The sequence below is a fragment of the Phragmites australis genome, chromosome 2, assembly GCF_958298935.1.
Source record: "Phragmites australis chromosome 2, lpPhrAust1.1, whole genome shotgun sequence".
Taxonomy (NCBI): domain Eukaryota; kingdom Viridiplantae; phylum Streptophyta; class Magnoliopsida; order Poales; family Poaceae; genus Phragmites; species Phragmites australis.
Window position 1 is genome coordinate 29,594,460 of NC_084922.1, and position 71,725 is coordinate 29,666,184.

Consider the following 71,725-nt stretch of genomic DNA (forward strand, 5'->3'; position numbering starts at 1 on the left):
TTGTCTTTTTGTTTCTCATTGTAAAAGTAATTGTTTGAGTTGAAATTTTTTGGAGAGATATATTTGCAATTGTTTGAGTTGAAATTTGGAAGGGCGAAATCTTTATTTTTTTTTTATTTTTATCATTATTTTAAAGGACGACGGTAGTCTAAATATGCAATATTTTGAAACGATATGTATTTAATTTCCTGAACATCTGGGCCAAGAGCAGGAGCAGCGGGCTTGGTCCAGCTTCAGCTTGGGCTTGATGCTTGCTAGCGGACGTGGCGTAATCCCCTATTGATTAACTAAGCAGACCAGGGTCCAGCAAGAGCTCCTTTCGTGTTTTCGTCAGGGAACAGGATTGGCATATTCAGCAATCAAAGTAGTCGACACAAGCAGAAGGCGATTTGCAGGCAACTTGGAGTGATGAAGACCTGAGCGAACAAGGAAGGACAGGCATATTAAACGCATGATACCCCGATGCAGCTAGTTTTTCACGGTGAACCCTCGAGCACAGATTTTTTAGATGGAGGAAACCTTGAGACGTACCGTACATGGACGTTTACACCATAGATACGGCACCCGTGAGACTCGACAATACGCTCGCAGCCAGTATCCCAGATGCGTTGTTTGCCTGCATATGCATTGTATTTGATATAGTACTACTCTATTACTAGCTTGTGCCTGTTGTGCTGTCTTCTGGGAACAAATTAAGAGGCCACCAAAAGTAGTTGATAAAAAAGATATATAGTCTCCTTGCTAAAATCAGACATACACAACCAAACATATGTGACCCCATTTAGTGATAGCAATCCTAGCTGCTGGTTTGGACACCACGTCTGACAAACATGGGCATGGGTCTGAGTTTTTTCCCAGGGTACTACGGGTTAGATACCCATGAAATAACGGGTCGGACACATGTTTTATAATTTGTCCACAGGTACTCACGAGTATACTCCATAAACATATTGGCCCAGCCCATTGCTTTATTGAGGCTGAGGCACACGCGTAGTTCGCATACGCTCCAGATAGGTAGGCTCTGTGATCGGCTACTGCCCTTCATCCCACCCCCGGCCCACTACCGCACACATGCACTCCCCAGTCGCCACCCAGCCGTTGCCCGCACGTCCCTAGCTGACAATTGTCCAGCGGAGCGCTGACGGGATCCATCTTAATCCGACGTGCCTTCACCGCCCCGTAGATCTATGGTGAGCCTTGACCATCTTCAACTCGAGGCTAGACGGACCACAACACAGAGACACACTCTGCCGCTATCCACAGTCCACCGAGGAACGCTTCCGCCGCACGCATCTCTCTTCCTTCTAGTTTTACGGTGAGCCTATTCATTTTATGCCTGATCTACTATCTCTTATGTCTACGTGTGAAGTGGGCTGATGCATGCACTGGAGTACTGATGAAATGTTGTTGATCTGACCTTCTCTGGTATGTTTAATGTTTATGCTCAATTGAAGCTGATTGTCAAGCCGTAGCTATAAGGACCCTGGACTTAGATTTTTTTATGTCTTCTGTATCAGTCTCTAGATCAAGTAGTTAATACGCATATAATTCAACAGAATGATATCAAATACGTATTTTCAGAAAAATAATTATTTGAACAGAGCGAACGATGATCTCGTGAACTAGGATCCACGGCAGACTAGCCAGGAAGAAGATCCTAAAGCGGAACGAAGCAGCACAAAGTGGAACAACCCAATGCCATAGGAAACTCAGGTGCAGACGCGACTTTAGACTTCTTCGCTTTAACTTCATCTAGGTTGAGATTGATCTCTATCTCAACAATATGAAAACAACAAGACTTAGTATGGAAGGTATTCAACAATTCATATATTAATTCAAGATGTTGATAGATACATAAATGATAACTCAAGGACAATGTTTTACGAGTTTAATTTTAAACGTAAAGTAGTTTATGCAGGTATCCAGTTACATTATCTACTATTAACTTTGAAAATAGTGTAAACAAGGTAACAAGTTATATCTGGGATTTTTTTTATCCTAGAATGGGTTATACCTCACTCTGTTGTCCCTTACATCTAGTACCATACAGCTCCTAGCGGACTGAGCCAGCAACGTTATCACATAAATATCTAATCCATACACTCACTTATCAAAGATACACACGCCTCTGAGTATAACCAATGAGGTCATTCCTTTGCATGTCTGTTCGAATAGATTTACACTCTGCAGAGGTTATACATTGTACCCATACGATATGCTCAATCTCTAACCATTGCAAGCGAAGGAGGGAATCAAACCAAGACACTACAATCACCTTCCACTGCTAGACTATACTACGAGATATCCCAAGTGCTTCAGGTCTCGTACTGGGTGCTAGGGTACCACTAGGACCTTCGTAAAGAGACTGATTCAATAACACCCTCGCGATACACCTGACAGACACTTGGGTTCTCGTTGCTCACCCAGCCCTCCTAGTAAAAGTCCAACTTGATCAGGAGATAGAAAAGTCAAGTCCTACCCATACAGGACGCATGTTTGCACTGTGGTGGCTTAGTATGATGGCGTAATAATTCGGTACTTATATGACCGGGGCAGGCATCTTCTGTTGACAATAAATACAACAAAGGTAACTCAAACCCTCAAGAGCATCCTCTATGAGACGACTCTTATACTTACCCTTGGCAAAACAGTTTTTACCCATTTTACACACCACCCATCATATCTTGCATGACATCAAGGATTTCATAATCACCGAAGATTCATGGCATCTGAATTGAATTGATTAAACAGTTAAGTGACATCTCCAAAGAGACGTATTCCATAGCGATATCTCCAAAGAGGTGTATTCCATCCTAAGCATGCTAGATATCATGACATCATTCGACATTAATATTGATAACGACAAGTAAATCCTAGGGTGATATGTATTCTAGATAAGACATTAAGGCTTGGTAATTATTTGATAAGATTTAACTACTACAAACAGTTGAAATAGCGTAATACGTAGCATATGTGATAATAAGTCATGTTTTAAGTTGATTAATGAGATTATTGAAAACATGGGTTCAAAATGATCAAGGAGATAGGACTTACCTTACTAAAGGTCAATTCTTGATTGGTCATGTCGTTTGAGTTTCACAAGTTCTTCATCATCGGGCCTTGCCTTCAGTTCCTTTCTCGCATCCTTACTTAGATACTTGGCTCTGAGCCTACGCATATTAATGATGAAAGCGCACAACAACTAAGCAACAGAACACCAGAACAAAACAAAAGGAATAACGAAGCGAAAACGACAGGGAAACGACGAAAGCTAACCTCGCTAAAAGACGATCGACAACCCTTAGCTAACCAAAACTGACGTATGGAGCCTAGAGGGGTTATCTAGTCAAGCTAGGTCAAGTTCTTAACCTATTTTTTTTATTGACTTAAGAGAAAGCAAAACAAGTCATGATTAACTAGGTGAGCGTCTAATAGATTAACTGTGAGAAGCAACAATTAGAGTTTCTACGTGTAGGTGAGTGCACGTATGTATATGTATATGTCATGCTTATGTCTATATGCAAGTGAGCATGTATACATTTATACGTAAGTATAACTCTAGTTAGTTAAAACTATATGTGCTTAAGTGTTGTGATTAATTAATCTAACCCATGGCACTAATCCAAGGTAATCTAGTAATTATTCTTAATAACCTATAGCACTAAATGCCACTCTAGTTAAGCTATATTTTATTTCTATCATAAAATCATTTATGTAATTAATTAATTAGGTTAAACTATTCTTTAAATCTAATTATTGCTTATTAAAAGAGTAATTAATTACTAATGTTAAATTATTCTATTATATTCTAAAGACTGGTATTTATTTATCTAGCAGATACACTGGTTGACTTATTACATAAAGTATAGTAAAATTAATGTATAGCCTATAGCATGAAGTAACAATCTACTTTAAACATTTAATTAAAAGATTAATTCTTTAGTTATTCTAAAAACTATTCTTTAATTAACATAAGTATTAAACCTACACTTAAGATATGTTAAGATATGCAACTAAACTACCATTATAACCTAAACATGATTATTGAACTAGCTAAACTCAACTTTATTTAATAAAAGATGAAATCTAATTCTAGAATAAATGCTACATGTAAATACCGGATGAGAAAATAAAAAGAGCTCCAAAAGTTACAAAATTTGGCAGGGAGATAGATTATGATTTTAGAGGAATATCGACAAAAGAATCGCCAACATCGGCGTTAAAACGGAGAAGATATGGCTATCAGAAGATTTGCCAGAAAGAAAATCCTAGAAAAAGAAAAGGGGCACTATTTTGCAGACTTGGTCCACAGGACTTGTGAGCCGATGTGAGCTGTGAGGGTGGTTCATGGTGGACTGGAGCCGTGGACTGGTGTCCGCACTGTGTGGTGGACTTGGTCCGTAGCTCGGTGGACTGGAGGGAGTTCGGGTGTGCGGTCCACCATGGACCCGAGGCTAGTGGACCAAAGAGCTCATTCGATTGGCGAAGCCCGTGTGTCGGTGGCTCTAACTGGAGTGAGGCTGGATAGTGGGGCCCATGTGTAGGAGATAAGGGAGGGGGTGGCTCTGTGTGTGCAGCTCGAAGGGAGAGAGAGGAGCTGGAGAGGGGCGACCGGGAGAGGAGGAGGCCGTAGGGGCGATTGGCTAAGCTCGTCGACGACGAAAGAGAGGGGCAAAGCCGGAGGGAGGGAGCTGGGGAAGAGAGAGGATGGAAAGAGAGAGGTTAGCCATGGTGGAGTCCGATGGGCTTCTTCTTGCACATGCAAGATCAAGGGTAAGGGAGACCGGGGTGGCTGGGATGGCACTCTCCCAGCTACGCGCGTAGCAACGCGGTGCGGCGTGGCTACACGTGCTAGTGAGCGGCGGCAAGGGTCAGCGGTGCTTGGGACGACATGTGCGAGCGGCATGGTGTTGCGCGATGGCATGGAGTGGCTACACGCACACGGCGGCGGTACGCATGGTGGCATGCTCTGTGGTAGTGCGCTTGGAGGCGGCATGGCGCGCATGGCTGTGCGCGGTTGAGCAGCATCGGTGGCTTGATGCTAGGTGGAGCTTGGCCCCACAGTGTGTGCCAGTGGCATGAGCTATCGGTGCGGAGGAGGCCAGACCAATATGGAAAGAGGAGTAGAGGGAGATGGGCACAGTGCTCACCAAGGGTGGCCAATGCTCAGAACGACAAGATGGTGATGCGGGGAGAGCAGAGCGCGGCACTCTAGCGACGGTGCTAAGGAATGGCACTGAAGCATCTAGGCCCTTAATTCATATTTTGGCAAATCACCGATACCATGGGATAAATTTTGTGTGTCATTATTTAAGCAATTTACTTTCATGCAATTTACTTTATGTAATTTATCTGTCTAGAATATAGATTGTTGCATGTCACCTTAGGATTGCAAACTTTGACATAGCTCTTAGTTATTTTTCATATTGCTCTAGTGATTTTTTGTTTGTTTCCACAAGTTTCGTTGATCACATAGCAATTAATTTTAAAAACCGTCTATTCACCCCTTCTAGTCAGTATCCTAGATCTTACAAATGGTATCAGAGGCTAGAACTCTTTTTTTTTTACCGGATTTAACCATCCCGATATAGAATTATGGCTAGTGACACTAATGTTAATGTAGTGAAGCATCCGTTCTTTGAGGGGTCAAACTATGCCTATTAAAAAGCTATGAATGACTGTCTATCTCAAAGCTATAGACAATAAAATTATAAGATATAGTGGATAAGAATTACGTAATTTTTGATCCTACTAATCTTACCATTAAAGATATAAATAATGCTCTTGCAAATGCTTAAGATATAAATGTTCTTTATAGTGCTTTAGATTTTAGTGAGTTTAATAGTATTTCCGAACTTGAGGCCACTCATATGATATGGGAAAATCTCAAAGAAATTCATAAAAACATAATCATAGCCAAGGATGTAAAGCTTTTTATTTACAAAAGTAAATTTGAGAAATTTACTTATATTACCAGACGGAAGTATTAAAAAAATATTCAATCATTTAAACAACATAGCTCAATTTACTCCACTTTCGGAGATATGCAACTCTTTTATACGACCACGCAAAGTACAATTCTAAATTTGGGAAATTGAGCTTCGCATGGATGGTCCCGAAAAATGAAGAAAGAGATTGACACGATTAGCATGCTCTCTAGTCTTCTAGAACCAAATCGTATGGACACAAGTCTGCGAAGATATCCATTATAAAACCGAGGGGCCCCAGGTGTACATCAGCACATGCCATACGTGCACTCTTGAGCCACCGACAGCATTGTCGTCGTGGATACGGGCACGTCAAGTACTTCCCTTTCCAGCCATTGAAAACTCCTGTGTGGCCGTGTCAGCTTCGAAGGTGTTGCTTCTGTCCTGTTCAATTGGCTGTCCAACAACAATGATCGGATTTCTTAGGGCCCAAGCACGGAGCCACGGACATATACGGTGACATCTGTTATTAAGTAGCAAATCAACTAGAACATAAAGAATGACAATTTGGACTCAATTATTAGCATGACGTGAATACAAGCAGCAGAAAAGAATTCGTACTACCAATATAAAGAGGAACCAACAAGAATATATTTTGTTGGGGCCACAGCTGCTTCATTCTTGATTCTTCTCTTGCGCAGACCTAAAATTCGGCAGAGCTTTGCCATTCATTATAATGCAAGAGAGATCAAAACACACACAAGCCAGCCTCACCGGCTGGGACTGCGATAACTACAGGATCGTAAGAAGCACGATAACAAAGAGATAAAAGAACAACTTAGTCAACAAAAGAAAAAGAGCAACACCTCATATTTGATTCTGGTTCACAGCAAGCCTCGCCATGGCTGCCTCCTTTGCCAAATAATGAACCACCGCGGTTGGAGCGAAGTAGGCTCCTTCAAAAATTCATTTGGACGGCATAAATAGCGGCAGCAGCCAGCGCGTCCTCCTTGTCTTGATTCACAAAAATAGAGGGAGGACTGATCTGAACTGAATTTTTATTAGTAGACGAATTAATTAGCGACGTGATGGCCACAACGTGCAACTTCTCCGTTCGTACACAATCTCCCTTTACTCATTTCAAAGCTCAAAATCTAAACTACATAGAACATGTAAAATCACTATTCTGTTGTATATATACGTTTCAGGCCAACATGAGCAGAATGTTCAGAGCTTCCTCAACTTGATCTGAGCACCGTGTTGGGGGTGCAGGGTTATCACGGTGTAAGGCGCGTGGGTGTAGGACGGCGAGAGCTCAAAGGAGAAGCGCTGGAGGATGGTGCACAGCGCCATCTTTGCTTCCAGCAGCGCGAAGTTCTGGCCGATGCAGATCCTGGGACCCCCGCTGAATGGAAAGAAAGCGGCCTGATGCTTGGTCGCGTTGGAGATGCCGTCCGCGAACCTCTCCGGATTGAACTCGCTTGCGTCTTTCCCCCAGACGTTGCGATCATGGTGAATGAAGAGCATGGGCAGCAGAAGGTTCACTCCTGCAGGATAGTTGATGCCACCGAGCTCCATTTCCTTGTATGTCCTCCTGGTTATAAAAGTCACCGGTGGGTATAGCCTTAGGACCTCGTATAGAATCATGGTTACCTGAGCATACATAAAACAAGTTCAAGATTGTTGCCGCAGTTATACGACATGGAAAAACACAAGCTTTCCTATTTATTCCCTAAAAAGGTTCCGATTTAACAATGATCGGTGAGTTCTCTCCACCATGTTTCGGCAGCATATTCACAGATTCACATGGATTCAAGGTATCAATGTTAGCATATCTACGATTTAACCCCAACCATTTTAGAAGTAAAGTAAACCAGTAGTTTTCCACCAGAATCACAAGCTCAGGATTATTAGCTAGCGTCTAATTGAATGAAAATAAAGCATTTCAAAACTTATCTACTAAATCCTACTTTATTTAGTTTCCATTTAACAAAGAAATTAGATGCAACTTTTAAATTTCACGATAAAATATAACATTGATTTTGTACTTACAATCTTCAGACGGCTCAAGCTATCAAAATCTGGTCTAGCTCTTCCAAAGTGGCTCAACACTTCTTCTCTTGCCCGCTCTTGCCACTCTGGGTGCATGCTTAGCACAATGAACGTCCAAGTAAGCAGGACAGATGTTGTCTCCATACCTGCGAAGTAAAATAACTTGCATTCCTCAATCACATCTTCTGTTGCCATTCCTAGATTCGCATTCCCATTTGATTGCCTCATGTTTGACTCCAGTAATAAGCCCAGCAGATCATTGTTAGTACTTCTTTCGCCATTTTTAATAGCCTTCTCTCTTTTGCCAATTATTCCATGCAGAATTTTGCGGATCTCTCGATCAATTTCTCTCATCCTTCTGTTATTTTTGGTGGGCAAGAACCTGCATATGTTCAACAGTGTTACTACAGAACAAATTCATAATTGCTACCACAAAACTGCGGCTACGGAAAGGAGAACAATTGCATTCTCTTATGCTGATTTCTTTTATCCAGTCTTTTCTCTCCCTACAACACTTGAGCAATGAATTTTAGGAGTAGTTAAAATGTTAATAGTGCTCAAAACATTCTTGCACGGAAAAACATCATTCTGTACCTCGCCCTTTACTAGAATTGATATAAGGTTACAAAAACATGGATAGGAGTAATTACTAAAATATTCATATGTAGAAACATGTAGGCGCTTGACAAATGCTTGGACATGTGACTTCACATGTATAAAATTTCTCTCCTAATTAGAGGAAAAAGAACAAACCAATATCCTGGGATAAATATTGTTTGGACAGATTGTATAAAACGTTCAGCTAGTTCTCCTTGCAGCTGGAAAATTTTCATCCCCTCCTGATAGCTGCTACCAAACGCGGTTCTTGAGATAACATCTCCAGTAAGATTCTGGAACTCAGGCCAGACGTCTATCTCAGAAGATCCCTCAGAAAGCATCGAATTCTCCCATCTAGTAATCATTTCGACAGAACAGGTAGAAAATACTGGCAGCATCCGCTGTGAATGAAACATCATCATTAGTCTACTATGGAGCGCATTATCCAATATACGACATGCTGCAATTTGAATTGAGAAAAAGAAAGTCATCTAAAGAGAAAGCAGCAAACAAATACCTTTATCTTCTCAAGATGGAAGGCAGGATTGAGAATCCTCCTATGCTTTGCCCATTTCTCGCCTTCATGACTTACAACCCCATTGGCTAGCAACTTTCCGATACGGCTACTCTTTGGTTTACCAAAGTGGCCAAACTTGTTAGACAAAATCTCCCTCACTAATTCCGGGTCTGAAACCATCACCCTTGGCGTCGGACCAAACCAAGTGAATGACATTTTCCCTGCATTAGAGTTTAAAATTTTTAAGTAAGAAGACTAGCTGGCTGCATCCAAAGCATTTTCTTAGGAGGTGGTTGTCACAGGATATCATAATCGATAATTTTGTTACTTGCAATCAAAGCGCATGCTCTAAATGGATAGTTGGCCCTGTCAAGTGTCTAGTACACGCACACAAGTATCCCTGTATTCTTTTCAGAACATACTGCGCGCTAGTTGATATGAGGGGAAATAATTGCAGCTCCTTTTCTCAACCTGTTTAGCCATACAATCTAGCTATTTTGGGCATGGTAACAGAATCACGTGACCTAGATGATTGTTCTGCTAAGTCTGTAACCCAGGCTAATCCCCAACATTACATCACGTTCTGATTACTGAACTTCCAATCTACTCCGTAACTTATGTGTGCCCCTTTTCGGAGTTCACGACGAACATATCGTAAGGGTCGCAATAAATCATGTTGCCTCAATACCAAAGCTACCAATTTTGGCATAACAAAAACGGAGACGAAAGGAATAAACTTTGGATGGGGCAATGATTGGAGTGCATAGAAGTTACCGTATTCCTTCATGGAGTTGTGGAGCATGGGCTGCACGCGGGAGGCGATGTCGTGGCAGCCGAGCGGTAGCGGCTTCGTGCGAGCCTCCCGATTAATCCGAGCGTTTTCCCTCAGGTCGCCGGTGAAGAGGCGGTACCTGGTGCCCTTGAGGCCCTGGGCCCGCAGGGCCCGGTCCAGCCGCCGCGGCGTCCACCATGCCCATTCCAGCGTCCAGGCCGCCAGCCACAGCATCGCCGCGGCCGCCGCCGCGCCAGACAGGGCCCACGGCGAGGCCTCCCGCAGCATGAGCAGAGCTCGGGTCGCCATTGGCTTCGTGGTGCAGTGGAATAGGAACAGAAAAGCAGAGAGGGGATCAGGTGATGTACTCCGCTTAAATATAGGACGGCTGGGCCGACACGTCTGCATTTTGGCTACTTCACCTTTTGTACTTGAGTTTCCGTGGGTTTGAAAACAAAATTCATAAAGATTATTTTCTTTTTGCGAAATTCATAAATGTTACGTACTTCATAAACTTCTTCGAATTTACACATCTTTAGTCTAAAACTAAAACATGTATGTTGAAAATGACCTTTGTGTTTATTATTACTGCTATTATTATTCATAAAATAGTAGTTACAACTAGATGGTTTCGACAGGTTTTGGATTTCATTTACGGGACCAAAATCACAATTGGTGCGGTTTGGAAAAAACATCACCCCACTTTCTCAAATTTTATTCGTAAATTTTATTCTTTTAAGGTTTTGCAAGGTTAGATGTGGTGCATGTATAAAAAAAAACGGAAAATCTAATCCAATCGGCGCATGCACGCTCACGATGACGACTGATCGAGAGCTAGCAGTACTCCCTGTGGGGTGGTGGACACAACCGGTGGGTAGATCAAACTTTGTACTTAGGACGATTTTTCGGAGTAAAAAAATGGTCCCATTCAACCATTGATATGCACACAACTTGATCTTTCAAAAGATTATATTGCAACATACTCTTAATTTAAAAGTAACACCTTTTAAGTATATCTATGATACCTTGAAAAACAATGGTGAGCTCCTAACTAACGCCAACTTATCTCTGTATCTAAAAATAGTAGGTGAGGTATAGAGTATACATTAAGTTAAAATTGATGTCGGCTTCACTCACATAATTTAACTGGAGATCGAGTTCTAAGGGGACTACGTCCCTCACGTAAGCGCTCTGATTGGAGGCATAACTACCATATTGGTTATGATCTCACCCCATACAACACTATATAATTGACTAGGAGAGTTCGACTTAATCGCAGCTATTCTGCACCAAGCCATCATCAAGCTAGAGACATCTATAGGCTCATGTCTATCCTAAGGCTTTCACTGTGATGATTAGATGTTCAATCTAGAGGTTACCATTAATGAGAAAAGATTAGAACCTACACAATACAATAATACTCAAATCATATCTAGGATAAAATATAATCCTAAACTCTGTCATTATTTGAGAGAGAAAAAAGCAATGATTGATGTTGCTTATTTGGTTGAGCCAAGATAATTACAACGCCACATATTAATTGTAGCCATAGTTTGTGTAGTTGTACGACAAATAAAACTATATTTCATATCTAGTCACTACTACAAAACAGGTGAATAGTGTCGATTACAAAACCTCATTAGTGCCGGTTTTAACCTGACACCGATTATTCGACACCAATAGTTCGTGACTATCAGTGCCGGGTATGGAACCGGCACTAAAAATTACTATCAGTGTCGGTTTGTGGATCGAATCGGCACTGAGAATAGCGACTAGAGGGGGTGAATAGACGTCTCAACAAATTTCTTTCGAAATAGATAGTATTTTCCTATTTCTCACTCAACGCACCTCAAAACACTCGAGCGGAAGCAAAAGAATAAAAAAGACAAAGCAAGAAGATTAGCTTCATGGCAACATGACTCCACGGATGGAATATGAATCATATGTTCCATTCAAGACAATTCTATATGTCTTTGTGTAAAAAACTCGCAACTTTCAAATAAACTAGAGAAGATGGTTATCGGATAAGGTTATCCTTCAAGATGATAGTCTAGTGGTAAAGGGACTCAAGACCTGCTCAAATATATGAGTATGTGAGTGTTTAAGTCACTAGCATTAAGAAGAACAACTCTGCGAAGGTGAAAAACTACAGCTGAAAGAAAAGATCACCGGGCAAGGAACCTCTCCAAGTTGATGATCTAGAGGCAAGGGTACTCAAAACCCATGAGTGTACACTCGTATGTGAATTTTTATACCTCTAACAACAAAAAGAGCAACCTCCCAAGGTGCTGAAAATTCAGCTCAAAAACCAAAACAAAAATCACAAAAAAACACCAAAAATATGCAAACTTGCAAGGGAACCAATAGAGGGAAACTAGAAAGAGGTGAGCACAATAACATGAAGAAAAATAAACTTCATTGCAGCAAGGATCATCCCTATTTTAAATGGATTACAAAGATTTTTTTTTCTCACAAAACTCTCACATAATACATAGGCTACGCACTCATCTTCCTCTCTACTAAAATCCTAACACAAGGCTCTTATATGGGTGGTATAAGGGGCTCAAATGGCTGATTCAAACTCTCTCATAGCACTACCTCTCTATTTATAGGTCAAGGAAACTTAACCCCTAAGTTTACTAGCTTTTCCCCAAAATACACATCTCTTATAGTACACTCCTACCTACCATCGAGGATATTTTTGTCAATTTTCTTCTCCATTCATCAGACGGCCGCGGCGCCTTCACGACTTAGCTTCGCGATGGTGCCACGTACTACTCCAGTCCTCCTACAGTTTTGAGATCAAACCGTGAAACCGTCTACACGCTTATCAAAGCGTGACTCACCGCCTTGCTTACATCTTAAGCAAGTGCTTTGATATCGATGCGTGTACTCTGTCATACGATTCTGACCGCCGGTAAGCTTCTCCCACTCCCGATCCCTCGAGCCGCTTAGTCACTTGTACCGGCATCCCTTTCGCTTGACTTTGTCAACACGCCGTCTCCATCCGCCTTCAATACTTTACTTGAGCTCCACGTGTCCAGCTAGGATCACCCTTGACTCCGCCTAACCTCCTTAATCATCTGGCAACAAGCACTCCGCTTTGCCCCGATCATCCCACCGTCGACCGCCAAGTTACATCCATCATCTGCACACCATAAGACAAGAATATCTCCAACTCCAATTCCAATTCCAATTCCAATTAATCCATAATCAATATGCTCAAATAAAATCCAAAATTAATTCAAATCACATCAAAGCTCATGCAAAACCGAAGATCATCAAACCAAATAAATGATAATATCAATCATTCATCACAAATAAATCAAGACACATTTCAACTTGATTTCTCATTTCTTATAAAAACCAATAAACAAAAACCATAAACCATAAACCGCTTTCAGAAAAACCGCTTAAAAAAACGATAAACTTCAATCGTACCAAGTATGATGCCATCGGGGAGACCAGAGCTAGTGATCTCGATCGATGATCAGGGCAGTAGTATTACCCGCAAATACGCGGGCCACAAGTATAAAATAATTTAGCTGGTGCGAAGGAGTCACGCACTGCGTCACGGGCCGGCAGGGCCATCTGAAGGCGTGCAATAGAGTCATACTTGTCAGGTGAGGTTGAGATGAGATGACGAAAGCGCTTGCGTAAAAGCTCTTGTCCTGCCCTGCATGTATGGCTGTACACCCCTGCCTCCGTGGACACTTGATGCTTCGGTGAAGACCAAAGCAGGCTTCAAGCACGCTGCACGGTGCGTCACCGAAATGGCTCCCATCGCGAACATACTGGCACTGAAAGATGGTGATGCGTCAGGTCGCTCCTGTTATATAGAAGTGTCACTGGTCTAGTTGATCCCTTGTGTCCATTTGTTTAAGGTTCTTGTGTGGTCAGCTATGCGGCAGGCCATACCTTGCTCGTAAGGAGCTTCAATGCTTCATGGAGAAGAAACTCTAACGGCGACCGGATTGGACAAAAGCTACCGAAATGGAGTACAGGACAGACACCCACCATGTGGCGACTGCTTCCTTGTTCGTTTCGTTTCTGCGGAACCGGTTACGATTTTTTGGGAACCCAGAAGGCCAAGTCAGACCATGCAGCATTGCATGTCATGTTGATAAAAACGTACGGCCATTGTGTGATCCATACATAGATCGAAGTGTTTAGTCAGTGTTCAACTGTTCATTACTTTCATAAATTGAAATATAAATTGTCATAGAATCCTACTGATCATTTTTTTTATGCCACCAACATATACAGAGAAGTGTATCTTGGTTAACATATAGCATAACTCGGTTAGGATCCATATAGTGAAATATGTTCACTCGGGTTTAAGTTTTAGACTCGACACATGTGCTCTTATTTTTTAAGGAATAATACATATATACATGGATACATTTAATGATCAAAGTGTGTATCCGTGCTGTAAGGTTATACCTCTAATTTTGTTAAACCTATTCTAGAACGCACCCACATAAGTGTGATGTGAGTGAGTACATACATTCGACTTGTACTTTAAAAAAACATATATCAATACATATAGCATTGATATCACTAGAATCATGATGAAAATCCGTTTTATATAAAAAGGCGTACAATACATGTTGGCCCAAAACGTGATAACCCTTTTAGGTTCAGGATCTATTTAGATTATAACTATATTTTTCATGTCTAAATTTAGCCAAGTATGGCTAATAAATTTTTTATTATATATGGGACAAAGTTAGTAAAAAATTAAGTGTATGATATGTGGACTAATATGATAGTAAAGTATGACTTGTTATAGTTATAACAATCAACCAAATAGTTACTAAAAATCTATAATATAATTAAACTTAGACATGATAAAGTTAAGCTCAAATCAAACATGCCCTAGGTAATCAATTCTAGGCAGAGTGTTCATCAATCATCAATTGATCATCAACCATATTTCTTAAGCCCAAGCAACAACATTTTTTTGTTATTTATTTTCCCATGCAACATGCTCGCGTAACGCAACAATAATATGCAATGAATCAAGTTGTGCGCGCTGTATGGTCAGAGGCTGAAAACTCTTTTTCACTATATCAAAAAGCAACAACAAAATCTTATACGGCCTTACAGAGATTATTTAACAGGCATGCGTACCTGCAAACGTCATGTGACTAGTTTATTTCAGTGCCCCCTTTTATATTCACTCTAGAGAAATGAGAACAACGCATGCCCTCACATAGGAACGTCTTAATCAACGCGATTAGCCCTGTTGGCCTTTTCGGCGAACTTGTGCCACAGATGCAAACAGCGAATCTGGCTTCCACTGGTCTCTTGTGTTGTGCATCTTTTTCCACAAACCAACCGTGGCCGCCAAGGAAACATAGACAACACCTACAAATAAAAAGAAAAAGAAAAACATGTGACGCCAACGAAGCACGCCAATCACTGGCCGGCGACACATCTTAAGCTAATAAGAAGAGATATAAGTAGATACTTAATAAATAGTTTAGGATTATTATTTAGTTTATTTTTTTTAACTTAATTAGACGAGGGAGGGGCAGAACTTGCCATAGGCCAAGCCCATAGCTGTTCTATTCAAGTTTGGGTTGGATTTAAAAATAATTATCATTTATAAAGTAAAATCCAATGAAAATTTAGATCCAGATCTTAGGTTGAAGCTTAGACTGTCATGAATTTGGTCCCGCTCCTATATAAGAGTGATTTTTAATTCATTCTTTTAGTTTTAAATCAATCCAACGACCTAACCAATACAAACTTGCATGCCTCCTGATAAGCGGTTCGATGTCTATTTATACCGCTCACTTGCTAAGCTCGCAGCCCACTGCGCTGCACAGTCGCCGTTGCCGCAGCAGAACACTAATCGGGAAGGAACCCGATGGACGAGGTCGTAGAAGCAGCAGCAGTAGTTTCGCCGTCGCCGTGGAGCCTGCTCCAGGGGCTCCTTGCCCTGCTCGGCGCGTGGGTGGCCTACCGTGCCGCCGAGAGATGCTGGCTGCGGCCGCGGCGGCTCAGCCGGGCGCTCCGTCGGCAGGGGCTCGGCGGTACGGCGTACCGCTTCCCGGCGGGCGACCTCAAGGAGAACGCCCGGCTCAACGCCGAGGCTCGGTCCAGGCCCATGCCTCCGTGCCACGACGTTGTCCCCCGCGTGATGCCGCATCTCCACAACACTGTCAATGAGCACGGTACGTCGACTGTCTCAGACGATCTCCTAAAGCTCAGTAGCTTAGTATTAATAGAAAATCTTAGACTGAATTTAGTTGGATTTATCGAATTATGCTTGAATATGTTTGCTACCGACGTGAACATTGAGATTGACGTCGTTTGACAAGTGTTGTGAATTATTGGATGTTTTTGTGGACGGAAGTGCCCACGTTGGTGACAAACTTTTTTGTGGTGTTAACATGGCAAGTTTTGTCCTTCTTCCATATCCGACTTATTGCTGTCTCCAGACTTTTTAGTAAACAAGTTCAGAAATACCAGCCAACAAATTGCTGATATTCCCTCAAAATAGAGGTCTCCTATATTCAAAAGTTTAAAACTAAAATTTACAAACTTGCTTTTCTAAAATTTGCTCAAAATTATTCGCAAATTGTTCTTATTTTTTAGGAGATTTTCCCAGTTGTCACTAATGTAGATGTGTTTCGACAAAATGACATAACTCTCTTGCTGACACATAAGACCACTTGTATCAATGACAGGTGGGTCAGAATGGTAAATCTTCAAAACACATTTAAATTAGTAGCATATAAGCAATTTTATATTTTTATTCAAAATATGTAGCAGCTAAATCTAATATTGTCTTTGAATAATTCTAATTTATTCATAAACTTTATAGAACATCCAATCTAAATTGTGTTAACTTATTTCTTAAATTGCTCACGGTTCTAATCTAATTTGCTCATGATTTTTTACAAAGTTACTTACATGACTGCATTTAAAAGACAAACGAACAATGTTTCTTTTATTTTTGCAAAGGGTTGAAGTAGGTTATAAATAAGTATTGTAGGTTTAGATATAAAAAAATATAAAAATAAAATAAAATACTTATGTTCGTTTTTTTTAAAGTAGACGTACATGTCATAAGTCCAAAACATGCCCATGCAGTTTTTAAATGTGTCGAACTTTGTAAATCTTCATCGCTTTGACGATACAAACATTGAACTGCAGGCAATATTTGCATCACTTGGTTCGGCCCGATCCCCAGGGTGGTCATCGCAGAGGCAGAGTTGGTCAGAGACATCCTATCTAACAAGTTCGGTCACTTCGAGAAGTTCAAGAACAAACGTCTCGGCAAATTGCTGGCCCTTGGCCTTGCGAGCTACGACGGCGAGAAATGGGCAAAGCACCGGAGGATCCTGAACCCTGCATTCCATCTTGAAAAGCTTAAGGTGCTCACTCCTAGTTTCAAGTTATCAAATCCTGCTACCCTATAAGCAATCAGTCTCAGTTCAGTACGACTACATGCACATGTGTGCTTACTCAAGTCATTTTCAGCGCATGCTGCCGGCGTTTTCTACGTGCTGCACCGAGCTGATAGATCACTGGGAGAGTAAACTTGCTGGTTCCGATCGATCATATGAACTGGACATCTGGCCGGAGTTTCAGAACCTCACCGGAGACGTGATCTCCCGCACGGCGTTCGGCAGCAGCTTCATGGAAGGACGGAGGATCTTCCAACTCCAAGCAGAGCAAGCAGAGCGAGTTACCAAGGCCTTCCAGTATATGTACATCCCAGGATTCCTGTGAGCACCCTCCTATCTGTCACGGACATCTCCGGTTCTTTGAAGGCACGTATGCATGCGCATCGACAGCATACCATTTCTTAAGTATACCTCTTGCAGGTTCTTCCCGACACAAAACAACCGGAGGATGAACGAGATCAACCGAGAGATCGAAGGGAATCTAAGAGGCATGATCGAAAAGAGGGAGCGCGCAATCGAGAGCGGCGAATCGAGCAGCAACGACTTGCTCGGCCTGCTGCTGCAGTCGAACAGGGACAGCGGGAAAGGCGGTCTGAGGATGACCACCGAGGAAGTGATCGAGGAGTGCAAGCTCTTCTACTTCGCGGGGATGGAAACCACATCGGTGCTGCTCACGTGGACGCTCGTCGTGCTAGGCATGCACCCTGAGTGGCAGGAACGCGCGAGGGACGAAGTCCTCAGCGTGTTCGGCAGGGACAAGCCAAATTTCGACGGCCTTAGCCGACTCAAAACGGCAAGTAGTGTTTTCCACACCTCTACATATGATTCAACAGAATTTTTAAATTAGTAGAACATGTATGTTCGCCTCAAACCCTTTCCTATGTGATAACGATGCCCATGCTTCACCTTGTGATTCAGGTGACGATGATACTATACGAGGTGCTCAGGCTGTACCCGCCGGCGGTAACGCTAAACCGAAGGACGTTCAAGGAAATGCAGATCGGAGGCATCACATACCCTGCAGGGGTGATCCTTGAGCTGCCCATAATCTTGGTTCACCACAATCCTGACGTGTGGGGCAAGGACGCGCATGAGTTCAAGCCAGCGAGGTTCGCGGAGGGGATCTCAAAGGCGACGAAGGACCAACCGGCGTTCTTCCCCTTCGGTTGGGGCCCCCGGATCTGCATCGGTCAAAACTTTGCATTGCTCGAAGCCAAGATGGCGCTGAGCATGATCCTTCAACGCTTCGAGTTCCAGCTGTCGCCGTCGTACTCACATGCGCCGTACACAGTCATCACGCTGCATCCTCAGCATGGCGCGCAAATTATACTCAAGAGGCTATGATCGTCTTATGCCATTGGTCGTTGTCGAAGATGATATCGGAGTGCTGTAACTTGTACCAGTAATTGGGTGGTTTTGTGTATCTAAATTTTGCGTGGAAATAAATGGCAGGAGAAATATTATGCTTAGATAATATGCTCACGGTGAGGGATGGGGTGCCCTCGCGACTCCTGTGACCCCGCCGCCAACACCATAGGTCTCCAATTCCAACCTAAATCTACCGAAAAATCCCCTTCCCCTCCACAAATCCGCTTCGCCCAAAGTCAGTCTTCTCATTTTCCCACACACACAACCGGAGACAGCTTCTTTGCCGAGTGCCTCGGGCACTCGGCAAAGGACGATATACACTCGGCAAAGGCTTTGCCGAGTGCTACACTCGGCAAAGGGCGCTCGGTAAACAGTTTGTCGGCAAAGACCTCTTTGCCGAGTGCACTTTATCGGGCACTCGGCAAAGGCTTTGCCGAGTGCTAATCTGACACTCGGCAAAAGTCTCCGCTTTGCCGAGCGCCAGTGAATCAAACACTCGGCAAAGGTGGCGCTGTGCCGAGTGCCACCTTTGCCGAGTGAATATCATTTTTCCATTCATTTTTTTTCATTATTCGAATGACTAGCAGTTATAATTCGAATTATCCAAAAAAATTCAATTAATTGAAATAAATTAAAGAAATATAGAAAAAGTCCGAGAAATGTGCCACATTGGAACATGGAGTACCAGGTATTGTATGAGGACTGCAGAAAAAGTTTGGAGGTCAAAAGTGAAAAAAAATAGGGTTTGCCGAGTGTCAAAAAATGACACTCGGGAAAGGAGCCTCTTTGCCGAGTGCCAGATGTTTGCCGAGTTCTTTCTCTCTGGCACTCGGCAAATAGCATCTACGAACTTGAAGCACCAGGTATTGTATGAGGACTGCAGAAAAAGTTTGACCACCAGGTATTGTATGAGGACTGCAGAAAAAGTTTGGAGGTCAAAAGTGAAAAAAAAATAGGGTTTGCCGAGTGTCAAAAAATGACACTCGGGAAAGGAGCCTCTTTGCCGAGTGCCAGATGTTTGCCGAGTTCTTTCTCTCTGGCACTCGGCAAATAGCCTCTTTGCCGAGTGCCAGATGTTTGCCGAGTTCTTTCTCTATGGCACTCGGCAAATAGCCTCTTTGCCGAGTGCCCGATAAAAAGCACGCGGCAAAGTCTGGAACACTCGGCAAAGAAGCCGTCTCCGGTAGTGACAAATCCTCCCCTCCACTGCAGTTTCGAGCCTGGCGGCGGGGGTCTCAACCGGAGTGCGGCCAGAAATTCACGGCCACCGCAAGCTCCAGATGTTCTCAAGGCTGTGCTACTTCGTCAACAGGCTCATGAGCAAGTATGTGCAGGAATCTCTCTCCCTACCTTTGAATCTAGTTGCACTCGACCATAGGATGGGACGCGTGGGTCAGATAGAGGTATTGCACAGTTATGCAATGGAAATGGAGGCAATACGCCTCTCTCGGCTCGCCCGCCGCGTTGTCAGCCGCAACAGACCACTAGGCTCGAGAGGAGCAGGGCACAGAGCTCATAGGTGTCCAAACAGTAGAAATCTTCTTCACCACCACTCCTCTCCACTCCACCTCCGCCTCAACACAAACCCCAGCAACAAAACAAGCTCTCATATTTACAAGCTCTCCAATCAAATCCTCACCCAAAGCCAAAGTCTCCCGCATCCCCCACACAAGTGATGGAAGCCTTCCCCGGAGACTCAACTACAAGGCCTCTCCAAGACTACATGGTGGTTTTTGCAACTGGTGACTTTGCTAGGAAGAGAGACTACATGCTGAGCCATGCAACCGTCTGCTGCACACTGAGCCACAATAGCTCCTTGACTCCTCTCACAGAGGAGTTTGGGGTGCATGTGGGGGACTGTTAGATCGTCAAGCACCATCTGGAGGATTTCTTCGTCATCTTCCACAACTTGAGCCATCGCCTGCCTTACGGGGGCAGGGATATCCGGTTCCAAGAATGGACTGAGCAAAGGTACGCGAAGGCTGTGCATTTTGACTTTCATGTATGCCTGTGCATTGAGGGCTTGCCAATCCACGCCTGGAGTGAGGAAGTGGCAACACATGTCATTGGTAGAAGTTTTGCCATTCAAATTGTGGAGGAGCACACCAAGAGGAGGGAGCGTACCCGCACCTACGACTTGTGGGCATGGTGCAACAACCCAAGTGTGACTCCAAAGATCATACGGCTCTCCATTGCAGATGAAGACGCTAAGTTTCCACCTACACAAATCCCTCTTCCTCAGGTGGCGATACACCATGAAAAACCCACAAGCTTAAAGAATGGATATGTATACAAGCTGTTCATCCATTTGCACGTCATTCAGGACCTCACTTCCCTCACCGACGACCCCGACAATGGCAGCCCCATTTGGTGCTGGGAGCGCATCCTGGACTGGCGCTATGGGGAGCTTGACGGCGGGGTCGAGACTGACCATGCACTGGTGGCATGCAACTATAGGCCGAAGAACGCAGGTGAATGTGATAGGGACAATGAAGATGGTGGGCATAGGTGCCACCAGAGCAGATCGCTCTGGTCCTAGCTCACATGCTTGTGCTGTGACACCAGAGAGCTCATTGATGGGGGCCATGGTGAGCGTGATAGGAGTGACACCAGACAATATGGTCGTTGTTCCCACTATGATAGTCCTTCACCGGCGAGAAGCCCCAGGATTAGGTGCACCATGGATCTAGCAATTTCTCAGGCACATCATGCTCTGATGAGCTCATGCCGGGTGCGTTTAGAGCTCACACAGGGTGTGTTTCGCCTCTCCGATGGCTGTGGTGTGCCAACCCAATAGAAGCAAGAAGAATGAGCCCTGTCGAGAGGGCAACATGAAGATGCTCCAGGACAGTAGTGCTAACATCCAATTCAAAGAACAACAGTGCTTCCAGAAAGGAAGTGATCGTGGTCGCGAGCACTCGCCAAGAAGGGAGTATGGAGAGGGATCCTCCAGGGATGATGGGAAGCGTCGGGCCATCCTTGACGCCTCCCTCAGCTTGGCGGTGCGTCACACTCAGGACTGCTCCTTTGAGAGGTTGGCACACCATCCTTTTCACCCTTTGCGAGGGACAGCTGGCTAGGAGGGCAGTACCCCCCGAATGAGCACAAGACGACCATGTTTGCTAAGTAGGGCACCTCAAAGGATGCTATGATGGAGGTGGGCAGCTAGAACATACCGCTCTCTACTCCGACACCTAGTGCACCAGAACGAGAGCATGACCTCCACCTATTGCATAAGACCACTTTGCAGCTAAGGTCTGACAATCCTATGTGTATGGAGGCAGCCTTAGGTGCAGTGGTGCACCGCAATGTTGCCCCAGATGTAGTGGATGATTGGGTTGCTCCCCTAGCAGCCACTGCCCCAGCTGAGCAGCTTAACACGTAGGGTGCTGCCAGTGCACTAGTGCAGGGAGGGTCCCTACCCTAAGCGACGAGGAGCTGGCCCCTGCGCATCACCTGGTCTAGAACAATGCTACATCAAGACCTATGATGCTCCCCTATCGGAGACTATGATAAAAGCTTTTGAAGAGCTGACCAGGGCAACCTACCATGGCAAACCACCAGCTAGCATCACCCTGGAGGAAGAGCGCTTCCAGCCTTGAAAGTGATAGTAGCATGATGTCCAAGAAATGAGGAAGCATCGCACTGTGATGTTTGAAAAGTGGCCCATGCTATGTTGTTTCTTAAGTTTGTAGTGTCGCCCTGGGAGGCCTAGTATCTCTTAGGGTTGCTTTTGTTTCTATTTTTGGTGCGTGAAATGGTGCCATGGTGGCAAAATTTCACTTGTCTATGCTATTCTGGTCATGAGAGTCCTTGTAGCAAAAATCTTATATGGGTGTTGGGTTCGGCTGATGGTTAATATGGTATAGCAGGGTTCTGGTTTGGCATACCACTAGGGTACCAATGCCTTTTGTCGATGGTCACTTATTATTTGATGGCACAAAGAAACATGATAATCCTAAATTAGAATGTTAGGGGACTAAATGGCCAGGTGAGAAGAGATGCAGTCAGAGAAATGGTGCAATCAACACAGGCTACAATAATATGTCTGCAGGAAACAAATGCAGTTTATAGATGATGAGATTGTGGCACAAACCTTGGGGATTCAGTTCACCAGAAACTACTCCTACCTGTAAGCTTCGAGAACCAGAGGGGGTATTCCCATTGCCTACTCAGATAATTTCTACGATCTGATCGCTTCGTCCAAATCGGCCAATACACTTTCAGTCACCATACAAATGAAAAGCGACGGAATGGGATGGGTCCTTACCGGAGTATGTGGGCCACAGGGAGACCAACAGAAGCTGCTCTTCATCGACGAGATCAAGTCAATCAAACCTCCTAACAGCATAGAGTGGCTACTAATTAGAGATTTTAACCTTATATATAAGGTGGCCAATAAAAACAACTCGAGGCTCAACAGAAGGCTAATGGGTAGGTTTAAGGCGCCAATTGATGACCTGCAGATCAAAGAACTGTCACTCATAGGGAGGAAATTCACTTGGACAAATGAGCATAATACATTGACCCTAACAAGAATCGATAGAGCTTTCAGCTGCACTGAATGGGAAGATCTTTATTGGTATGTTCCATACCAATAATCAGTATAGACCTCAGTCTCAAGCCCCTATTCAGCGCTCTAACTATCAGACACCTCGTTCAACTCCACCATCTACTCCTCAAGTCAAGAACAGCCTCGCTACTCCCGCCTCAGGCAAAGAATGTTTTCACTGTGGAGAGCTAGGATACTATGTGAACCGATGCCCTAAGAAGAATCTAAATCAGTCCAACACCAACATCTCAAAGTCCACTCAATTTCAATCCTAGGCGTGTAATGGAAATCAGACCCATGTTCAAAACAACCATGGATAGTAGAATTTCGTTCAAGGGAAGGTCAATCATGTCACCATAGAAGAAGCTCAAGATGTTCATAATGTGGTGTACGGTATGTTCCTCGTCAACTCTCAGCTTACATCAGTTTTGTTTGATTCTAGAGCTTCGCATAACTACCCATATGTTGCCAAGCATGATTAACCTATGGTTATGATGAAACAACCTATGCTTATTAGCTCTCCTGGAGTAGAATTGAAAACACAATATATGTGTCATAGGATAAAACTTAAAATAAGGGGGTAGACTTTCCAGCAAATCTTGTAGTCATAGAATCTAAGGTCATAGATGTTATCCTCGGAATGGATTGGTTATCCAAATTTGATAGAGTAATTGAGTGTGCCAGAAGAGCAGTCCACCTGACCAATGGAAATGGAACCAAAGTTGAGCTCGTAGCTACTACCCCAACAACAGATGATTGTTCTCTCAATTTACTTGAAGAAAACCCCATTGATCAAATCAGAGTGGTTCATGAATTTCCCGATATTTTCCTCGATGAATTGCTAGGTATACCACCAGATCAAGATATTGAGTTTGTCATTGAATTGGTATCCGGTACGACCTCTATAGCTAAAAGGCCATATAGAATATCTGCTAATGACCTAGCTGAGTTGAAGAGTAAATCCAAGAACAATTAGGTAAAGATTTTATTATACCAAGTGTGTCACCTTAGGAAGCCCTAGTTCTTTTCGTGGATAAGAAGGATGATACTCGAAGAATGCGTGTAGACTACAGAACACTCAATGATGTGACTATTAAGAACAAGTACCTGTTACCCCGAATTGAGGATTTGTTCGATCATGTGAGAGGCGCCCGAGTGTTCTCCAAGATTGATCTAAAGTCTAGATATTATCAGTTGAAGATTCGATCGTCGTATGTACCCAAGACCTCCTTCAGTACTCGACATGGACTACATGAGTATACTGTTATGTCTTTTGGATTGACCAATGAGCCAGCTTATTTCATGAATCTCATGAATCAGGTATTTATGGATTATCTGGACAAGTTTGTAGTGGTGTTCATTGATGATATTCTAATTTTCTCTAGGAGTGAAGAAGAACACGAAGAACATTTGAGAATTATGCTACAGACACTCAGAGAGCATCAGCTGTATGCCAAGCTTAGCAAGTGTGATTTTTAGTTAGATCAAGTCGCTTCTCTTGGTCATATCATAACAGCTGGAGGTGTAGCAGTAGATCCAAGCAAAGTGAAGGATGTATTGAATTGGTTACCGCCTACCAATGTGTCAGAGATCTGAAGTTTTCTTGGTTTAGTAGGATATTATCACCGCTTCATAGAAGGATTCTCTAAGATAGCTCAACCTCTTACCTCTTTGCTACAGAAAAATGTGATTTTTAAGTGGAGCGCAGCTTGTCAAGCAAGTTTTGAAGAATTGAAGAGGAGATTGACTGCAGCCCTAGTGCTAGTTCTACCAGACATCAGCAAGAACTTTGATATCTACTGTGATGCTTCGCGATAAGGACTTTGATGTGCTCTTATACAAGAAGGTTAAGCCGTAGCTTATGCGTCAAGGCAGTTAAAGAAGCATGAGGAGCATTACCCTACACATGATATGGAATTAGCAGCAGTGGTTCATGCACTGAAAATTTGGAGACATTATCTTATTGGAAAACGATGTGAGATATACACGGATCACAACAGTTTGAAATATATATTCACCAAACCGGATTTAAACCTTCGTCGGCACCGATGGCTAGAGTTAATCAAGGACTATGATGTGGGAGTCCATTATCACCTAAAAAAGGTTAATGTGGTAGCTGATGCTTTGAGTTAAAAGAGTTATTGTAACTCGATGATGGTTCAAGATAGTTAACCCGAGTTATGGAAAGAGTTTGAGAAGCTTAACATTGATTTTGTGGTAGATGTAGAAGCAACTACCATGGTAGTTGATTGCACATTAGAGCAAGATATTCGTATAGGTCAACTTGAAGATGAAAAGCTCAATGAAATAAGGCAACTTATTAAGGATGATAAAGCACCAGTCTTTACAGAAGACAATCAAGGTATCATGTGGTTCAGAAAGAGATTCTGTGTGCCTAATCAGAAGGCCATTAAAGAGTTATTTTTAAGGGAAGCCCATGATTCAGCATATTCCATTCACCTCGGAAGCACGAAGATGTATCAAGATCTCAAGGATCATTATTGGTGGTATAGAATGAAAAGAGATGTTGCAGAATACGTAGCCTTGTGTGATACTTGTCATAAGGTCAAAGTAGAACATCAGAGACCAGCAGGATTGCTACAGCCCTTGAAGGTACCTGAGTGGAAAGGGAAAGAAATCGGTATGGATTTAATTGTTGGATTACCCCGTACACAAGGAGGATATGATTCTATATGAGTTATAGTTAATCGTTTGACTAAATCTCTCATTTTATCCAGGTTAAGACTACATATAGTGGAGCAGATTAGCAGAGATGTATATGTCAAGAATAGTGTGTTTGCACGGAGTATCGAAGAAGATTATTTCGGATAGAGGAACTCAGTTTACTTCCAAGTTTTGGCAGAAGCTACAAGAGTTTATAGACACGAAGCTGAATTTCAGTTCTGCCTACCATCCTCAAACAGATGGTCAGACTAAGAGAGTAAATCGGATACTTGAGGACATGTTGAGAGCTTGTGCTCTGAAGTATGGTAAAAGTTGGGATAAAAGTCTACCATATGCAGAATTCTCGTACAACAATAGTTATCATTCAAGTCTCTAAATGTCTCCATTTGAAGCCATGTATGGAAGAAAATGTAGAACACCGCTGTTCTGGATTGAGACTAGAGAAAGTCAAGTTTTTGGGCCAATAGTTCTACGAGATGCAGAAAAGCAAGTTCATATAATTCGAGAGAATCTAAGGATTGCACAATCGAGTCAGAAAAGTTATGCTGATAACAGACATAGAGAATTGATTTTTGAAATTGGAGATTTCGTCTATCTCAAGGTTTCTCTCATAAGAGGTCTTCGTAGATTTAAGGTCAAAGGGAAATTATCACTAAGATTCATTAGACCTTTCAAGATACTGGATAAAAGAGGAGACGTAGCTTATTAGTTGAAGTTACCGCCTCAGCTGGTAGATATGAATGATGTCTTTCATATGTCTTAGTTGAAGAAGTGTCTTCGAGTGCCCGAAGAACTGTTGCCAATGAAAAACTTGGATGTTTGAGAAGATCTCTCATATACAGATTATCCAGTGAAGATCATTGAAAAGATCAGAAAGGGTTACCAGAACTGAAGTGATACCAATGTGCAAAGTGCAGTGGAGTCACCACTCAGAAGATGAAGCAACATGGGAAAGAGAAGAAGATCTGAAGTCAGAGTTTCCTCATCTTTTCTCCTATCCGTCCAAATCTCGATGGCAAGATTCATTCCAAGGGGGTAGGTTTGTACACCTTAATTTTTAAATGTGCAAGTTTCTAAAATTGGCTAGATTTTAATTTGAGTTTGAATTAAATAGCCTAGGTTTAAAATCTAATTTATAAAATTAAATTCCAAATGAACATAGGCTATATTTGATTTATATGCATTCATGTTGAGTATAGGCATGTAGGGTTTATTTGGCTTTGTTTGAGTTGATTTTTCTTTGAATTCGAATTTTAAATGAATTTAGAAAGGAATGAAATAGAAAAAGAATAAAACTCTTCTTGGGCCACTTCCTCTCCCTTTCGGCCCGCCGAGCCCTGCTCTCTCCCGTTCTCAGCCTGCTTTCCGCGCCCGGCCCGGCTCACCTCTATGCTAGCCCACGTATAGCCGTTGTCGCCTCCCTCTCCAGAGACATCGCATGCCCAACCGGCCTTTTCCTAAGCCGCTGACATGTGGGTCCCACTCGTCAGAACCCTCTCCTACCTCTAGTCAGATTCTGACGCCTTCACGAGACCACCGCCGCAATGAATCCATGCCTAATCCGAACCGAGGATCATCTAGAAGCTTGCTCAATTGAATCCCTGTGATCCCCTTTATCTCTTGCCGCTTTATCCCCAAGAGAATCATGTTTAAATGAAGCGTTCTACTCAGGTATGTGCCTGCCGCCGCCAGCTAAGTCCGATTCAATCTCCGCTGCCGCCAGGTAGTCCTAGCCCTCCCTGACTCATTTCGGTCGCGAATAACCTTTACCCTAACTTAATTTCAATCTATGCTTTGTGCTTTCCATGGTGGTGGTGTATGAAGGAAGCAAAGAGAAGGATCAAAAGGACCACTTTAGGAGTGCACTTATTTGAATGTGTAGTTGAAGTTAGATTTGCTTTTTCCTATGGATGTTTGTTTCATAAAACCTATGGATGTTCTTTATCGACCTTCCATGTATGCATTAACCAATATGTACTTCTGAATATTTGCTTTCAGTATTGTTTGATTAAAGAAATGGTTAATTTGGAGTTTGGGCATAAGCAACATGTGACTTGCTTGAAGCATTGTATGATATGTGATGAGAATATTCAGTGTACAGTAATGTTGGAAGCTGAATGTATGGATATTACAAATATTAGTACTATTTTCTTTGTGACAAAAGGCTATCACCATGAAAATTCAGTTGTTGCATTAAACTATTACAACAAGAATAAATTGTTCTCATAAGCTACTACCACAAAGGAAATATTGTTGCAACATGATATTACAACATTCAAAGTCTTGTTGGGAAAGGTTGTTGCCATGCATTATTTTTATTGCGATAGCATATTATAGCATATTACAACAAAATTGTTATTGCCAAGATAATTTCACCATCGCAATAGTGTGTTACCACAAAACAGGAGCTATTGCAATGTAATATTACCGTGAAAAATGATAGTTGCATTAGGCTATTGCAACAAATTATTGCTTGTTGCAACTAGATGTTCCCACAAGAAAAATGCCGTTGCAATATGCTTTTTCAACGGAAAACTCTTGTTGGAAATAATATATTGCCATGAAAAATAACATTGCTATAAGAACTTTGTGCAACATTGATAGCCATGGCATTAATAGCCTAAAATTGTTGTAGTATGCCTATTTAAGACAACAATCTAAAAAATGTTGCAACATGGTATTACCACCCAGTTTATTGCAACAGCTCACAACGAAGTTCACTTCATTACAATAGGTACCTATTGCAACAATATTGAACCTATTGCCATGAAAAATTTTGTTGCAAAAAGTAGGTTCCCTTGTAGTGGGAATTTGTCCCTCCTATATAACGGGAGAAATATCTCTACTCCCTCAATGTGGTTGGATTAAAAAGTACAATGTCCATGTCAATGTGATTAAAGAGTTAATCATGAGTTGAGTAATCCACTACAAGATTGAGTAAATAGTTAAGCTATCACAAGGATGGCGCGTGTCTCGCATTGAGCTTGTCTGGTATTGTGAGGTAAAGAGATTGGTGCATGTGTATATCAAGATTCAGTTGATATGATCTTTATGTATATTCAGGAGTCAATAAGCCTTGCTAGGGATCAATTTTGATATCGGTTTGGAAATAAATTTTCGAGTCACAGCTGTTTGTACATAAACCTAACAGGTCACATACTTAATAGGTTAGAATAGGACACATAGATTGGATCCATAAGAGGGTTTGATCGGATTGTGATTGTCGGTGACACAGGAACCAAGGGTCCCTGAGTCCCAAGGCCAGATCAGCAGTTTGCCACGTGGCGCCCTCCCGCGGGAATCATCTCCGCAAGGTACGAGAAGACTAAGTGCTAGGAAGAGGGTGCTCGGGGCCATGAATAGTGGTCCCCGAGTACCCGAGTTCCCCGATAACCCGAGAAGACTAAGTACCGGGAAGAGGGTGCTCGGGGCCATGAACAGTGGTCCCCGAGTACCCGAGTTCCCCGATGACCCGAGAAGACCAAGTGCCGGGAAGAGAGTGCTCGGGGCCGTGAACAGTGGCCCCCGAGCACTCAAGTCCCCCGACGACCAGGAAAGCCGAGTACCAGGGAGAGTGTGCTCGGGGCTGCGAACAGTGTCCTCCGAGCACCCGAGTACCCCAAGGACCCAAGGAAGTTAGTTCCGAGAGAGAGTGCTCGGGGCCGTGAACAGTGGCCCCCAAGCACTAGGTTCCCCGAGGACCTGAACAGCCAATTCCGGGAGAGAGTGCTCGGGGCCGTGAACAGTGGCCCCCGAGCACTTGGTTCCCCGAGGACCAAGAAAGGGCATATCCGGGAGAGAGTGCTCTGGGCTGTGAACAGCGACCCCCGAGCACTCGGTTCCCCGATGGCCTAAGAAGTCCTTCGCCGGTGGCCCCCACAGAAATCCAGCGGTGAGGTGTTAACAAGTGAAAGGTCCGATGCCGCATTTCAGAGGGCACGTGGCCTGTCACTACCAACTGCTCCTGCCACGCTCGGTGTCGGTCCCTGCCACGGCCTGGCAGGGAGGTGTGGGGATATTTAATGCACGGGTCATATCCCGCGTCATCCGGCGCGCCTCGGGATAACATCGCAAAGCCCAAGGCACCCCGCCTGCCGCCCTGCTGTGTCAGGTGTACAAGACCAAGCGGGCACGCCGGGCCGTTCAGTGGCTACCCGGTGGGCCCTCTCCGCAGCACCCGTTGCAGAACGACATCATGACGAACAGACCGGACGGGGCGCGTTTTTAACCCTCCCCGTCACTTCGCGCAGCAGCCCTTGATGGTTGCTTTCCATTTATAGCGCCTTGGAACTCGTGCCCTCCCTTTCTGGGCACGCCACCGCCGACGAGTATTTAAGGCAGGGCGGGCTCCTGGAGAAGGGGGATTTTCGGAGACCAGGAGGAAGCCGAGGAAGAAGACAGAGGTCCAGTACAAGCACATAAGCTGAGATCACTGAAGAACAAGGAGCCTGAAGCTCTAGGCTAGGCAAATATTCTTGTAACCAGCAACATCTCTGAGAGACATTCTCAGAGCATTTATAGCATACACACAGGAGTAGAGTATTACGCTCAGTGCGGTCCGAACCTGTCTAAAAAACCTCCGGAGCATTTACTGCATTCTGCATTCGATCCTTCCATCCCACTTGCCATCGCATTTACGCCTATTTATTTCACCCGCAAAACAGATTCAGAATCATCCCCCCGGCCGAATCTCAAAGGGGGTCCCTCCGGATCCCTGCTTGAGGAGTTCATCCTCCGACAGTGATCCGTGAGAGACTAAAGTTCTAATGGGATTCTAACGTAGGAGTCTATAGTAGGATCTATATAAGGCAAGGATTGCAGAGGGGCACGTACGGTTGAGCCACTTTAAAACCCTAGCCGCGCCCTATCCACCCAACCTCTCGAAACCCTAAGTCGTACGTTCAGTGCTAGCACATTGGTGTTCGACGTGCCACCCCAGTATGTGTGCATATCTAGAGACGTTGCAGCTATTGCGACGCTGATCGGCTCGACGGCAAGAATGTGAAACTACCGTTGATTTGACTCATGTTGGATTCTTGGCTGGAGATGAGAACACTCCTGATTAGGTAGTCGGAACGCTCCCGACAAAGAAGTTGAACTCGGAAGTTGATCCTGACAAGGAAATCGATCGTCTACGACAACCCTGTTGAGTTTGACTTCTTCTTTCACATCGGCGCACAAGAAGTTGGACTGATCTATTCCAATTCTTCTTTTGTTGCACTACGGGTCAACTGGTAACGATCAATGATCTCCTACTCATATGTTTTTCTGATTGAACACGATAGAAAATTTTATTTTACGTTATTATAGCTTACCTGTTCTCTAACATTTTTCTTGTGAAATCGCCTAAGTATAAAAGAGTTAATTAGCTGAAGATTCCGCAATGCCAGCCGAAGATACCCGGGTGATCTTTTTTGGCTAACATCATGTCGGTGACTGACATATATATGCATGTGCAATGCAGCTGGTCAGTCACCAATTCACGACTGCCTTGTAACCTTCAAGATGTGATGAGCTCGTTTTATGGAGAAAAAGCACATGTCTCTTTTTCCCAGAGTTCTCATCGGTCATTCATTTTTTGCCAAAAAAAAAAAAATCTTAGATCAATGCGAACGCATATTTGTACTCGGTATTTTTTTTCTAAGAGAAAAGAACGTGAGAACAACATTACGAAGAGATGCATACCGCGTTCATCTGCATACCTAACTCTCTCTGATCACGCCCCAAGCCATAGAAACCAATCGAACGTATGTTTCTCGTGCACAGTCTGCTTACTTTCTTGCGCCACGCGGGCTCAATGGGCTCTGGATTTTCGATTTCGAATATTATACTCTTCTCCGGCAGCTGCCGATTGTTGAGCTGGCTTCCTTCTTTATCCCCCCGAAGCTGCACTTTCCTCTCGAATCTTTTTTCCTAGTACATATGTGAAGATCTCAGCGTGTTACGGAGTCATCCATGCATGCATGAAAAAGTGGGTACGTGTGGACACGCATCCGAAGAAGATCAAAAATATGATCACAAGAACCAATTGGTGGTTGCGCATGGCGTTTTTGGGTCCTTCTGAGTCGTGATCCTCGTAGTAAGAAAGGTAGGTCGAGGCATGGACATGCTCGATTTGACGTCGCGTGCATGGCTTAAGAAAATGATGGATTGATGATGCAGACCTGCTGCTACTCCCACCTGCGTTATCTGCTACTCACCCTTTTCTGATTCCGACGGCCATGCATGCAAGCAGATCAACGCCGTGAGCGGAGGGGACGGCCGGCCTATCGAGGGATCATATGCTCGCTCGCTGGATGCTCGGGCTGGCGTCTGGCTGGTGTCCCCTGGAAGGGACTGGCCGGCACATCAAGGAATACGGCTACAAAAGGGAAACAGGCAACAACAGCTCGGGATCGAACAGAACCGGCCTTCTTCTTCCCCATCCCCTTCTGCTAATATGTATCTCCTACTTCTAAACATCTTCTTCTTCCTCTAAACCCCCTCTAGCTCCTATTACCCAGCAAGGCATCAACTACGATGGCTACATGTTGCTGCGCAGGCTCAGTGTATCAGACAGGCCCGTCAGGTGCACGAAGCAGCACCGAGTCCCTGCGGTGGCATTTCCCTATCGCTGATCACACGGACAACTTCTTCCGCGGCATGACGGATGTGATGATCCCGTTGTTCCTGAAGACGGCGCACCTCAAGGGCGAGATCCAGCTACTGATCGCCAGCTACAAGCCGTGGGAAGAGTCCATCTTCATGGCGCAGTCACAGCCACAGTCCGGGCTCTTCATGGGCGTCAACAAGGGCCACGTCGTCACCAAGCGCGAAGCTGAGACGGGAGCTGGCGAGTGTGCACCCTCTCGGGGCGCGCGCGCTCATGGACTAGGCACACGTGAGCCGCGACGAGGCTGGCAAGTTGCTACGGGGCATGGTGAAGTTGGTCGAGGCCGAGCGCCCTGTCGTCGTGCCGGAGGTGCTCGTGTGCGCACTCTTCAACATCGTCACGCAGATCACCCTGAACAAGCGGGTGTTCGATGTGCAGGGGGACGAGTCCAACAGCTACAAGGACATGATCGTGTCGCTGCTGCCGGGCGCGGGCTGTTCAACATCAGCGACATCGTGACGGCGCTGGCGCGTCTAGACTTGCAGGGCGCACAGGCGAAGCTGCGGCGGATCCACCACCAGTTCGATGGCCTCATCACCAAGCTTCTGGCGGAGCACGCGGCCACGGTCGAGGACAGCGCGCGAGGACCACCATTACTTCGTCGACAAGCTCCACGCTAGCATGGACACCGGCGCCGACGACAAGAGCAGCGAGACCATCGCCAAGGTCAACATCAAGGGCCTCATCTTCGACATGTTCATGGCGGGCACGGACACGCTGTTCGGCCGCCGTGCTCTCCTCCACGCCAGTCACACCGCCTCCGGACACAGTCTTCGCTACTGGGCTGGCGTCGGCGTCTGCAGGCTGGCGTTTTCCCCTCCTCCCCTGGACGGGACTGGCCGGTCCATCAAGGAATACGGCTACAAAAGGGAAACAGGCAGCAACCGCTCGGGATGGAACAAAACCGGCATTCTTCTTCCCCATTCCCTTCTGCTACCGTGTAGCTCCTACCTCTAGACGTCTTCTTCTCCTCTAGACCCTCTCTAGCTCCTATTACCCAGCAAGGTCTGTGACACCCGTTCGTTCGTCAGGCAAACAGCCCACGTACTTCCTTGCGCCTTTTTTCTATAGCTATTTCTGATTGATTTGGCTGGCAGACTTTCTTTGCAACGTATTCCATACGAGGATTTAAAGTCCTAATTTTAGTTGGTTACCCCATATTTCAACTCAAATACAAATTCTTTTAAATTAAATCTATATCGTTATAATTAGGTCCACGACAATCAATGACATAGATCCTTTTCTTTTACCTTAGATTAAGGTGGTAATTTCAAAGTCTTGAGAACGAATGTGGAAGCTCCTTTTAACACTCAAATATTAAGATAATAGATAGATGATTGTGAAATTATTTACTTCCTCCGGGTTTGTGATTGATCCTTGGAGCGAGTGACCTTGCAGCTCATGCTGCCGGCGTTTTCTGCGTGCTGCGAAGAGCTTGTCAGCAGATGGACGCAGTGCCTTGATTCTGAAGGTTCGTGCGAGCTGGATCATGGATGTCTGGCCGGAGTTCCAGGCCCTCACCGGAGATATCATTTCCCTCACCTTGAAGGAAGAAGGATCTTCCAGCTGCAGGCCGAGCAAGCCGAGCGCTTCATAGGCACCATTCAGAAGATTGTTATTTATTCCAGGTTACAACTTACAAGTGAGTTACTCACTTACTCTATGGTTCCTTCCTCATACTCTGCTGCAGCTGCACAAATTCTGTTCTTTTTAGTGTATTCTTTCTGTAGTCATCTATTATGCAAAGTTCGAGATGTTGTTGTGCTTCCTGGCAATAGACACGCAACACATCACACTCACACAGGTATTGTACTTTGCTTCGCTTCCTGCCGGTTCTTCCGATTCTTTTTTTTATTTGTTTCTTCTAATGGTAATGAAATGAGCATCCTCCTGCTCTTTCGTCAAAAAAAATCTAAAACAACACAGCATAGACACACTAGTATCATTGAATGCGTTTGCATGTATGCAAACATGGGCACTTAAACTTGAACAATTGTAAGCAAATAACCATTAGGTCAGCTACTAGCCATCCCCTCTCACAAGCCCCTATTACCAGCTACGTGAAGGATAGTTTGAGAGGTTGTGAGCTTGTAATCATCGCTTTGTTGCTTTCCTATATGCGCGCAAAATGGAGTATGCCACTTCACAGTCTTATGTTATGCATGCCGTGTAAATTACGAATAGATCGAACCCTTTGGGCAATCTATCTAATGGTTTTGCTATTATGATATGTTGGTATCACCTCTTTAACAATATGTATGATTTCAAGCTCCATTTGTTGATGATTGCTTGATCTGATTTCCCTCTCTGTCTAATGGGTATTTTCCAATTCGTAAAAATAATTTTTGCATCTTCATGTCACATTGCCGATTGAAATTACTGTTGAAATCTGATTGTCCACACAATTTTGTGCGTTTGGCTCCTTTCCAGTTTCTTTAAACTAGCTGGTAAGCCTCTGCCAACCTGGGGAAATTTCATGAAGACCACTTCAATGAATGGCAGTTCGGAGAACGCCACTCTAAAGGTTGGTCATCAGAAAATATCACTCTAACGAGGTGATTGGTTTGTGAACTGCCATTGTTCCCTCTTTAGCCCATTTGCATTTTTCAGCCTAAAACCAATTGTGATATGACCTTTTTACCCCTCCCTTGCACAAGGGACATGCGAAGCACTCAGTAATTTGTCTTTTTTTAATTTCTTATTGTACAAGTAATTATTTGAGTTGAAATTTTTTTAAGATCTATATTATAACATCCTCTACATCATACATTTTTTTAGAATTTTTAATGACTATTTTGGTAATGTTGTGATTTTTTAAGCAATGGAACATAATATTTTTTATTTTTATATTATCTGTTGGAAGAATAATATGTTTATTTTTTTTAACCTGTCGTTTATTAGAAGAACGACATATATCAACCGGCAATATGTGTCTAGATGTGCGATTTTTTAAAACGGATACCTATTTTTACAGTTTTTTATTAAAAAATAAAAAAGTTTGGCAGGCACCCGTAGGGGAACGGGCCTGTTTCTGGTGGGTCCTCACTTTTTCTCCCATGAGGCCTATGTAACCATGCTTCTTCTCTTTCTTTTCTTTCTTTTTTGTTGTTTTTCTCCTTTAGGTTTTTTACTAACCATGGTAAATTTCAACAGCTAGCCGATAAGTTTTCTCCACTACAATTAATCATTAAATTATGCTATAAGCCATCTCAAAAATTATGTTGTAAGCATGTGAATCAGTATTTCATCCAAATTTTAGTGTACAATCATTTTCCTTTTAACACGACAGGAGGTACGAACTTTTGAGGCCATGTAATTGCATAAAAGTGGAATAAATAAATGTTTTAGTATGGTAGTTCTAAGTACCAGAAATTCTCCAAGAGATATAAAATAACTCCCATCGACATAGTGGGCACGTATAGAAAAGATAATTTCTTAAATCGAAAAAAAGAAAAACAGCATCTAACTTTAATTATAAAAAGTAAAGCAAGCTGTGTAATTGCATGGACAATACTACAGCTTATAACAATATAAAATTCGAAGCCAAAGTTCGTATAATATGCGGCCACCTACGGCGATACAGCACTGTCTCTAGATCTTGTCTCCCTCCTCCGCAGTGTAAACTTGGCCAACTGGGCCCGTATCCTCTGCCAATCCTTCAGGTATTCCGAATTCATATTGCCCTGGACGCCGCCGATGGTGGCGACGAACCTCCGCCACCGCGCGCGCGCTCCGAGCAACTGCCCGCGCCAGGCACTGCATGGCTGAACCTCGCTTGGCTAATTGGTTGCGTCGGTTGTGATGGATGGCGTCCTTGCGATCGATCGATCTGTTTGTTTCCGTCGTGAGTTATTGGATACGCACTCCGCTCCGTATAAATGGAGATTTGCCATTGAAAAGATTGATATTTGATTATATGTCAATGAAATGCATCGCCCCTTGCCCGATTTATAGAACCAGAGAACAAGCAAAGTAGCGTCCTTCGTAGGAACTGGACAGCGAATACGAATCGGACGAGTTGCCCGCTGCCAGCCTCGTCAGTGGAGGGACTCTTTGCAGCGCGCGATGGTGCTCGCGATGCCGTTTTGCTTCTCGATGAGGGAGTCTTCACGGCGCCGCGGACGCCGAGTTGCTCTTTCCTTAGGCTCTTCCATAACGCCCGCAGAGTGTTTGACGATATGCCACAAACAAATGCTTCCTCCTTTGACTTTGCCCTAGCACAACTACTTCATTGCCGTGCGCCTCCTCCACCTAGACCTGGCCAAATGGGTCTCTCGGCGGGGCTGGTGTGGATCTAGCTAGACATGGCCCAATTAAGCATGTTTAACTAATCTGATCATGTCGTCCCGACCTGCGTGTCGAAGGCTCGGCCCACAGCGCAGCCTGCGAGAAACTAGGCTGGACGACGATGTGGTGAGGCGGTGACGTGTGGACGGACAAAACGGGGCTGGGCAGCAGCAAGGGGCAAGGTGGCTGGGTTTTGCTATGCCGACATAGCGTACCTAAGTTGTGCTTATAGTAATAGATCTCGAGGCAACCCAATTGACCAACTCTACCTTCACCCTCACCGTCCCCTGGCCGAACTGCTGATGCGAGCCATAAGAGAGAAGGAAGCCTGCATGTGCAGGGCCACTCAAACAAGGCCTAGATACAAGCCTTCAAGCAAGGCACTAGAGTTGAATTTGTGCGAGGCCCGTGAAGAGAGAGAGTTGGGCAGGGGGGTTTATTTTCCTGCTGCTTCACAAAGTGGGTTGCTAACATGTCTACCATGTCATGCCTACGTGTCAAAACCACTGCAAACTCAGACCAAAATCAGGGTGGATTGGCTTCATGGGGGTATTTCACCCGATTTCGATACCTAATGGATGTCCTATGCCTGTATTAGAGTTAAAGGTTGAAAAGGACAGGGCTAAATATTGGTCGTGCGTGCTTTTGACTTCCCACATGATCGGTCGTTTTTGGAAATTTGAGTTTAATTAAACTATCTTTTTTGGAAAGCTAAAGTTAATTAATCTTTTTCCCATTCACATGTGAGCAGAACAAGCGCCTATGGCCTACACATGTGTTTTTCCATTTTGAGCCTTGTGGGTGCATTTAAAACCAAGTGCAAGTGTGAATACATGAAAAGTATGATCTAATAAACTTGGAATGTTTATATTTGCTCAACTGTATATCTGATTTATAATCCGTTTGAACCATGATAATCCTTGTATTTTTTTTAAAAAAAAATAAGATTTGTACTACCTATATTTTAACGTAAAATTCTCGGAGAGACACATGTTACCTACATCATGGTTAAAAAATGCCAAACTGGTCCAATTAAAATACTTCAGTGTCTTGTTAAAATTGCCTGCATCAGATAATGAAAAAACATTCACTTATTCAGCTTAGATATTCACGCAAGTATTTGAGAAATTGTGAGCAAGTATTAATGAACTTGGAAGCATTTTTTCAACCAAGTTGCTTTTGAAAAAAAGAAATCATCCAAATATATTCAAGTGGGGTCTGGTTTTGAAGCACTCATCTCAAAGAACACAATAGGCAATCGGATTTTAATTTGAATGCTTGGTTTGAAAACTACAGTATTTTGTAGTTTCTAAATAGTGTTGCATGTGAATGACATTAGTAATTTTATTATTTTTCTTTTTCATATGCATGCAGCACCACAAAGCAGTGCGTTTTAGTGCTTGCTGTGTTGCACCATTAAAGTTGTACGTGAGATAAAAAGGACGCATTGCATGCCATGCATCAAATACATGCACGTAAAGAGACTGCACGTTATATCACCATGAGCTGCAGACTTAATTTGATTCTAGATGTCCATCGATCGCAAATGCAACGACTTGGAAGCAAATCCTGCGCTCCTCGATCACCTTCCAAAGCTACCTACACGCCATTGTCCACGATTTCAGCTAGGCCAACTTTGCCTCCCTTTCTTTAACATCACAATAATCCACATGGGGCGTGAGATGGACCTTGTCGATGGATGGGAACAAAACGTCCAATATGTACCGCGTGCTATGCTAGTCACTCATTGGCCTAATGGTTTTCCCCTGCTCAATATAAATTTGATATCGACCGGATAAAAAGAGCACATGCGCTTATGTTCTACATATATTATTGTTCTCGTGCTTCAAGATAAGCCTTGACTGCTATCCACTATACTTTTCAAACCGTCACAATCGGATATAATATTTGTTTTCATGACAGAAAGTTTGGATTTGCATAGATAATCTGAGTCTATTTTTGCTAAACCGATTACCAATCCGCGTAAGGCCATCTCCAGCAGATATAAAAAAATTCATCTCTTATAATATTATTACAATATCACTTAATACTATTATAGTATCTCTTATTTTTTAATCTCCAATAAATATTTTATTTCCTAACTTACATTACACTTCTCCTCCTTTTAAGTCCATAGTTAACCTCTGTAAACAATGTTGTGGAATGCTCTTACGGTCTGTAAGTTTGCCATTGGCTCCTTCTGTCTGTATTCCAGTAGCAGCCGATGCCATTTCTACTGGAGATGGATGTGGGATGGGAGGAGAAGAAAAAGTAGGCAAAGTGATGCGGCCTGGTTTTGCCGATGCCGCTGGAGTCGGCCTACACCTCAAATGAATTGCAACGGTTCCTTCCAATTGCAGAGCACCGTAGCACGTGTTTATAAACTTTGTATTATACTGACGCATGATTTCCCAAATATTCTACTAGGCTAACCGTCAAATTCTTGTTTTCTAAGCAGGCCGGCCGTCCCTTGCCCCGTCCGCACCTTTACCTGAACCAAGAAAAGCAATCACGAATGGAATAAAAAAAAAGTGGCGGTCACATGGCTCCTATGCCGCGCTGCTCTCTTCCCGGCCAAGAGCAAGCTCCAACAGATGCGCAGCAGGCGCTGTCAAGCACTCGCAGGCAAAGTTGCAGCTGAAAGAGACAAAGGTGCACGATCAGATTAGGTATACCCGATGCACTTGGCAATGTCATGCGCTTGGGCAATGTATACCCGGTGCACGATCAGTTTTTAGGCTTTGGGCTTGCGGTGGTCTAGACAAGTGTCTATCTCCCTTTCATTTTTCGTTTCCATGGTGAGATTCCAGATATGCTTTCGTTCGGACCATTTGTATAAACACCCCACAGTATAACTGTTGGGCGTGCGTTTGTACCGTGAGAATACCGGAGCCAAACTTTTCCAGGATCATCGAGCTAACTTTGATTCTTTCCTCTAGGAAACCCTCAAAGTAGCAAAAAAAGACTGGATCAATTAATTTTTTGACACTTTTCTGAGTGAGTGATTAACAATTTACTATCTTAGTCTATTGTTAATGATTCATATGGATCCATATGTAAGTGAGAGAGTGAAATTACTTATCGTAAGGAGCCAAAAAATTAATTGCCCGCAAAGAGAATAGCACGACGGCACACCACTTGGTGCGATCCAGCCTTATCAGGTTTGGTACGGTGATAGAGGCCAGTTTGGTACGCACGAGTGTAAGAGTGTTGCAGGACTTTCACATGAACCATATTCTCGTAGAGATCTTGCCAAATTCTCGCGTTCCAAGCATGATAGCTTTATTGGAAGACACAAATTCCATAGGAAAAGTTTAATTTTGAGTAAAGTACATAATCGACCCTTAAACTTGTTTAAGAGTATATCACATTAGTCAATGAACTCTTAAAATGTAGTTTTGTGCTTCTAAACTTGTTAAATGGTTCGCTCGAGGTCCGAATCTTCTTAATTAGCCTTTAATCGTCTACATGTGCCCTCTAATCATCCTATAACAATTAGTAACTCAGCATGCCAAAAGGTGGGTTGGATGCTGACAAAGTAGATTTAAACCTCGAGTAAACTATTTAGCATGTTTAGAGTATGAAAATGCAGTTTGAGTGTTCATGAGGTAACTGACACCCCAAGACAAGTTTAATGACCGTTGGTTGTATTTTACTTTTTATTTTGTGTAGGAACCAGGAAAGATTCTCACATTCCTGATGAAACCTTACGGCCTGTGCCAAACGTAGAAACTCCATGGGAACTGTCTGACAATTTCACAGGATTGAGGAGGGAAAATCATGTGTTCCTAATAGGCCATCTGATGCAATCACTTGAACTAAGCTGACATGGGAACGTGTCCCATTTCTTGTGCTTGAGCGTTTTTCCTCATCTAGCCGCCGAATTTCCTTTTCCAAATTTCATCATGCTGTTATACGCGTGCCCGGAGAAGACCACCTGCCGGGACTGTACATAGAACCCTACATGTGCTCTTTAAAGCTCCCACCAGCAGTGATAAAACAAATTGACGCTTATAGAAAGAGAGATCTGGATGTAAACAAAAATATGCCACCTCTGGCTGCTAGGAAGATGGTTTGCAAGCCGAATCAGAAGTGAAATGATCGGTAACTGTCTTAACAGAGAGTGAATTAGAATATTTAAAATTATTTGACTTCAAAAACTTCACAATATAAATCTATATCAATTTTATCTAAATACTTTAAATTTATCTAGTGTGTTTACTCTACCATTCAAAAGGTTTATAACCTATAGTTAATTGTAGTAAACTACTCTATGAAGGTAAACATGCAAGATTGTAAGAAGTAAATGTAGAAATATAAATAAGGTATAAAGAACAAATTCGGTACAAGAGATTTTTATCCAATGATATCGATAGTATAAACACTACCTCTAGTTCACGTTAGAGGAGCCACCTAGGCTATAACTCCCGTACAGCACCCGGTCACAGCCCTTAAGCCACCCATGCCTCAAATAGATTGAGTATCTAAGCCACCAAGACAATACCTCACCAAAGCCTCTCCTCCGGTTACTTACTGTCATCTTCACTTTGGATCTTGAGTCACCAAGATAAGGGTCTTTGCATCTACGTACAAGAGTCTTGTCACCGCTTCACACCAAGTCGAAGGGTCAAAAAACTTGAGTCACCAAGGCCCAAAATGCTGGCGTACCACTTGGTATATTGTAGGACCATTCTTGATCCCTTCTCTAGGTAGCAACACCTAGCAACAACTCTCTCTAGTCCTATTAGCACTAATCATTCTCTAATCTTGTGCTTAATTGCATTCGATGATCATTTTAGCATTTTTGTGGCATGGATGTCTTCTCAAGTGTCTATAAGCTTCCTCGGATTCTAGCATACTCAAATAGCCAAGTGGGGGCATTTATAGTCTCAACCCCATAAACTAGCCTTTGCTCTAATAGCTCCAACAAACTATGAATATCGGATGATCTAGTGTCAACAGCAGTGCCAACACTAGACCATCCGATGTATGCAACAGTACAAACTAGCCGTTGGAACTCCACTCAAATCCATTTGTGAACACCGAACATTTTGGTGTAACCTTCAACTCCATCACCGGACCATCTGGTATGTATACTTGAGCCTAACCGAGCAACTTCTTACTATTCAATTGTCTGGCATGTATACATGATCACAGGACCATCCAGTATGTACAACTTCTTATAGCTTTGAAAACCTTCTAGAAAATACTCCGGTTAAGCCTTCGGTGTATTCTTCTATTCATCGTCGGACCATCCGATGAGTTCAAATCTTTTGCACTGAAAAATTTGCTCCTAGAAAATGCTCTGGTGTGCACTTCTCATTAACACCAGATCATCCGGTGTGTTGAACTACAGGATATTCTGCTGAGACAAAATGCTATGGTGTGCACACTTGCTGAGCACTAGAACATCCGGTGTACTCTTCTTCTTTTACTCCTCTGAGCTGAAAAATACTCGGACGTGTATAACAGCCAGAGCACCAAACCATCCAGTGATGTTATTTTTTCTGGAACTTCTTCGTATATTGTATCCATAAGACCTACTAAAGCATATACTTGACAAACATATTAGTCTCATTGACTATATTGTTATTAATCATCAAAATCACATACATACCCTAAAAGGGTCATGTTCGCTATAATCTTCCTCATCTTGATGATTGATGACAACACAATCAAAATAAGTGGCAAATACTAAAATATACTAATTGAAAAGCAAAAACCAAATATAAATGACATAAGGCCTTACCTACTTGTTTGGATGCATGGTAAGAACAAACAATGATAGCAATTGTAAGAAAAAATATTTATCGTTGTTATAACTTGTCCTTACATTTATTTTGTACCCCTTTTATTGTGGTCGTTATGGAGATAATTATCCCCCTATTGCCACTATCTTTCTTGATCGACCCATGCAAGAGCTCGTTCATTTTGTCCCCCTTTTTTCAATCTTGGCGTCCCTAAGCATTTTGTTTTCTCGCTTATTCTTCCCCTAGGCATGCCATTTTGCTTTGGTCACTAAAATTCTTCCCTAAGAGCTGCAGGATCCTTTGCTGGAGTAGAAGAAGCAGGAGCTAGCTCTGGAGCAGGTGCGGTAGAGGAAAGTAGTGGATCAGCCTCATCATCACCAAGAGATGGAAAGTTGCCATCTATAAAGATGCTCTCACTCATCTTCTGATCACATGCACACTCAAAAACAGAACTAGCACAGGGGTTGACTCATCAGAAGTCACATAACAAAATTCCATGATAGTGTTAGTGTAAATATTGTAAACCCTGTAAGCATAACTATGAAGAGAATACCCTAAAAAAAGCCATCGGAAAATCGCGACTCAAACTTGTTAAGATTGCCACGCTTTAGGATGAAGCACCAACACCCAAAAACTCTCAAATGCGAAACATTTAGCTTCCTCCTAAAGCGCAACTCATAAGAAGTCAAATTCAAGATCGAGCGTAAGAAAATCTGATTTGAGCTATGCTAATGGCCTCAACTCAAAACTTTCTAGGAGTCCTATGCTCATCGAGCATCATCCGAGCCATCTCAACCGAAGTCATGTTCCTTCTTTCGACCATGCCATTTTGTTGAGCAACGTGTGGGGTAGAAAACTGATGCTCAAAGCCATACTCAAGGTAGAAAGCATCAAAGAGATAGTTCTTTAACTCGGTGCTATTACCACTGCAAATTGCTTTCAATGTATCCGGGAGTTCTTTGAACAATCTCAAAACTAAGCTTTGAAAGTGTGAGAACACTTCATCCTTGCTCACAAGAAAGAAGACTCAAGAGTAATGAGAGAAATCATAATAATGACAAGAGCATACCACTTTCCATCCATCGAACAAACTCGAGAAGGACAAATAGTGTCCATATGGAGAAGTTCTACCGGTCATTCAGTCATGACCAGATTGACTGGTGGGTGGGAGGCACCAACCATTTTTCCATGCTGTCAAGGAGCACAAACAAGATTCTTCTCAAACTTGAGTTTGGGCAATCATCGGATCAAGCCTAGGGCACTCAAATGAGTAAGTAAAGCAAAGTTCATGTGCCCTAGTCTTCTATGTCACATCCAAAGCTCAGAAGAAGATTGAGCAATCAAACAACAAGAAGAACCAAAAGGCTCAGAAAAATCAACTCCAAAAACTCTCCCAACTCGAGAAATCTTGCAAATCAATGCGGCAAAAGAATTGAGAACTCGAGAAGTATCGCGTTTGAAACGCACTTCCAAATCCTCATCTAACAACTGAGATACAGAGAGAAGGTTGTATTCTAGATGCTCCACCAAAGCTACATTCTTGAGAGTGAAACTCTCATTTACCCTTACCATACCTTTGGCTTTCACCCGTCCTTTTCGATCATCCCTGAATGTGATGTACTCGTGTCGCTTCATGGGGGTGAGGTTGGAGAACCATGATGAATCTTCAGTCATATGGCGTGAACAACTGAAGTCAATGGGCCATTTGTTCTCTAGACCTCCGCCTGCTACCTACATATGAGAAGAATAATAGGTGGATGACTCAGTACTGGGGTTAGTTAAAAACCTCTTGGGAATCCAGTACTGGGTCATCCACCCTTAAGTGGTAAAAGCAGGTACATGTAAAACAAGTCTAGTACACTGAAGGCGAGTACAACGATGAGGAAAACATGGTTCGCCAAAGCGCTAAGATTCAAAACCTCTTACACGTGGACCAAAACTATATGAGTCATGGCAAAATCCACGTCGGGCAACATCTCTATGAAGAGATTGAAAAGCGCTAGGGATTCATGAGTGAAAGTGAGGAAAAGGCTCATGTACACCAACAGAGGGGCAGTACATATCCCGAGTGCTCCACTTCCACTCATGCCGCTCATCTCTCCTATAGCGAAAGCAAAACCCAACCAAGTGACCCTCTCTCTGGTAGTAGGTGCAGTGGTAGCATCTCTTGGGAACTCGAATGTCGATCACTCAGGGATCTTTCAGCTTAGGTTGTGGAGCTCTCTTGATTGTGGTGTGGGTTTCTTTTTTGTGGGTTAAGGAATTGGTTTTTGATGGGTTGTGTTGCGCCATTGATTTCGAACATCTCAGCTTTTAAGGTAGTAGGTGTGGTGAACACAGTCTTACTCTCCCCACTGTAAGACACCCTCTCAAAACCCAACCCAAGAGCCAAACCCACCTTATCAGCACACATCCCTGTCTTAGCCAAGATAAAAATCATTTTCCCTTTGCCCTTTGAGCACTTCTCCGCCAGAGAAAGGAGGTACTCTTCTCGGTCAAAAGCTTTTGAACTTGCCCTAAACCCAGCTGAGTTTGTCCTGAAAGATGGTGCAGATGGACTAATTTGGTTGCACATCCTTAGAACTCCCAGTACTCTCCAATCTAGGATCTAGCTCCTTCAGGCGCTTGTCTTTTAGTTTGATATCCTTTACAAGCAAAGGGTAATTCTTACAAGCACTCTCAAACCGACTGATGATTTGAGCATGCACATTACGAAGCTCAACAAGTTCAGCCATGACAATCAAGCAACTCTCACACTTCTCAACATCGGACCTAGACCTAAGCAATACAAGTTCAATAGAGACAGACTTATAATTAGGCCTAAGATAGGTGATTTTCGAGATCGATCTGAGCCGCCATGATTATCTCGGTGGATTTGAGCTTGCTAAATAGCTCATCACAAGTTAACATGTCATAACTTGGAGACTCTTCAATGCTCGAGATCTTCACTTTCCATATGCTACGATCAAGAGAATAGAGAAGCTTGATCCCTCTCTCGTGGTAAGAATAGGGAAAATCAACAGTTAATCAAAGATTGATAACAATCTCATCAAAGCAAGCAAACATCGCATCCAAAGACTCTTCGCGGCCTTGCACTAACATTTGTTATTCTTGGTTGTATATGATTTGGTGTCTGATCTTAATCTGATTATGCCTTAATGAAAGACACTCAGAATATTTCAGATCTCCCGGACAATACGGAGATGCTGGACTATGTAAAACTCATTTCGACTTAGGCTAATGAACAAAATATTTCTAGCTTTGTTGTTGGCCTCATATTGTTCGATTTGAACCTGAGTCGTACGAGCAGCAGAGATCTCGTAATTAGAATCAACTACTTCCTATATTGCACTTCCTTGACTTAGAAGATAAACCTCTATGCACACCTTTTAGTATGAAAAATTATGGCCATCAAACAAGGGAATCTTTCCACTTCTCTCCATGTCGCATATGGATCACAAAGCCGGTTAAGGTCAACAAATAATTAAATCAGCTCTGATACCAATTGTAGGAACGAGATTAGCAATTATACAGGGTGAATAGGCGTCTCAACAAATTTCTTATGAAATCGATAGTCTTCTCCTATTTGGATCACCCGATGCATCTCAAAACTCAAGCAAAAGCAAAAATCGAGAAAAGTTTTAACAAGAGAAAATCGAGGTAATATGACTCCACGAATGATATATGAATCATATGTTCCATTTAAAATCAATACATGTGTCTTAGCACTCGAAAGATCACAACTAGCAAAGAAACAAGAAAGGATGAAGACTGAGCAACGAAACTCTCTAAGTTGATTGTCTAGAGGCAAAAAATTTAAGACCCCATCATATAAGCATGTGTATGTGAATTTTATGCCTCTAGTAAAAAAAAAGAATAACCTCACAATATGCTGAAATTTCACCCTAAAAACCAAAACAAAATCAAATCCAAAAAATGAAAGACTTTCAAACTTGCAATGGACAAATAGAGGGAAACTAGAAGGATATGAGCAAACTAACATGAAGAAAAATAAACTTCATTACAAAAGATGTTAGCCCTATTTTAGTAGATTATAAAGATTTTTACTCACAAAACTCTCATATAATACATAGGCTAAGCACTTCTCTTCCTATCCTCTAAAACCCTAGCACTAGGCTCTTAAATGAGTGATACAATAGGCTTAAATGGCTTGTTCACCCTCTCTTATAACCCTACCCCTTTATTTATAGGCATAGGAAATTTGATCTCTAAGTTTTCTAATTTTTTCCCTAAAATACCCCTCTCTTGTAGTAAATTTCTATCTATCGTTGATGGTATTTTAGTCTATTTTCTTCTCCATTCATCGGACGGTTGTGACACCTTTACGACTTTGCTTCGTCTCGGCGTAAGTTTCGCGATGGTGCCACATACTCCCCAATATCTCCCACGGTTTTAAAGCCAAACCGCGAAACCCTAGCACACTTCTCAAAGCGTGACTAACCGCCACTTGCTTCCACCTGAAGCAAACGCTCTGATAATGATGCGTATCCTCCGTCTTATGATCTTGATCACCGGTAAATTTCTCTTGCTCCCGATCCCTCTAGCCGCCATGTCACTTACACCGACATATCTTTTGTTTGACTTTATCAATGACATTTTCATCCTCCGTTTCATGCTTTGCTTGACCTTCATGTGTGCAGTTAGGATCATTCTTAACTCTATCTAGCCATCCTTGATTGTCCGGCATCAAGCACCTGCTTAGCCCCAATCACCCACCATTGACCGTCAAGTTGCATCTGTCACCTGTACTCATTGAAACAAGCAAACACATTTCTCCACACTCTAAAACATCTCTAGGTTAGCACAAAATAAAAAACTTCAACTTAGAGCACATCCTGCAGAAAACATGAACAACGGATGTTCCGGTGTGTTCTGCTCCTGAACACCGGACCATTCGGTGAGTGTAATACTATTTGTTCTAGGAAAACTTTGCTCTCTGTAAGAAAAGATTTAGTGAAAGCTTCCGATAATCTCATGTCTATCAGCAGATAATCCGATATGTGCCAATCTACTGAACTACTCTTCTGCAACATATCTACAATAAAAGGTCTGGTGCATTCTTTGATGTTCATAATCTTAGCACCGACCTATCTGGCGTACATAATCAAACTTGGTGCCAAAAATCTCCTCTCTGCAGAAAATACTCCGACGCTCTTAAAGTTCATCACTGGACATCCGGTGTTTACTTTCATTTTTGCTTTAGCACTGAAAATGCTTCGGTAATACCCTTCGGTGTAACCACCATATTCACCGGACCTTCCGATGCATTGATCTTTAATTTCGTCCGAAGAATTGTTCTCTGCAACGAATACACACAGCCCACACCAGAACTTCCGATGAATATCGGAACATCCGATGTTTATACCAAAACTTCCGGTGTGTAATTTTTCTGTGTACAGTGAAGAATTCGCTAATTTCAAATACTATCAACTCGAGTTAAACATGAAAAAAAAATATCCATAAACACATGCTAACCAAATTCAAAACATATCAAATATTATCACTACCTTATCGCATACAAACATTTAGTTTCTCACACTACGTACTTTTTTAATAATATAATTAGTAGGGCGTGTCCCTGTTTAGAAAACTATACGTAGAGCCATAGCAGAAATAGCGAGAATATGCCAGAACTAAACTCGAACGGAGAAAAGAAAAGTATGCGGACGATCGAAACTCTAAAGCAACCCAACTATTCTATAAAAGCGTACGTATGGTGGCAGCTACCACTCGTACTCCCACTTGATCGGCCCGGGCTAGAAAGAAAAAAAAAATCATTCGATTCCCCAGTCAGCTGCAGAGCGCACACGGCTCCTGCGCCCAAAAGAATCCCGTGCGCTAGACGCTAGCTAGCCAGCACCCCACAGGCCGCGGCACAGCCACAGCCAACACGGCCATGGGGGCCAGCGTGATGGGGTGGCTCGGCGGCGAGTCGCAGGCGGCTTTCCCGTGGAAGCTGCTGCTGCTGTTGGCGGCCCTGGCCTGGTGCGCCGTGCGCGCGCTGGAGTGGGCATGGTGGCGGCCGCGGCGACTGGACCGGGCGCTCCGGTCGCAGGGCCTCCGCGGCACGGCGTACCGCTCCGTCGCAGGGGACGCGCCGTTGACCGAGCGGCTCAACCGGGAAGCCAGGTCCCGGCCCATCCCGCTGGGCTGCCACGACATCGTGCCCAGGACGATGCCGCTGTTCCATCAGGCCATGAAGGAGCACGGTACGTTTCTTTCTTGGTATCCTTCTTGGGGGTATACGTGATCTTGCTGTGCTTAATCATTATGCTATCTAAAGGAACAGGTTTTGATATTTTTGTTTGACCGAAATTCTTTTCTCGGACTGAACATTTGAACGTTCCTGCTCCTCGTAACAATAAAACGAGTGTGTCACTTGAAGAAAGACACCAGTATTTCAGTTAAGCCGCCTCCCAAAGTTATCTTCTATTTTCAGATCTTCAGAGTTCTTTGAGCCAGTTTTTCCACTTCTCTTGAAATATCTAAGACAAGAGCTTCTGTAAGAATAGTACTAATAGCAGGAAACTTCCAGGTAGCACGTTCTGTTGGATACATACGCACTTTTAGGTTTAATTTAATTTTTAAATAAATCATAACAGAAACGAATATACTATCATTATTGTGTAACATAAGTATATATAACCTAGACACATATGTAACAGAACTATACATATTTAATATACTCTATAATATGAACACAGAGTATTGCTCACCATGATTAAAATAAGATTAATCATCACTAGTACAGAAAGAGTCATCCATGCCTGTTTTCACTGTTGGTTCAAAAATAATGACAACGATAAAGTATCACTGTTAGTTTGTAAGCTCCAGACGCATATAAAAACTAAACCATCAAGAACTGGCAGCGATAGTGATACACGAACCATCAGTGATATTCAAATTATCACAGCCCATTCTTCGCTAGAACTGACAGAGATAATTCATCAAAAGATGTTTCTTTAATAACTGACAGTGATAATAGCTATCATGACCGGTTATATTTATAAACTGGCAGTGATACTCAAAAATTCATATCACTTCCTGCCCCTGACTACTTGGTTTCTCCAAAGCAACTTTAAAATCGTGTGCTCTCGATCACTCTCATTGCTCTCAATCAATCCCTCTCTCTCACTCTCACCCTATCCCTTTTATTGTCGCCACCGCTACTCCAACCATGGATCCACATGATGCTTCTCCCCCTCTAGCCACTCCATCGCCACCTCCACGGTATCCTTCTCCGATCACGCCTCCCACACCCACGCCGTTGTGTGGTGGCGCAACAGAGAGATACAAACTCCTAATTGCGTATATCTTTTGTGACGGTGACCGACAGGTATATGTAGAGAAGACTACATGGTTAAGACATGCCATGATCGGATTTTTAACCGACATAGTTTTCATATACATTCGTTTGTCCATAAAGTAAAAGAATAAACTGCAAAAAGGAGGCCGCACATGCGCAAGCTACTGGACCCAATTTTTATGGACCATTCACGCAGATGTCGGGCACCCTTCGCTCCGGCCATGACGAGACGAGCACGCGTGTGTTCTGTTAATTCTCTCATCCACACATACTAAATGGGTAAAGGAGATAACTCCTTTTAATTTGGTCTTCATCCAACTTTACTAGCAATGTGGAGCTAAAAATACACCCTCATCTCCATTTAGGATATGTTTGATTCCTTTGTCTACCCTTCACTAGCAAGGCTAGAGGACAAATAAACATGTTTGGTTCCTTTACTTGGTATGAATTTGGGCAAAGTGGATAATGATTTCATTGCTTTTGAGAGAGAGCCCAATTGGCTCTCCTCATCTAGCAAGATTTGTTTAGAATTCTTCTTAAATATAATATGTTAAGCCCATATATCTAACATGGACCACCTATTCCCTATTGGATATTTATAACAGTTCCAATAAAAATGTACTCACCTTGTTGTGACCAGAGTTCAAGTCCGACAATTCTTGTTTCATTGGTCACTCTTCGCTTATTCAATTTGTGACAGCAGTCCCCAAAGAAAATGAAATAGTGGCACAACAAGTCAACACACGACACACTAACAAGCATGACCGGATATTGATTGACAATGACAGGTAAAACGTCGATCACCTGGCTCGGGCCGGTGCCCAGGGTGACCATAACCAAGCCCGAGCTGGTGAGAGAAGTTCTGTCAAACAAGTTCGGTCACTTCGAGAAGCTCAAGTTTGGTAGTCTTCAGAGGAGGCTGCACAACGGCGTGGGCAGCCACGATGGCGAGAAATGGGCCAAGCACAGGAGGATCATCAACCCCGCATTCCATCTCGAGAAACTGAAGGTGACCTGACATGCCTGAATTTGGCAATGCAATTGCATGGAAATCTGAATTCCTAGTACAGAATATGACAATGACCTATCTTTGATTTTCAGCGAATGTTGCCGGCTTTTGCCGCATGTTGCACGGATTTAGTGAAGAGGTGGGAGGGTTTGGTTACGGATGGACAGGCATGCGAGGTGGATGTTTGGCCCGAGATGCAGAACCTGACAGGGGATGTCATCTCCCGCGCCGCATTCGGCAGCAGCTACCTCGAAGGCAGGAGGATTTTCCAGCTTCAGGGGGAGCAGCTTAAGCTCGTCGTGCAGTCTATGAGCAAGATGCATATCCCTGGATACTTGTGAGTTCTTTCTTACTCCTGCTTGCCTATGTCAGTCACGCAGCAATTGGCATTCCTCGTACGGTAGCACTAAAGCATTTCGTGCAGCTACCTGCCTACCAAAACCAACCGAAGGATGAAGCAGATTCAATCAGAGATCGAAGGGCTCCTGAAGGGCATCATCGCGAAGAGAGAGAACGGCTTGAGAACCGGCAAGGCGACTAGCGATGATCTTCTTGGCGTGCTGCTGGAATCGAACATGGAGCACCGCCGGGGTGCCGGCAACTCGAAAGCCGGAATCACCACTGATGACGTGATCGGGGAGTGCAAGCTGTTCTACTTCGCCGGCATGGAGACCACGTCAGTGCTGCTCACGTGGACGATGATCGTGCTCTGCATGCACCCGGAGTGGCAGGACCGCGCGAGGGAGGAGGTGCTTCACGTATTCGGCGCCAGAACGCCGGACTACGACGGCCTTAGCCGCCTGAGAATCGTAAGTACATGTGAAGGCTCATTTCATCCGCAGTTTCTGAACGATCTTAATGCCCGCCTCTTGTGAATTGTGATTGCGATCAAATTGCAGGTAACGATGGTGCTGTACGAGGTGCTGCGGCTGTACACGCCGCTGACGGCGCTCCAACGCCGCACTTACAAGCCGATGGAGCTCGGCGGCTTCAGGTACCCGGCGGGCGTGGTGCTGATGCTTCCTCTGCTGTGCATTCACCACGACAAGGACGTGTGGGGTCCCGACGCCAGCGAGTTCAGGCCGGAGAGGTTCGCGGAGGGGATCTCCAAGGCGTCCAAGGACGTGCCGGCGTTCTTCCCCTTCGGCTGGGGGCCGCGCACCTGCATCGGCCAGAACTTCGCGCTGCTCGAGGCCAAGATGGGGCTCGCCATGATCCTGCAGCGCTTCGCGTTCGATCTCTCGTCGGCCTACACGCACGCGCCGTTCCCCGTCGGCATGCTGCAGCCGGAGCATGGCGCGCAGGTCATGCTCAGGAGGCTTCCCTGAGCTGCCTGCACTTGGATGTGTTAACCTGCATGTACAGCATAATCAGTGGAGCTTGGGCGAAGGGGCCGGTAAAGTTAAATAGGTTTGATAATAAGAGTCTGAATTAATAAAATATAAGAGGTTGAATTAATAAAATTTAAAAATTATTATAAAATATAAAAAATATACTATAAAATAAAAAAATTTGTTGGACTGTAAGAATGCTCCGCCTCTCTCCGCGGAAGCAAGTAACAGTACCTATCCTTGCAAGTCACGGTTGTGAATATTGTAAGGTTAAACGTGTCGATGACTTAGTTACCAGTCAAGACTTCAGATCCGCAGCAAGTCCCTGTTTTCAGTATGCACTGGTCAGGGTCATGACTACAAGTAACTGGGGTCATATTGAATTGGTCCTCAAACAAGAAAATAAATGCTCGTTGAATTCACAGGCTGCATTTGAGTTACGATCGTATGGTCATATTCACGTGGTGTCTAATTAGATATAAATATGAATGATTTATTTTAGTTCAACTTAATTAATTAATTAAAAAATTATCGTATATTGTCTGGTTAATTAGTTAAATTGAACTAGAGTGAATAAAAAATGGATCATGCCCATCCGTACATTTAACAACCACAATAGGCCCTGGTTCTATCCAAAAAAATATGAGACCGCCTACGCATACGCGCACGCAGGTAATCAGCTACCCTTGTCGTTAGTGCTGTATGATGGGACAAATTCCGCGTGTATGCGTAACTCTGCACGTATATCCTCTCTCTCTATATATATATCATAAAGGCCAGCGATCGGCGAGCTCTCATGTCTCTCCTTCGCTGTAGCTACCATTGCTAAAGCGTGGGTTCCAACGCATTGTAGCAGCGCTGTGTACAACTGTACCTACTGTTCCAAAATATTTTTAAAAATAAAAATATATTTACTCTATTATAAAAAAATAACAACAAATATAAATCGCTCATTTATTCTCTCGAACATATGGGATTAGAAAAATCCAGCGTCTTACTGAGGAACTCCGGTCGTCGAAAAAAAAATTCGCGTGATCTCAATTTTTTTCTTTCAAATTAGTACTTCTTACTTATTTTCTACAAAATAATTTTAGACACAAACACATATTCTGTGCTGCTGTTCAATTACTTTTGTATGTAATTTTTTCTTTTACACCTCTCTCATTTATTCCCTCGTACATGTGAGACTAGAAAAATCCAACGTCTTCCTCCGAAAACTTCAATCACCGGCAAAAAATCCTCGTGACCTCAATTTTTTTAATTTAGTACTTCTATTAATCCTTACTAAGTACATATTTCTCATGAAATAATAATTTTAGACAATAAACATATATGTTACGCTCCTATTCAATTATCTCTACATGTCCGTTTTCCTACCCGCACCTCCATTTGCATTATAGTATGAATGGACGAATCATAACAAGCCAATCTGGCTAGTATAGTCTAAACGAACCTCACCATCAGCTGACGTGTAAACCACAGCTACACTAAAGGTAGTGTCGCTTTTAAATGGGACAGGAATAATTGTAGAACTCATCCACAGTGAATACTGCATCGCACTAGATTGCACTTTGCCACTGGCTGGGCAGGCTGTCAAATCAGTTCACATCGTTATTATACACACACTTGGTCCTAGAATATGAAACCGTGAGACAGAGACAGGCCTTCTAGTGGGCCTGCTGGATCCCCTCAAATGGGCCGACCTCGTAAGGCCCAATGCCTCCGTGGCGCGGGCCCACGGCGTACCACTCGCAGGCGACATGCTAAAGAACAGAGAACTGCTCCAGCGTTTTTCCTGTCGTCCTGTAGTGGAAGGGGCACAGTGGACGTCCGGCTTTACGTGACGTGACCAAAGCAGAGGATCCGAGTCCGCATGGTTCGTCTGCGGGCATCGATAACACTGTAGGCCGCAATTCATACCTGCATGTGAAATACTTGACATGAACATGCAAGATTTTGACCGTGGGGTAGATTGGCAATGGAGGTACGCGCGCCATTGCTGGGACATGCATGCTTGAATGGTTATTTAGTTGGGCTAGTTCTTCGACCTAACTTCTTAAAATTGGATTTATGACGTGTCAGCCCGGAGGCTTCACAAGCCTATCTGGCTAGCATCATGCTTCCGTGTATTTTTCGGTCTAAGCGATGGATCACCGAGGGAGTCTATTGTTTCTCCCAGATGTGACAGACGAAACATGACACGAAAACGCCTGGACCGAAAGAGGAACCAAACTCCAAAACCGTCATCTCACCATATGCTATCAACCCACTTGCACTTGTTTCTTCTCATGAGCACACATCAGATCAACAAAAGACGACAGCCAGGCCGGCGATGGTTGGTGCATCACCGGCAGCGCCACCATGGATCTTGCTCTGCGCGCTAGGTGCCCTGTCGGCTCTGCGGTGGGTCTGGCGAGCTCTGGAGCGGGCCTTGCTAGGTCCGCGGAGGTTGGGGGCACGCCTTGCACGTGCAGGCCCTCGAGTTTTTTTATTTATATATATATTTTAATTAAAAATTTAAATAAATAGAATTTTTTAGAAAAATTGTAAAATTAGACGTCTAATAGGGTTGCAGCCCTTCTCGAAGGCGGTTAGGTCTCCTTACTGCCTCCTAAGAGAACGGTGGTTTAACCGCCTGCTCAGAGGGCTACAGCGACCTGCTCAACCGCGTCGAGATGGCTGCCCGCCCGCCTCCCCCTTTCTCTATAAAAGGGCGAAAATTGAGGGTAAATCCTCATTTTAATCAAAAAAAAAGAAAGCTCTGAAGAGGGAGGAGAGGAGAGGAAGAGAGCGCGGCGAAGCCCTACTGCATTTGATCCACAGATTTGAAGATCACTTTTCGGTAAGTTCTTGTATACTTTTTATTGTTGTTAATAAGTACAGTAGCACTATATGACATAGGGTTTAGACATGTATGACCTAGGATTTAGAAAATGCTGTATTTAGTAGAAAATTGTCAATATTACTTACGATATGGTAGGATAGCAATTAAATACAGAATATTATTTGTAGTATGGTAATTTTGAATATGTAGATTGTACAGAGTAATAATTGTAGGGTAGCATTGTGTGACATAGGAACTAGCACTGTATGATAACGGTATGACTTAGGATTTAGGTTTAGAAAATGCTAGTTTACTGTGAATATTAATTCGGACATGGTATGATAGCTATTAAATGTAGATTGTATATATTAATATTTGTAGGTAAGCTTGGTTAGGGGTATTATTGACGGCGAGAATTCAGACCTAATCAACGAACCGATAACCGGTCGGTTTACACGGTTACCGACTGCATTTAACGATTTATTGATCGATGTTAACGATAACTAAATTGACATAAATTCGAACAAATTGGTCATAAATTGACTGTATTACAGCAGTAACTGACCACATTACTTGAATTTCGGTAAAGTTCAAGGAATATAAAAAAAAATCAGAAAAAAATATGGCATGAGACTTGTTATGTTTTGTTTGATCAGGAAATGTTTTGGCATGACCTTTACTATATTTTGGATATTTTCAAGGAAACAAATAAATACTAATAACAATACGAGCATGACCATATAATTGTTTCATCGAACATATGCATACATTATATAAGTAGCACCTTAAATTAATAAATGTGTCCAATATCATGGTATGTAAATAAAGTAGTTGCAGAAAGTAAATTATCATCACCTTCAGTACCACTAGCTTCTAACGGGGGACGATTAAATTCGCCCGCCGTGCCTCTCCTCTTTCTTCTCCCTCTCCACCTCACTGCGTCACCGGCCGCCATTTCCCCTCTTCAGGAAATATCCCTGCGCGCCCCGGACGGCCTCCGCTTCTCCCGCTCTCTCCTTTCTCTCTCGCTCTCTCTCCGTCCATGCTCGCGCGCCCATGCAGCGTGACTTTCGTGCCCTGCCCGTGCGTGGACGGCGCAGAGCGCCCACACCACGGGAAACACGATGGGTGCCGCCCCACCGCCTTGCCGCTGCGCTATTCGTTGATGTCCACCCGACGTCATGTGCTCACCGCTTCACTGCTCTCTCTTCCTCTATAAATAGCGCATCTCGCCCCCCCCCCTCCTTTCCTTTTCCTTGCTTTCACTGCCGCCACTGCCATTGCACACCATCGTAGCTCGCCGTCATTGATCCGTTGTCCACAAGCCGTCGAGGAGCTCTAGGGCCACGCTGCCGTCCTAGTGCCACTCTCCGTTGGCTAGAAGCCCGACGGGAGACCGTCTGAGCAAGAGCCGAGTAGAACCGTAGCCACCCCTTCGATGAGTTTCCGACCACCACTATGTTAGTTGCCGTCTCCGAGCGTGGTGCGTACTCCAGACCCCTAGCACTCCCTCGAAGGTAGCTGGTTGCCGCCCCCGTACCTCCTTTTCGTGTAGCCAAACGCCGCCATGCTTAAGGCCTTCTGTCGCTATCGGAGGATGAACTCCTCGAGCGGGGATCCTGAGGGACCCCATTTGAGATTCGGCCGAGGGGGGGGGGGTGATTCTGAATCTACCTCGTACGTGGATTTAAAGCGAATATGTGAGATGTAGGCGGGATGGATGATCGACTGCTAGTGGGAGTAAATGCTTGAGGGATTTTAGACAGGTTCGGGCCGCACGGAGCGTAATATCCTACTCTTGTGTGTATGCTATTAATGCTTTGGGAATGCCTCTCTCTGGATCTCTGTATTACAAGGTTTTTTTTGTCTAAGTCTAGAGCTTCGGTCTTCAAGTGCCGACCTCTAACTGTGTGCTAGAGCTTCTTCTTCTTCGATTCGTTCTGGCTCGTCTTTCTCCGGAGTGTACCCCTTTTATCCTGTTCGGAGAGGCTTGGCGTGCCCAGAAAGGAGGGCACGAGTTCCCATGAGCCATAAATGGAAAGCAACCATCATGGAGCTGCAGTTTGATGTGACAGGGGGTTGAAAATACGCCCTCGGCCAGTCCTGTCGCCCATTACGCCAACTTTAGCAGGTGCAGCAGGGGGGCCCACCGGGCAGCCACCGAGCAACCTTGCATGCCCGCCCGGTCAGAGCAGGTCTGACACAGCAGGGTGACAGGCGATATGCCTTGAGCCCAGCGATGATATCTTCAAGCCGCGTAGGGTGACGTGCGATGGGACCCGTCGCATTAAATGTCCCCACGCCTTCCCGTCAGGCGGTGGCAGGGACTGACGTACTCAGTACGACAGGCGTGGGGGGAGTGGTTGTAAGTGACAGGCCACGCTCCCTCTTAAATGCAGCATCGGGCCTCTCACCAATTGACACCTCACCGCTGAGCCCTTGTGGGGTCCACCGGCAAGAGGCTTCTCAGGTCCTCGAGGAACTCTGGGTGCTCGGGGACTACTGTTTATAGCCCCGAGCGCCCTCTCCCGGATATGTCTCTTCTCGGGTCCTTGGGGAACTACAGGTACTCGGGGACCACTGTTCATGGCCCCGAGCACCCCTCCCGGAACTGGCTCATCTCGGGTCCTTGGGGAACTACAGGTACTCGGGGACCACTGTTCATGGCCCCGAGCACCCCTCCCGAAACTGTGTCTTCTCGGGTCCTCGAGGAACTACGGGTACTCGGGGACCACTGTTAATAGCCCCGAGCACCCCTTCCAGAACAGGGTCTTCTCGGGCCTCGGGGAGATGGTCTCTAGGGGAAGGCGCCACGTGGCATTTGCTGTCCTGGCCTCGGGACTCGGGGACCCCTGGTTCCCATGTCACCAACAGCAGCCTCTAGGCCCATCAGCAGGCGATGGCCCAGAGACTGCGGATGGGGCCCTATTTCTTCGAGGTTGATCACAGCATCGATGCCGCATGGCTTGTCATCAGGCGCCAAACCCTTGCGGTCTTTGCAGTCTTTTTGGCCCAGACTCTTGGTACAACCCAGGTGGGAAACCGAAAGGACGCGTGCCCTTCCGACTTTCGAGGGGAGTGATAACGAGGCGGGAGGCGCTTGTGGCAACCGCGCGGATCGAGGGTGGCGTGCCTGGCAACCGCGCGGATCGAGAGAGATGCGCCTCACAAATTGCACCGAGGAATGTGCCATTTGAATTCCCCACGATATATAAAAAGGAGAGGGGCAACGAACCGTTACCCCCACGCCATTCTTGCGGTTGCCATCCTCTGCCTTCGTCTTCCTTGCGCACCGGGAGCTCTCTCTTCAGCCCACGGCGCACCTTGCTTCTAGCCTCTCCCAGCACACTCCCCACCCCAAAAAATGCCGAGGGCAGGAAGCGGCCGCCGGGACGCGTCAAGCTCCAACAGCGTCCTGCCGAAGTCCCGCCTCATGAATGAGGAGGGGGCAGAGAAGGTCCGCAAGTTGATGGTCCCCGCTGGTCAGCGGGAGACGTCGGTAGTGACGTCGGCCAACTTTTCGCCCTCCGCGCGCAGGCCGGGGCGGATCGTAATCTTTGTCTCTTTCGTCACCGCCGGGCTGGTGCCACCGTTCTCGACGTTCCTCCTGCAAGTGCTGGACACGTTCGACGTCCAGCTGGCCCACCTGAGTCCGAACTCAGTGGTCATCCAGATGATCTTCGCCCACTTCTGTGAGATGTTTGTGGGAGTGCCGCCGTTGGTCGCGCTCTTCCGGCACTTCTTCATTCTTCGAGCGGCCGGGAAGAATAAGGGATCTGACGAGGTGGAGGTTGTCGGCTGCTGCAACTTCCGCCTGCGGGAGGGACTCGACGACGTCTACATCCCGCAAGTGTTGCACGACAAATGGGACGACCGACACCGGGATTGGGTCTACGTCGACGTCAGTCCCGATGACTACCTCTCATTGCCCCAAACATCGGCGGAGCCCCACAGGCCGATCTGGGAAGCGGCCCCTGCGGAGGATGAGCGCATGAGCCCGGTGCTGAACCGCATCGAAGACCTGCGCTGGGCGGGGCTTACCTCGCTAATGGTGGTCGCCAATTACCTGCGTCGCCGTCTGGCCCCTCTGTGGGAGCGTGCCCGCTTCGCCTGGATGTACATCGGCCCGGGCGACTTGACGAGGACCTGCATCGGCGAGGAGGGGGACCTCGATGAGGGGGCCCTAGTGACCCTGCTGAAGGTGGTGACCGGCATCGACGACCTCGCTCGGGTGGTCCTGCCACGCGAGGAGCTGGCGCTTTGCGCAGACCCGGGCCGGGCGGCTCTGCACGCGTCAATGCTAGCCTTCGACGCCTAGGGGCTGGTGGACCGTCTGGGGCGTCGGGACCCCGGGACTATACAGATCCCCAGGGTGGATGACAACGGAGGGTGGGGTGCCACCGCCGAAGACAGCAGGCCGGCGACCCGAGGCGACAAGGGGAAGCGTCCCCGGACGTACATCCCTCAGCCATCCTCATCCTCATCGCCGTCACCTCCGCGACAATGGCCGGCGGTAGGCGGAGCGACGGCGGGCAGCCGAGGCGGCCAGTCTTTGGGAGCGGACTCCGGGACGGAGGCTGAATCTAGGGCGCAGCAACCCGGGGGCCAGAGCCCGGCTAGCGGTGCAACAGCTGGCGACCGGACCGACCAGCCTTCGGAGGTAGGCTCCGGGGTGGCCGCCGGGGCCGGCCCACGACGGTCCCAGGGCCAGAGCCCTCCCCCAAAAAGGAGGAGGGCAGAGCCCAGGCCTGAGCCAAAGCCGCAGAGCCGAGATTTCTGGATCCCGCAGTCCCGATGGCAGTACCGTGGGCCCAAAACCACGTAAGCTCCCTTTCTGTCTCGAGCACATTTTGCCCGAATTTTGGCTAGTTACTAACCTGTTCTTGTTTCAGGCCACCCAAGGACTCTGCCGGAGGCCAGAAGCCCCCGAAACAGCCGAGGCCAGCCCCTGTCCCTGGGCCGAGCACACCGGCGGACCCTGAGCCGAAGGCTCCAACCAGCTCTGAGCCAAGAGCCCCGGCCGATCCCGAGCAGAGAGCCCTGGCCGACCCTGTCCCGAGCCCTCCGAGGAAGGAGCGAATGGCCGCAGGGGAGGTGGTCGCAACAAGGGCAGTGCCGGCGCGGCCGCCGTCGGGGTCCCCGAGTGCCTCTGCAGAGAGGGCTCGCCCCCGGCCGTCTTCTGGCCAGGCCCCGGAACCCCTCCCCGAGGTGCTGGGAAGCGCCCGGGAGGTCATCGGGCGGCTCTAAGCGGCCATTGCGGCAGAGTGGTCCAAGCTCGAACAAGAGCGTGTTGCCCTAATCGATGAGAGGGTCCGGCTGGAGGAGGCCTGAAAGCTGTTGAAGACCCGCATAGCCTTGGCACACGCGGCCTACGAGAAGACCATGCGCGAGGTGGTCGAGGAGCGGGAGGCACTGGAGGCGGCCCGCGATGAGGCCGTTGCCACGCTGGAGAAGGCCAGCCGCTTGGAGCAGCTCGCGGCGGAGCGTGACCAGGCGTCGAGGAGGTGCGCCGCAGAGCTGCTCGCTCACGAGCGGCAGGTGGTTTCTCAGGAGGAGGCGGCCAGCAAAAGGGAGGAGGTCGTGTGGTCTGCCCGGGCGGACTTGTCCTTCCAGAATGACAAGCTCGAGCGCGGCCGTGCCGATGTCCTCCGCTGGGAGGAGCAAGTCGCGCTACGCGAGATAGACGTCGACATAACGTCACTGGCACTTGACGCCCGGGAGCAGCAGATCGCGCGGCGGGAGGCGGATGCCGACTTGGCATCGTCAGCACTCACCACCCGGGAGGAGCTGGTCTCCAAGCGGGAGACCGACCTGGCTGCCCAAGAGCAGGCCGTCAAGGCCCGGGCCGAGCAGCTGGAGCGAGCCCAGACCGAGGCGGCCGCCCAATGCCGTAAGGTCTCGACTATGTGGGGCATCCCTATCAGCGCCACCGATGGCACCAGCCTCGAGGCCCGGCTGAAGAATGCCGAGGACGAGCTCGAGATCATCCTCTCAGAGCGGACGAACGTGAAGCTGATGATGCGAGACATCCTTCAGCAGGCATGGGACTCCGTGGAGGCAGCCGGGCTTGGGCGCGTGTTCGTGGGTGACCAGTCGCTGGATATGGAGTCCCATGCCTGCTGCCGAGACCCCGCCTTCCCGCTGGAGCCAGCCCGGCAGGGCGTGGTTGAGGCAGAGGAAGCCGCCGCCCGGGAAACCGTCCGCGATGTCGCCACCGAGGTGGCGGAGTGTGTTGTGCAGGAGCCGGGCCCGAGCAGCAACAACAGCAGCGACGCGTGCTCTCCTCCTGAGCCTATAGATAGTTAGTGTTTTTTGTTTTTTGGAATGTTGTAAATATGGGAGTGATCCCATCCTGAACGGTCCTGTTAATATAATAGAAACCACTCTTGGGAATGTAACTCCGCTCTGTACTTGTTCTTTATGTTGCTTGCTTTTTGCTTGATGTCCCGAGAGGCACTGGTCGGGTCGAGCCCGGCAATCTTCCCCCGAGAAGTTAGGTTACCCCGACCACTCATCGTTCGTGTAGTGGGACCACCTGAGCATCTAGCCCCCGAGCCCCCGCGAGTGCGCAACTGCTGAGTCAAGAGACACAAACATGGACTTCTTTGCTCGGGAGACAAATCCACCTGGCACGGTGCACGTCATGACCAGTGAACACCTTTTACCCTGCGACCTCTCAAACAAATAGTCTGAAGACGCGTGCGGGCGGAAATGCGACCAAGAGTCCCCATGGTTTGGTGGTGTCCGGGGTAGGACGGACCAGGCCGAGCACTGACAGCCCGCCCCTAAGGTCTAGGCGGTCCCGACCACTCATGTTCGAGCGGTAGGATTACCCGAGAATCCCAGAGGCTCGGTAGTGCTCAGGGTACTGCCAAGACGGGCGGGCACCACAGCCACCATAAAGGACCTAGGTCAGCCATCGCCGCCTGTACGGTACACCGACTACTGTCTGTTTTTGTCGTTCCGGAAAAGCGAGCACATGGGCGGGGTTTTGCGCGCGAGGAGACTATCTCGCCGAACAGATTAGCATGTGAGGGTGCCGAGGATAACTCGGGAACAATAGTTTATTGCGTACATATGAAAGGAAATTCATATCACTTTAGTAACTCACCGGGTAGGTGTCTGCCTTCCGGCCGATCGGGCTAGGGAAGGGTAGATGTCCTGAGCTCGGGGCGCCCGTGAACATGGGTTCCCCTATGCAGAGCTCCTAAACCCCAGGACATCCTTTTAGCACTCGAGCACTGCAAACCCGGTAATAGAACCAGGGCCTAGGCGGTCCCGACCACTCATGTCCGAGCGGTAGGATTACCCGAGGACCCTGGAGGCTCGAGCAGCGCCCTGGGCACGGAGGCCCTTGTAGTCGGGCTACTTGGTTCTCGAGCATTGATCTGTAAGCTTGAAAAATAAGCAAAGATTCTTTGCTTGGTGCGCTCTGTTAGTGCGGTACTCATTATAGACTGCTCTCGTTTTTGACCCGAGACCTCTCAAATACTCAGACCGGCGAAGTGTACAGACAGAGGCATAACCAAAAGGTCCAATGGTTCGGTGGTGCCCAGGGTACGACTGACCAGGCCGAGCACCGACAGCCCGCCCCTAGGGTCTAGGCGGTTCCGACCACTCATGTTCGAGCAGTAGGATTACCCGAGAACCCCAGAGGTTCGGTAGTGCTCGGGGTACTGTCATGCAGCCGGGCACCAGCCTACAACAACAGACTTAAGTCAGCAGTCACTGCCTACGCGCATACTGACCGGGATCCCTTTTTATCAGCGGGAAAAATGAGAGAGCGTGTTTTTCTCGCACAAATCGAGCATCTCACCAAACAGATTAAACATATGGATTCCAGAGGAAAAACTCGGAATATGAGTAATATGAGCATATATTGACAATTTGTACAGAAGTGCTAACTTACATGGTTGGTGGCAGCCCCCGGCCAACTTGGCAGGGGGAAGGCCCCTGTCCTGGTTGGCCTGAGCACAAACATGCTGACTTATGGATAAAACTTGCGTAGATGCTCGATGTTCCACACATTTGGGAGAGGTTGCCTGTCCTCCGTGGCCAGCCGAAACGAGCCTTATCGCGGGGCACCGGTCACGATGAAGGGGCCTTCCCACATGGGGGAGAGTTTATTCTTTCCTTCGCGGGTCTGGGTGCGTCGGAGAACTAGATCCCCAACTTCGAGTGTCCGGACCTGGATGTGACGCTGATGGTAGCGCCGCAGGCTCTTCTGGTATCTGGCGGCTCGTCGCCGACGCTACTCCAAGTAATCAACGTCGTCGCGTCTTCGCTGTTCCAGTTCGCCCTCTGAGTAAGCATTCACCCGAGGGGAGCCGAGCGTGAGCTCGGAGGGGAGGACCGCCTCGGTGCCGTAGATGAGGAAGAAAGGCGTCTCCCTGGTGGCCCGGCTTGGCGTGGTCTGGTTGGCCCATAACACAGCAGGCAGCTCGTCGATCCACCCTTTCCCATGCTTTGCCAGCACATCGTAGGTCCGGGTTTTGAGCCCCTTCAGTATCTCGGCTTTTGCACGCTCGACTTGCCCATTGCTCCAAGGATGAGCAACAGAGGCGAAGCAAATATTGATTCCGAGGTCCTCACGGTATTCCCCGAACAGGGCACTCGTGAACCGGGTGCCATTGTCGGTGATGATCCTGTTCGGGACGCCGAAGCGACTTGTGATACCGCGGATGAATTGAATTGCCGTGTTCTTGGTAACCTTGACAACTGGGACCGCCTCCGGCCACTTGCTGAACTTGTCGATGGTGACGTAAAGGTACTCATAGCCCCCGATTGCTCGGGGGAATGGACCCAAGATGTCCAGCCCCCAGACCGCGAAGGGCCAAGACAGGGGGATGGTATGGAGAGCCTGAGCTGGCTGGTGAATCTGCTTTGCGTGGAATTGGCATGCCCTGCAGCGCCGAACCAACTCGGAAGCGTCCTGGAGAGTTGTAGGCCAGTAGAAGCCTTGCCGAAAGGCCTTTCCGACCAGCGTGCGGAACGATTAATTGCCACCGCAGTCGCCCTCGAGGATCTCAGTGAGGAGCTCACTGCCTTCTGCCCGGGTGATGCATTCTAGGAGGACACCGTCCGTGCCGCGCCGGTAGAGATCCCCATCTACTATGGCATAGCGTTTGGACTGCCGTGCAATCCTCTCCGCAGAGGTATCATCCCCGGGAAGGATGTTTTCTTTCAAGTATCCTCGGATCTCGTCGATCCACGAGGCATCTTGAGAACCACCGGCAAGCGCAGCGCACTCACCGGGCGGTGGCACCCTGACGGGACCTCCCACTGAGGGTGCTAACTGGGTTCCCCCAACTAGGCTCGAGAGTTCCCCTTCATCTTGGTCGGTAGGCAGGACGAATGGCTGTGTGAGCCTTTCTTCAAAGGCTCTGGCTGGGACGAGCGCCCGGGCAAAGGCCAGGTGGGAGAGGTCATCGCCACGTACACCGCCATCTGTGGGTCTGCGCACTGGTATTCCTTGGATACTTGGTTGACCACCAGTTGGGAGTCTCCTTTAATGAGCAGCCGCCGGATCCCAAGGCCCACCGCTGCACGGAGGCCAGCGATGAGACCCTCGTATTCCGCCATATTGTTGGTCACTCGGAAATGCAACTGCACGACGTACTGGAGTACTTCACCCGTTGGGGAGGTGAGCACCACTCCAGCCCCCACGCCTTTTAGCGTGAGGGAGCCGTCAAAGTGCATGACCCAGTACCCGGGCCCATCTTGCCCGGGATATGCGGACAACTCTTCATTGTCGATTTCGGAGACCGGCGTCCACTCTGCCACGAAGTCGGACAGAGCCTGGCTTTTGATTGCGTGGCGGCTTACGAAGTGCAGATCAAATTCTGCGAGCTCGACTGCCCACTTGACAATGCGCACAGTGCCTTCTCGGTTTCGCAGGATCGGCCCCAGTGGGTATGTGGTTACCACCGAGACCTTGTGCGCTTGGAAGTAGTGGCGCAGCTTCCTGGAAGTGATGAGCACTGCATAAAGTATCTTCTGGGCTTGGGGGTATCTTGTCTTGGCGTCTTGGAGGACTTCACTGATGAAGTACACCGTGCATGCAGATCGTGGCTGCTGCTGGGAAGCAGCAGCGACTGGGGCCTCCTGAGCGAGGGGCTCCATTTCCTCACTGGAGCTGGAGCCGGAGCGCCGGAGACGATGGCCACTAGCCATTTTTCCTGTAGGAGAAAACAAACAAACAAATTCAGGGATGCTTCCCTCGTACCTGGCGCGCTAGCTGTCGGAGGGTTAACTCCTGTCGCAGGGATCCTGAGGGACCCCTTTTTAGAGATTCGGTCGGAGGGATGATTTTGAATAAGTTTGCCGGAGAAATAAATGGGTACGAATGCGATGGCTGGTGGGGTAGAATGATCCGGTGCGGAATGAAGTAAATGCACTGGGGGTTTAAACAGGTTCGGGCCGCATGGGGGCGTAACACCCTACTCCTGCGTGGATACTATAAATATCCTAAGAATGTCTCTCAGAAATGTGCTAGTTACAAGAATGTATGTCTATCCTAGAGCCTGGGGCTCTTTGTTCTTCGGTCTATGTGTATCTATTGGCTTTGGGTGCTCTTGGACTTCTCGCTTCTCTACTTCCTTAACTTCTTCAACCGTGCAGATCTTGCCGAGCTTTCAAGAGTTCCCAGACTTCTTTCGCTTTTCTTTGTCCGTGCTGCCGGCTGCTTTAAATACCCACTGGCGGTAGCGTGCCCCGAATGGGAGGGCACGAGTTCCAAGGCACCATAAATGGAAAGGGAGTCATCATAGCCTCTATGCGAAGTGACGGGGGTTGAAAACGCGCCCCGCGCCCGGTCATCAGTCGTCATGATGGCACTGGCAACGGGCGCCATGGAGAGGGCCCACCGGGCAGCCACAGAACGGCCCGGCGTGCCCGCCCTGTCTTGTTCGCCTGCCATAGCAGCACAGCAGACAGAACACCTCGGGCCTTGCAACGTTATCCCGAGGCGCGTCGGATGGCACGGGATGGGACCCGTGCATTTAATGTCCCAACGCCCTTCTGCCAGAATATGGCAAGAACTGACACCGAGCGTGGCAGGAGCAGTTGGAGGTGACAGGCCATGCGCGCTCTTAAATGCAGCCTCGGGCCTTTCACTGGCTGACACCTCATCGCTGGACCCCTGTGGGGGCCACTGACGGAGGGGCTTCCTGGGTCGTCGGGGAACCGAGTGCTCGGGGATCACTGTTCACCTCCCCGAGCACTCTCTCCCGGGCATGCTTGTACGGATCCTCGGGGTACTGTGTGCTCAGGGCCCGCTGCTCGCAGCCCCGAGTACTCTCTCCCGAAACTTCCTTCAGTGGGTCCTCGGGGTACTCGGGTGCCCGGGGGGCTACTGCTCGCAGCCCCGGGCACACCCCTCCCGGTACTTGGTTCTCCTGGTCGTCGGGGGACTTGGGTGCTCCGGGGTCACTGTTTACCTCCCCGAGCACTTTCTTCCCGTCACTTAGTCTTCGCAGATCATTGGGGAACCCGGGTACTCGGGGACCACTGACTGTGGCCCCGAGCGCCCTCTCCCGGGACTTAGTCTTTTTTACCTTGCGGAGGTGACCCCGCGGGATGGCGCCACGTGGCGGATTGCTGGCCTGGCCTCGGGATTCGGGGACCCCTGGTTCCTGATTCACCGACACATTGCATCTGAGTTGAATTGATTAAACAGTTAAGTGATATCTCCGAAGAGACGTATTCCATAGCGACATCTCCGAAGAGGTGTATTTCATCCTAAACATGCTAGATATCATGACGTCGTTCGACGTTAATATTGATAACGACAAGTAAGTCCTAGGGTGATATGTATTCTAGATAAGACATTAAGGTATGGCGATTATTTGACAGGATTTAACTACTGCAAACAGTTGAAAAGCGTAATACATAGCACATGCGATAATAAGTCATGTTTTAAGTTGATCAATAAGATTATTGAAAACATGGGTTCAAAATGATCAAGGAGATAGGACTTGCCTTGATAAAGGTAAATTTTTTAGCCTACGCAGATTAATAATGAAAAGTGCACGACAACTAAGCAACGAAACACCAGAACAAAACCAAGGAATAACAAAGCGAAAGAAGAGTGACGGGGAAACGATGAAAGCTAACCTAGCTAAAAGACGATTGACAACCCTTCGCTAACCAAAACTGACGTATGGAGCCTAGCGGGGTTATCTAGTGAAGCTAGGTCAAGTTCTTAACCTATTTGTTTTGTTGACTTAAGAGAAAGCAAAACAAGTCATGATTAACTAGGTGAGCGTCTAATAGATTAACTGTTAGAAGCAACAATTAGGGTTTCTACGTGTAGGTGAGTGCACGTGTGTATATGTATGTGTCATACTTACGTCAATATGCAAGTGAGCATGTATATATAGTAAGTATAACTCTAGGTGGTTAAAACTATACGTGCTTAAGTGTCGTGATTAATTAATCTAACCTATAGCACTAATCCAAGGTTATCTAGTAATTATTCTTAATAACCTATAGCACTAAATGCCACTCTAATTAAGCTATATTTTATTTCTATCATAAAATCATTTATGTAAGTAATTAATTAGATTAAACTATTCTTTAAATCTAATTATTGCTTATTAAAAGGGTAATTAATTACTAACGTTAAATTATTCTATTATATTCTAAAGACTGGTACTTATTTATCTAGCAGATACATTGGTTAACTTATTACATAAAGTATACTAAGATTAATGTATAGCCTATAGCATGAAGTAACAATCTATTCTAAACGTTTAATTAAAAGATTAATTCTTTAGTTATTCTAAAAACTATTCTTTAATTAACATAAGGATTAAACCTATACTTAAGATATGTTAACATATCCAACTAAACCACCATTATAACCTAAACATGGTTATTGAATTAGCTAAACTCAACTTTATTTAATAAAAAATGACATCTAATTCTAGGTTAAATGCTGTGTGAATAAATACCGGACGAGAAAATAAAAAGAGCTTCAAAAGTTAATAATTTGTCATGGAGATAGATTATGATTTTAGAGGAATATCGACGAAAGAATCGCGAAAATTGGAGTTAAAACGGAGAAGATATGGCTATCGGAAGTTTTGTCGGAAAGAAAATCCTAGAAAAAAAGGGGCACTATTTTGCAGACTTGGTCCACGGGACTTGTGAGTTGTGAGGGTGCTTCACGGTGGACTGGAGCTATGGACTGGTGTCCGCACTGTGTGGTGGACTCGATCCATGGCTTGGTGGACTGGAGGGAGTTCAGGTGTGCGGTCCACCATGGATCCGAGGCTAGTGGACCAAAGGGCTCATTCGGTCGGTAGAGCCCGTGTGTCGGTGGCTCTCACTGGAGTGAGGCTGGATAGTGGGGCCCATGTGTAGGAGATAAGGGAGGGGGTGGCTCTGTGTGTGCAGCTCGAAGGGAGAGAGAAGAGCTAGAGAGGGGCGACCGGGAGAGGAGGAGGCTGGAGGGCGATTGGCTAAGCTCGTCGACGGCGAAAGAGAGGGGCAAAACCAGAGGGAGGGAACCAGGGAAGAGAGAGGATGGAAAGAGAGAGGTTAGCCATGGTGAAGTCCGACGGGCTTCTTCTTGCGCATGCAGGATCGAGGGAAAGGGAGACCGGGGTGGTCGGGACGGCACTCTCCCGGCTACGCGCGCAACAGTGTGGTGTGGCGTGGCTACACGTGCTAGTGAGCGACGACACGGGTCAGCGGCGCTCGGGATGGCATGATGCTGCGTGATGGCATGGAGTGGCTACACGCACACAACGGCGGTGCGCATGGTGGCATGCTCTGTGGTAGTGCGCTTGGAGGCAGCGTGGCACGCATGGCTATGCACGGTGGAGCGGCATCGGTGGCTTGAGGCTGGGTGGAGCTTGGCTCGACGGTGTGTGCTGGTGACATGAGCTATCGATGCGGTGGAGGCCAGACCAACATGGAAAGAAGAGTATAGGGAGATGGGCACGGTGCTCACCAAGGGTGGCCAATGCTCATAGCGATGGGATGGTGATGCGGTGAGAGCAGAGCGCGGCGCTCTAGCGACGGTGCTAAGGAAGGGCACTGAAGCATCTGGCCCCTAATTCGTATTTTGGCAAATCACCGATACCATGGGATAAATTTTGTGTGTCATCCTTTGAGCCATTTACTTTTATGTAATTTACTTTATGTAATTTATCTGTCTATTAGATTGTTGCATGTCACTCTAGGATTGCAAACCTTGATATAGCTCTTAGTTGTTTTCATATTGCTCTAGTGATTTTTTGTTTGTTTCCGTAAGTTTCGTTGATCGCTTAGTAATTAGTTTTAAAAACCATTTATTTAACCCCTCTAATTAGTATCTTAGATTCTACAAATGGTATCAGAGTCTAGGACCCCTTTTTATAGCGGATTTAACCATCCTAGAGTAGGATTATGGTCAGTGACACTCATGTCAATGTCGGGAAGCCTCCGTTTTTTAAGGGGTCAAACTATACCTATTAGAAGGCTATAATGACTGTATATCTTAAGGCTATAGACAATAAATTATGGGATATAGTGGATAAGAATTATGTAAATTTTGATCCTACTAATTTTACCGTTGAAAATAGGAATAATGCTCAAGATATGAATATTTTTTATGGTGCTTTAGATCTTAGTGAGTTTAATTGTATTTGCAAATTTGAGACCACTCATGTGATATAGGAAATGCTCTAAGAAATTCATGATGATATAACCATAGTTAAGGATACAAAACTTTTTATTTACAAAAATAAACTTGAGAAATTTACTATATTTTCCAACAAAAGCATTGAAAAAAATATTAAATCATTTAAACAACATAATAAATGAGCTAAATTTACTCCACTTTCGGAGATATGCAACTCTTTTATACGACCACGCAAAGTACAATTCTAAATTTGGGAAATTGAGCTTCACACGGATGGTCTCGAAACATGAAGAAAGAGATTGACACGATTAGCAAGCTCTCTAGTCTTCTAGAACCAAATCGTATGGACACAAGTCTGCGAAGATATCCATTGTAAAACCAAGGGGCCCCAGGTGTACATCAGCACATGCCATACGTGCACTCTTGAGCCACCGATAGAATTGTCGTCGTGGATACGGGCACGTCAAGTACTTCCCTTTCCAGCCATTGAAACTCCTGTGTGGCCGTGTCAGCTTCGAAGGTGTTGCTTCTGTCCTGTTCAATTGGCTGTCCAACAACAATGCTCGGATTTCTTAGGGCCCAAGCACGGAGCCACGGACGTATACGGTGACATCTGTTATTAAGTAGCAAATTGACTAGAACATAAAGAATAACAATTTGGACTCAACTATTAGCATATGACGTGAGTACAGGCAGCAGAAAAGAATTCGTACTGCCAGTATAAAGAGGAACCAACAAGAACATATTTTATTGGCGCCATAATTTCTGTTGGGGTGATCTCTCGTCCTCCACTTTCATAGGATAACTCAAAGTCTATCGATGGTTACGTATTCGGATGATTACAGGGTTATTTCAGAGAATACAGACGAAGATCGCGAAGTACCTTCGATCGAAGACTCGAGATGTGCTCGCGGTCCTGGCTATCCGCATCGACGAAGGCGACAGCAGGCCTTTGGTCAGAAGCCAAAGACTACACTGGTAATTTTGCTGATCGGAATGAGCGAAGGTAGCGGCACGTCTTCGGACTGGGACCGAGAATCAACTCATAGCGCCGAAGGGAATAAGCGAAGCCCGTGGTGAACCTCCGGGCTGATAGCTGAGAAGCCTTCGGCGGAATCTCGGGGTTACCGAAGACCGTGACTGGACGTCGAGGCACGCTTTAACTGTCCGGGACAGAGTTGTAATTATGTAAATACGCTTGATTGTACCATAATATTCCCGAATATTTTAAGAATGTAGTAGGTAAAGGGACAAAAAAACTGTAAACTCTGCGTGAAGTGATTAAGTACAGGCTATAAATAGGATCATACTTATCCGAGACGGGAGCAATTAATTGAGACAGTTTACCCAAAACACATATCTCCTTAAAAACCCTTCGACTTTCTCTATAAACGAAGGTTTACCTTATTTGGAACATCAGTTCCAACAGCTTCTTCCTTCTTGATTCTTCTCTTGCGCAGACCTAAAATTCGGCAGAGCTCTGCCATTCATTATAATACGAGAGATCAAAACACACACAAGCCAGCCTCACCGGCTGGGACTGAGATAACTACAGGATCGTAAGCACGATAACAAAGAGATAAAAGAACAACTTAGTCAACAAAAGAAAAAGAGCAACACCTCATATTTGATCCTGGTTCACAGCAAGCCTCGCCATGGCTGCCTCCTTTGCCAAATAATGAACCACCGCGGTTGGAGCGAAGTAGGCTCCTTCAAAAATTCATTTGGACGGCATAAATAGCGGCAGCAGCCAGCGCATCCTCCTTGTCTTGATTCACAAAAATAGAGGGAGGACTGATCTGAACTGAATTTTTATTAGTAGACGAATTAATTAGCGACGTGATGGCCACAACGTGCAACTTCTCCGTTCGTACACAATCTCCCTTTACTCATTTCAAAGCTCAAAATCTAAACTACATAGAACATGTAAAATCACTATTCTGTTGTATATATACGTTTCAGGCCAACATGAGCAGAATGTTCAGAGCTTCCTCAACTTGATCTGAGCACCGTGTTGGGGGTGCA

General features: G+C 45.7%; 4 protein-coding genes and 1 pseudogene across 4 annotated transcripts in view; 3 read left to right on the plus strand and 2 right to left on the minus strand.

Annotated features, from left to right (window-relative positions):
- Positions 1-6,968: 6,968 nt before the first annotated feature.
- LOC133908256 (cytochrome P450 CYP72A616-like) lies at positions 6,969-10,206 on the minus strand. Its single transcript, XM_062350257.1, has 5 exons — positions 9,868-10,206; positions 9,094-9,314; positions 8,733-8,977; positions 7,980-8,361; positions 6,969-7,580 (listed from the first exon to the last, which is right to left on the minus strand). Exons 1-5 carry the CDS (start codon positions 10,172-10,174, stop codon positions 7,155-7,157), a joined length of 1,581 nt encoding a protein of 526 aa, XP_062206241.1. The 5' UTR covers positions 10,175-10,206; the 3' UTR covers positions 6,969-7,154.
- A 5,451-nt stretch (positions 10,207-15,657) lies between these two features.
- On the plus strand, positions 15,658-18,760 carry LOC133908258 (cytochrome P450 CYP72A616-like). The gene is made up of 5 exons (XM_062350258.1): positions 15,658-16,047; positions 17,033-17,253; positions 17,360-17,607; positions 17,707-18,079; positions 18,205-18,760. Exons 1-5 carry the CDS (start codon positions 15,741-15,743, stop codon positions 18,628-18,630), a joined length of 1,575 nt encoding a protein of 524 aa, XP_062206242.1. The 5' UTR covers positions 15,658-15,740; the 3' UTR covers positions 18,631-18,760.
- A 13,650-nt stretch (positions 18,761-32,410) lies between these two features.
- On the plus strand, positions 32,411-33,500 carry LOC133905052 (flavonoid 3',5'-hydroxylase-like; annotated as a pseudogene).
- A 14,826-nt stretch (positions 33,501-48,326) lies between these two features.
- LOC133908260 (cytochrome P450 CYP72A616-like) lies at positions 48,327-52,669 on the plus strand. Its single transcript, XM_062350259.1, has 5 exons — positions 48,327-48,810; positions 50,696-50,916; positions 51,009-51,253; positions 51,341-51,725; positions 51,816-52,669. The coding sequence occupies exons 1-5, from the start codon at positions 48,498-48,500 to the stop codon at positions 52,242-52,244; spliced, it is 1,593 nt and encodes a 530-aa protein (XP_062206243.1). The 5' UTR covers positions 48,327-48,497; the 3' UTR covers positions 52,245-52,669.
- Positions 52,670-71,495: 18,826 nt separating this feature from the next.
- Positions 71,496-71,725, minus strand: part of LOC133908261 (cytochrome P450 CYP72A616-like) — a 3,329-nt gene continuing 3,099 nt past the window's right edge. The window contains exon 5 of the mRNA XM_062350261.1: positions 71,496-71,725. This exon is cut by the window's right edge and continues 382 nt beyond it. Within this exon, the coding sequence (XP_062206245.1) occupies positions 71,682-71,725 (44 nt within the window). The 3' untranslated portion in view covers positions 71,496-71,681.

Coding starts and splice junctions, on each gene's coding strand:
- LOC133908256 (XM_062350257.1), bottom strand. CDS start 10,174: ATGGCGACCCGAGCTCTGCTCATGCTGCGGGAGGCCTCGCCGTGGGCC. Junction 9,315..9,867: donor CAACTCCATGAAGGAATACG/GTAACTTCTATG, acceptor ACTCTAATGCAG/GGAAAATGTCATTCACTTGG. Junction 8,978..9,093: donor TCCATCTTGAGAAGATAAAG/GTATTTGTTTGC, acceptor TTTCATTCACAG/CGGATGCTGCCAGTATTTTC.
- LOC133908258 (XM_062350258.1), top strand. CDS start 15,741: ATGGACGAGGTCGTAGAAGCAGCAGCAGTAGTTTCGCCGTCGCCGTGG. Junction 17,254..17,359: donor TCCATCTTGAAAAGCTTAAG/GTGCTCACTCCT, acceptor AGTCATTTTCAG/CGCATGCTGCCGGCGTTTTC. Junction 17,608..17,706: donor ATGTACATCCCAGGATTCCT/GTGAGCACCCTC, acceptor TACCTCTTGCAG/GTTCTTCCCGACACAAAACA.
- LOC133908260 (XM_062350259.1), top strand. CDS start 48,498: ATGGGGGCCAGCGTGATGGGGTGGCTCGGCGGCGAGTCGCAGGCGGCT. Junction 48,811..50,695: donor TCAGGCCATGAAGGAGCACG/GTACGTTTCTTT, acceptor TGACAATGACAG/GTAAAACGTCGATCACCTGG. Junction 50,917..51,008: donor TCCATCTCGAGAAACTGAAG/GTGACCTGACAT, acceptor TTTGATTTTCAG/CGAATGTTGCCGGCTTTTGC.